Source organism: Vulpes vulpes, chromosome 15 (assembly GCF_048418805.1).
Source record: "Vulpes vulpes isolate BD-2025 chromosome 15, VulVul3, whole genome shotgun sequence".
NCBI lineage: Eukaryota > Metazoa > Chordata > Mammalia > Carnivora > Canidae > Vulpes > Vulpes vulpes.
Window position 1 is genome coordinate 100523541 of NC_132794.1, and position 72089 is coordinate 100595629.

The 72089-nt window shown below is 40.8% G+C and overlaps 1 long non-coding RNA gene across 1 annotated transcript; it reads right to left on the bottom strand.

Annotated features, from left to right (window-relative positions):
• Nucleotides 1–28229: 28229 nt before the first annotated feature.
• Nucleotides 28230–40624, bottom strand: LOC140595591 (uncharacterized). The gene is made up of 3 exons (XR_011997304.1): nt 40494–40624; nt 39718–39884; nt 28230–28398 (listed from the first exon to the last, which is right to left on the bottom strand). It is a non-coding gene; the product is annotated as an uncharacterized lncRNA (long non-coding RNA).
• Between the last annotated feature and the right edge of the window lie 31465 nt (nt 40625–72089).

The window sequence follows — 72089 nt, forward strand, 5'->3', positions numbered from 1 at the left end:
TTTAAAATAAAACCCCTTTGTGCCTCACTCCTGAGACACTTGTAGGTTTTATGATCATAACATTCTCCTATGATGATAGTCCGTTCCTCCCTTGCAATAATACTTTAAAAATTTTTTTATTGGAGTTCAATTTCCCAACATATAGCATAACACCCAATGCTCAGCCCACCAAGTGCCTCCCCAGCGCCCGTCATCCAGTCACCCCAACCCCTGCCCACTTCCCCTTCCACCACCCCTTCTTCATTTCCCAGAGTTAGGTGTCTCTCATGTTTTGTCACCCTCACTGATATTTTCACTCATTTTCTCTCTTTTCCCCTTTATCCCTTTCACTATTTTTTATATTCCCCAAATGAATGAGACCATATAATGTTTGTCCTTCTCTGATTGACTTATTTCACTCAGCATAATAATAAGTTCCATCCACGTTGAAGCAAATGATGGGTATTTGTCATTTCTAATATTTGTCATTTCTAATATACAATGGAGTAATATTCCATTGTATACACAGACCACATCTTCTTTATCCATTCATCTTTCGATGGACACCGAGGCTCCTTCCACAGTTTGGCTATTGTGGACATTGCTGCTATAAACATCGGGATGCAGGTGTCCTGGCGTTTCACTGCATCTGTATCTTTAGGGTAAATCTCCAGCAGTGCAATTGCTGGGTCGTAGGGCAGTTCTATTTTTAACTCTTTGAGGAACCTCCACACAGTTTTCCAGAGTGGCTGCACCAGTTCACATTCCCACCAACAGTGCAAGAGGGTTCCCCTTTCTCCACATCCTCTCCAACATTTGTTGTTTGCTGTCTTGTTAAATTTTCCCCATTCTCACTGGTGTGAGGTGGTATCTCATTGTGGTTTTGATTTGTATTTCCCTGATGGCAAGTGATGCGGAGTATTTTCTCATGTGCTTGTTGGCCATGCCTATGTCTTCCTCTGTGAGATTTCTGTTCATGTCTTTTGCCCATTTCGTGATTGGATTGTTTGTTTCTTTGCTGTTGAATTGAATAAGTTCTTTATAGATGTTGGGTACTAGCTGTTTATCTGATATGTCATTTGCAAGTATTTTCTCCCATTCTATAGGTTGTCTTTTAGTTTTTGTTGACTGTATCTTTTGCTGTGCAGAAGCTTTTTATCTTGATTAAGTCCCAATAATTCATTTTTGCTTTTGTTTCCCTTGCATTCATGGATGTGTCTTGCAAGAAGTTGCTGTTGCCAACTCCTACCACTGCTATTCAACATAGTACTAGAAGTCCTAGCCTCAGCAATCAGGCAACAAAAAGAAATAAAAAGCATTCAAATTGGCAAAGAAGAAGTCAAATTCTCCCTCTTCACATATGACATGATACTGTACATAGAAAACCCAAAAGCCTCCACCCCAAGATTGCTAGAACTCATACAGCAATTTGGCAGTGTGGCAGGATACAAAATCAATGCCTAGAAATCAGTGGCATTTCGATACACTAACAATGAGACTGAAGAAAGAGAAATTAAGGAGTCAATCCCATTTACAATTGCACCCAAAAGCATAAGATACCTAGGAATAAACCTAACTGAAGAGGTAAAGGATCTATACCCTAAAACTACAGAACACTTCTAAAAGAAATGGAGGAAGACACAAAGAGATGGAAAAATATTCCATGCTCATAGATTGGCAGAATTAATATTGTGAAAATGTCAATGTTACCCAGGGCAATTTACAGATTTAATGCAATCCCTATCAAAATACCATGGACTTTGTTCAGAGAGTTAGAACAAATCATCTTAAGATTTGTGTGGAACAGAAAATACCCTGAATAGTCAGGGGAATATTAAAAAGAAAACCATAGCTGGGGGCATCACAATGCCAGATTTCAGGTTGTAATACAACGCTGTGGTCATCAAGACGGTGTGGTACTGGCACAAAAACAGACACATAGATCAATGGAACAGAATAGAGAATCCAGAAGTGGACCCTCAACTCTATGGTCAACTAATACTCGACAAAGCAGGAAAGACTATCCACTGGCAAAAAAGAGAGTCTCTTCAATAAATGGTGCTGGACATCCATATTCAGAAGAATAAAACTAGACCATTCTCTTACACCATACGCCAAGATAAACTCAAAATGGATGAAAGATCTAAATGTGAGACAAGATTCCATCAAAATCCTAGAGGAGAATACAGGCAACACCCTTTTTCAACTTGGCCACAGCAATAATACTTTTGAGTAAATGTCTCCTTCCTAAATCAGAGTCCGCCACCTCTCTCCATCCCAGCCTCACTATTCTCCTCACTGTTCCTCAAACTCCAACCATTCCACCCCCTCCCCTCTCCCAGCTCTTTGCATCTTTGCATATCATGATTCCCTGTACCTGAAGCTTATGTGACTCTGGGTTCCAACCCCCCCTCACCACCACTTCATTCCAGGGTTGGCTCCAATGCCCGTCCAGGAGGCCTTCCCAGAGGGCTCTCTATAAAATACCTGCTGCATCACTCTCCTTTCTCCTGGTTCTTTCTGGCAGTTTTCCCATTTTCATTATGTTTGCTACCACCAGACACATTTGTTTATCGTCTGTCTCCCAGCACTGAGGATTTCAACTCCATGCAACCGGGGACTTTACCTTCTTTGTTCACTGCTGTACCTTTAGTGCCTTCAGCGTTGACTGGAATGGGACAAAGTCGGCTTTCAGTAAATATTTGGCTAAATGAAATGATATGAATAAATAATGTAAAATGGAAAGTACTAGCTCCACTTAGCCAGTGAATACTAGGTCTTGACGCTCTACTATGATATCTAGGTCTCACGATTATCTGTAAAGGTGGGAATCATCTCCCTGTACAGATGAGGACACAGAGTTCTAAAGATCCACTAAAGTGCTGCAATTTTCACAGTTCTGATGCACTCAGGGTAGGACTCAAATAGACTCCAAAACCTTTATCTTTTTCATTGTAATATAGAAGGCTGCCTCCTAAACCTTTATGGTTGCTACAGTGTAATTGCCTACAAAAGAAAACAGAACTGAGTCCCAAAGCACCACTTACCCTCAACAACGGAAGGAAGGTCTGCAGGAGAGCTTGTGTGAGCAGCTGAGATAAAGCATGTGCCATCTGTCCCCAGGGCTGATGGTGAGATGCCAGTGATGGCGTCTCTAAGAGATAAAGAAGCTGGCTGGTCTAGCTCATGCCATTGCCTCAACAGCCAGCAGTGCTGACCCACAGTAGGGGCTAGACATGTGGTGAACCAAAGTACCACATGGGCATGGAGGGAATGTAAGGGACCAGAGGAGAAAGAGCACCCTTGAAACCAGGAAGAATCTGAGAAGGCTTATAAGAGGTGGCATTTAAAAGTACCCTAGAAGGATGCGTAGAATTTGCACTTAGATGAACAGGAGGAGGAAAGGTCTTCAGGTCCATCAATGACTGCCACGAGCCTTAAGGCTCCATGCTCTCTCCATTTCCCCATCTGGCCCATCATGCAGCCCTCCACTGGGACTGTTTCCACCTGACCTGCTATTTCATAGAGTTGCAAAAATGATCATGATAGAGGTAGAATGTGTAGCTCACTTATTTTCTCAAGACCAGCCCTAAATCTTCAAGGCAAAAGTAGCAGGCATTGAACACTCTTACCATTTTCCCATGAAAACAATGAGTTCTGAAATTGATCTCTGTTTTGAGGAGCTGAAAAATATTTCTCAAACATAGTAATGACCGTGTTTTTATTAAGTTCCTAACACATGGCGGGTACTGGGTTATGCATATCATATATGCCAATGCATCTACTTCTTCCCAGCATCTGTGGAAATAATGACTAAGTCCATTTTACCGAGAGGAGATGGAGTCTCAGTGAAGTCCTTAATCATTGGGTTATAAGTTCAGGATGCAAATTTAGGCCCATCGGACTGTCTCCCTTCTCTGGACGACTGTTATTTGATATTTGCCTTCCAAGACATGAAATTTTTACAAACTATATCCTGCTTACTTAAGCACCCACATAGAAACAGGGCTCTTCCCCCAGGAAACCTGTTCTCTTTAGCACAGTATTATCCAACACAGTAATTGGTGCATAAAATTGCAGGTGTGTTCCTATCTCATGAATTCTGAAAATGAGAAAACAAACTTTACAATCAGATAAACTAAGGGCAACTATTTACCTCTTAAAAGACTTCTGCCTTATACAAAAGATTAAAATAAATGTCCTAATGTATTTCATTGTTGCTAATAAATAATTTCTCAGCATACTTGGAAAGTAGTAATCAATTTGCCTGCAATGTTTTATTTTAGCATAATCTGCCCATTTTCAACCTGGACAAAGGAAACTAGCAGAGCCACATGACCTGGCCTTGGGTCACAATGGATTGTCATGATAGACAATTTGATTCGGGGGTGGCTCAGTGGTTGAGTGCCTGCCTTCAGCTCAGGAGGTGATCCTGGAGTCTTGGGATCAAGTCCTGCACAAGCTCCCCATGGGGAGCCTGCTTCTGCCTCTGCCTATGTCTCTGCCTCTCTCTCTCTCTGTGTGTGTTTCTCATGAATAAATAAATAAAATCTTAAAAATAAAAGACAATTTGATTCAAGCTGAGTTTTCTTGAGAATGTGTTATGGACCCTGGGGACTGAATTAGACTTTTAGAGCCCTGTGTAAAAACACATGGAGTCAGGGCAGCCATGGTTCAACAGTAACCCCATACCACACACAAAACTGTTCTTGAGAAGCAAGAACAATGAGAAATCAATATACAGAATTGAGAAACAGTACACAGCAGACACAAGAGGTGAGCCATTCCAAAAAGCTAGAGGGAGTGGCTGACTGATTTTGTGGGAGGCTCAGCTCTTTCCTAAAGTTAGGCTCTATAAAAGTCCCATGATTTCTTACAATAAATTTCACTTTAGTCAAGCCATTTTCAGGGGATGCATTAGTTAGCTACTGCTGTGTAACAAATTATCTCCAAAATGTAGCAGGCTGAAACCATAAGCTTTATCATCCCATGCAGCTTCTGAGGGTTAGAAATGCAGAAATGATGTAGCTAGGTGGTTCTGACACAGAGTGTCCCAAACTGTCCCACCAGTTTATATTTTTAAAACTAAGTTTTATAAATAATATCTGATAACTCTGTGTATATAAAAACTAAACTCCAACAGCCACAAAGACTTGTCCATAAGTTTACAAGAAAGGGATACTTTTTGTTTTTTTTTTTCTTTTGTTAAACTAGCAAAATTTCTATTATACTTTCCTTCCTTGTCCATATTTTTTAAGTAATAAATTTATTTTGTATTGGTGTTCAATTTGCCAACATACAGAATAACACCCAGTGCTCATCCTGTCAAGTGCCCCCCTCAGTGCCCGTCACCCATTCACCCCCACCCTCCGCCCTCCTCCCCTTCCCCCACCCCTAGTTCGTTTCCCAGAGTTAGGAGTCTTTATGTTCTGTCTCCCTTTCTGATATTTCCTACCCATTTCTTCTCCCTTCCCTTATATTCCCTTTCACTATTATTTATATTCCCCAAATGAATGAGAACATATAATGTTTGTCCTTCTCCGATTGACTCATTTCACTCAGCATAATAGCCTCCAGTTCCATCCACGTTGAAGCAAATGGTGGGTATTTGTCATTTCTAATGGCTGAGTAATATTCCATTGTATACATAGACCACATCTTCTTTATCCATTCATCTTTCGATGGACACCGAGGCTCCTTCCACAGTTTGGCTATTGTGGACATTGCTGCTATAAACATTGGGGTGCAGGTGTCCTGGTGTTTCATTGCATCTGTATCTTTGGGGTATACCCCCAGCAGTGCAATTGTTGGGTCATAGGGCAGATCTATTTTGAACTCTTTGAGGAACCTCCACACAGCTTTCCAGAGTGGCTGCACCATTTCACATTCCCACCAACAGTGTAAGAGGGTTCCCTTTCCTCCGCATCCTCTCCAACATTTGTGGTTTCTTGCCTTGTTAATTTTCCCCATTCTCACTGGTGTGAGGTGGTATCTCATGGTCAAATGTCCTTGCTTGTTTTTTTTTTTTTTAATGACAGTTTTATAAATACTCTGCAGGTTGAGTTCATCGGTGCTGCTGGCTGGGTCTCCAGTCGTTTTAAGGCTTGACTGGAACTAGAGAATCCAATTCTAGGTTCACTCATGTGTTCTTTGGCAGGCTGCGGTTTCTTACTGGCTACTTCCCTCAGAGTGAGGCGGAAAGAAAGAGAGAAAGGAAGGGAGGAGGAAGAGAAGTAGAGAGGGAGGGAGAGACAGAGAGGAGGGAGGGAGGGAAGGAGAAAGCAAGAAGGAAAAAGAGGTGGAGGAAGAGGAGGAGAAAGAGAACATACTGAGTTCCTCCCCTGGTTTCACCCTTATCAGCTGTGTGACTGTGGGAAAGTCACTGAACTGCTAGATTCTGGTTCCCTAATTTGTAGAAGGGGCTGATAGTAATAGCAACTGTCTCTTAGAATTGATGAGCAGATGTAACTAAACAGATGAAGTGCTTAGAACAGGACCTGGTACAGAATCAGAGCTTGACAGATGTTAGCTGCTACTAATGTTTCAAATCTACAACTTATCTTCCATGCCAGAAATCCCTGGATCCCAAAGCTAGAAAGAGCTCTCTCTTTCCCAAACACAGATGAGGAACAAAGGGATAATTATTCAGTAAGTTTTCACAACCAGTGAGGGCCATACGAGGAGCTGCAAGAGGACCAAGAGAAGCCACTGCTGATTCTTCATCTGTGCAAAGAAGGTTCAAATTTTTCATATTCTTTAATACATTCCCTACTTCATTTCCATTATAAAAACCTTCATATTGCTCTGTGATTTAAACAGAAATTCTCAGACTCATGTTTAAGGATGTCACAGCCTGTATCCAGGTTACCTTTTCCAGCCTTCCAGGTGGTGATTTCTTATACATCTGAGCTGCCGCAGAGAGACTGGACTCCTGGACCTGCTCTGAGCTCACTGGGTTCTCCCACATCTTCCCCCTGCCACTCCTCTTCTTTCCTCCCTCTTTCATCTTTCCAAACCACACTCATGCTGCAACTCCCTCAGCCCCATGCAGCCTTCTCTACTACGTACTCATAAGCAGTTGCTTCTGCTTCTTAATTCCTATAATTCTCTGGGCTATTTATCATTTGTTTACTCAATTAGACTTTTATTGACAACTGACAATTTTTTTCCATTTGTGAAAAAAAAGTTAGAACTCTACACCACACGTGAAAATAGATTCCAGATGGATGAAAAAGCTAACTGGAGTGAATAGGGAATTCTACAGAGACAGAAAATAGATTGGTGGTTGCCAGGGGCTGAGGGGTTGCTGGGAAATGGAGAGTGACTGTTAAGAGACAGGGAGTTTCTCTTTGGGATGATGAAAATGTCCTAAAATTGATGGTAGTGATGGTTTTACAACCCTATAAACATAGTAAAACCATCAATTGGTACACTTTAATGACTAAATTATATGACTGCACATTATAGCTTTGTTAAATTTAAGTATATATTTTTTAAGGCTTCTGAAAAAAAGTTAACCAGAGATAATTCATAGAGCTCATGCTTATGAATTGTGCATTTTTCTGGATGTGTATTATAGACACATAACAAGTTTGTTTTTAAACATCTAACTGGATAAAGAAGATCTATTCAGGTCCTAGGGGACACTACAGAAAAATGGATTTTGGGCAGGACTTTCCTTGGCATGATAAATCACTGAAAGCCATAAAGGAAAAACCAACATGGGGGATCCCTAGGTGGCTCAGTGGTTTGGCGCCTGCCTTTGACCCAGGGTGTGATCCTGGAGTCCCAGGATCGAGTCCCACATAACTTCTGGCATGGAGCCTGCTTCTCCCTCTGCCTGTGTCTCTACCTCTCTCTCCCTCTCACTCTCTCTCTTTCTCTATCTTGAATAAATAAATAAAATCTTAGAGAAAAAGAAAAGCCAACATGTCATATTTTACTATCTATATGTAACAAATTAAGTTTCCTGTCAGCTAATGACATCATAAAAATATGATGTCATATTTTTGGTCTTTTTGGAAAGACCAAAAGAGAATATTTACCATACGTATATGAATACACACACACACACACACACACACACACACACACACACACATACACATACATATATGTTATACCTATCAAAGATGGATTTAATATTTCTAAAATAAACACCCTTAAGAATTAATAAAAACTATAAACAATCAAATATAAAATAAAACAGGCAAAGATATGGACCAGGGGTACAAATGGCTGTGACCAAGACAAAGTACTGGCTTGGAACTGCTGGGGAAGAGCTCTATTCTAGGATGTCTCTTCATTGCTCCTCAGTAACTAATAAGCACCCAGCATGGTTAATGCATATTTCTCAAAGGCAACATTCTTATTTTGTCTTCCTTGAGTTTCAGTTTGCCCTTTATCTTTTTCACTCTAACAGACTTTACATTCTCCATCTCTACTTCAATAGCAAATGTTCCTTTTTTTTTAGTTGTATAAAAGCAAAAATATTTTGTGTCTGTGATTTTAGTAAAACCCTTCTATTTCATACTTACCTTTTTTTATACTAAAGATTATTTTTCTGTTGATATGTTGCTGTAGCCCAAACTAATTTATTGCTCTTCTATGCTGACTTACATGTGATCTGTTGAGAACGAGTGTGTAACATCTCAATGGGGCACAGGATGGGTACTTGGCATTTTCATCAGAAATTTCATCCTCAGTGTAACATGCAAAATTATTATGCTTTCAGGAACTGAAAGTAATTGCCTTGGGCAAAAGGTAGAATTTCCCATTTGCTAATAAAAATAGTAAAGAGTTCTAATGTACTAATTTGGCTTTAGTGTCATGTTTCCCTTTTCAATAGCATTTGAAAAAAAATGCACACAGGTAGATAGAAGTAAAATAAAAATCTTAGTCTTGGATTAGCCACAATAGTAGGAGAATTTACCAAAAAAATAGGAAGTGATTTTTTTTTTTCTCTCATGCTGAGGAATTTAACGAGGAAAAAAAAATCCTGTTAGGAAATGAATTTCTCACTCTTTTTTGTTCATCCCTACCTCCTACCCACCTCCCCTCTCGTTACCATCAGTTTGTTCTCTATAGTCAAGAGACTGTTTCTTGGTTTGTCTCTCCTTTTTTTCCCTTTGTTCATTTGTTTTGTTTCTTCCATTCTACATATGAGTGAAATCATAGGATATTTATCTCTCTGACTGGCTTACTTTGCTTAGCATTATACACTCTAGCTCTATCCATGTTGTTGCAAATAGCAAGATTTCATTCTTTTTATGGCTGCATAATATGCCCCCCGCCTGTGTGTGTGTGTGTGTGTGTGTGTGTGTGTGTGTGTGACATCTTTATCCATTCATGTTTTGATGAACACTTGGACTGCTTCCATAATTTGGCTATTGTAAATAATGCTGCAATAAACATAGAGGCACACACATCTTTTTGAATTAGTGTTTTTGTATACTTTGGGTAAATACCCAATAGTGCAATACTGGATCATAGGGTAGTTCTATTTTTAATTTTTTGAGGATCCTCCATATGGAGGCTCCACAGTGCCAGCACCAGCTTGCATTTTCACTGACAGTGCACAAGGTTCCTTTTTTGCCACATCCTCACCAACACTTGTTTCTCAGGTTGTTGATTTTAGCCATTCTGACAGATGTAAAGTCACACTGAGACTTTAATTTGCATTTTCCTGATGATAAATGATGATGAGCATATTTTCATGTGTCTGTTGGCCATCTGTATATCTTCTTTGGAGAAATGTCTGTTCATGTCTTCTTCCTTTCTTCTTTTTTCACATGTCAGATATCTTCTTCGATGTGGCCTCTTCTCTCTCTTTAGTTGTGGAGTTTGTTCTGTTGGTCTTCATGTCTATTTCTAGAATATTTAGATGATTTGATTGTTATCTAGTTGTGTTCATGGGACAAGGAAACCCTAGGGTCCTCTTACTCTACCACTATCTTCCTGGTCCCTCTCTTCTGCCCATTTTTAAGAGGATTAGTTGGTTTTTTTGGTGTTGCATTCTATAAGTTCTTTATATATTTTGGATACTAAGCCTTTATTGGATATGTCGTTTACAAATATCTTCACTCTTAATTTCCTTACCCAAAAGCTGAATTTGAGAGAGCCACAGAAGTCATGGAATTGAACCTCCAGTTACTATCCCTTCCCCCCATGCCACAACCTACACTTAAAGGTTGATTTAGGAACCGATGGAAAATCCTATGAGCACCTCAAATACCACAGGCCTAACGCCCTTCTAGAAGCTGTTCCTCTTGCTTTGCTCCTGACAGTACCACAAAAATCCAGGGCTCAAGACTATTCTATGGTCCACTCCCAACTCTCAGGCTTGAGCTAAATCTGTGGGCCCAGTTTGTGCTGGCTATTCCCATTCTATCAGTGGAGCCACTTTCAGTCTACAGCACCAAGGGTAGAGGGAATGGTGGCAGGCATGCTTTTCCATGAGCAATGTATACCTCTGATACCTAGGGCAGTCAATCCTACCTTTTCTGCTGTGTGCTCCCACACCACACGACAGGCAGTCTCCTGGAAAGGGCTTTTGAAACTCCTATTCCACAAATTTTATAGGACACTTCTAAGTGATGTCCTCTCTTGTTCTATTCATGGAGTGATGACTCTCTTGGGTCAGTCTGAAGTCATGCCAGACAAGGAACAGACATTTCTTGCACAAATGGGGCCACACCTTTTAGTCCACCAATGGTCCCTCACCTATCCTTCCCACTGGGAGAAGTGTGTGGACATTCAGGACATAGTCAACACATCCTAGAAATGTAACGATTATGGCCTAAAGAGTTCAAGAGAAGATCAAGTTACATTCTTCCCTTTATGCTATAATTCTGAAAAGTGAGCTTAACATGACTAGGAAATGAATTACCATTCACCCTTTCCTATATACACTGGGTATAACTTGCATTTGTGGTCATCAACAAAACGCAGTGACAATCTCAAAGAGAGTCATTGAAAGCCAATATTCTTAGGCAACATCATGGATAATGCAGTATTATGAGTAATGATATAACTAGTATTAAATAAGTAGTATTAGGGAGCTGTAGAACCACCCCGGTCAGTGTTCTGCAGCCCTGCGGAAAAGCATAGTCCTCAGAAAGACAACAGGGCTCAGTGCGGGGACCAGCAACTTCTATTTGGTATGAAGTGCTCTATTCAGTCACCACCGCATAACTCGCTTCGCTTATACTCAGTTTTGAGGATATTCTGGATTAATTGTTCATGTGCAGACATTTCTTACTGGTTTCCAAAAAGATTGAGCCCTGAACTACAAGTATGGAAATCTGATTTCTGAACTTGAGTCTGGAACTGACTAGGTTTTACGGTCTTGAAGAAATTACTTATCCTGTCTGAGCCTAAAATTCTCATTTATTTCTAAAATGAGGGGTTTGAGCTAGATGATTTCTAAGGTCCTTTTGAGTTCTAGGATTCTGTGATGATTTTTTTTTCTTGAGAAAAGAAAGGGGGGATATGTCATAATGTTGAAATGTTCTGCCTTTGTGCCTTTCACCTAGTAACGGGTCCTTAGACTTACTAATGGCCAGAGGAAGAGGAATCATGACATCAGGTTTAATGGAAACTGTAAAAGCATGCAAAAAAAATTGTTTTTAAATTATAATTAACAAGGAAAAACTTGAGTGGTTTGTGAGCTGATTTGTGCACATTTCAACACAAATCTATTCTAAAAACCTATGGTATTGTGAGTAATAATATTGCCACCTTGTTCTCTCAGTGAGTTATGAAATTTGCCAGAAATTTGGCTGTTCATTTGGCAGCAAAGAACCATAGCTTATGGACCCAAACATGAAGAGCTGGTGTCTAAATACAATGATGGATTTTTATGCATTGATTGGACAATGAACCACTACTCTTTTTATCAATAAATCATTATACTGTGCAGGAGCACTTGAATTTTGTAATACATTTTATATGACCTTGCTGATCTCCTATTATTCAAAGGGGGGATATGGAAAACACTTTAAGGAACTTAGATTTTGATATATCCCATTATATTGTCCTTAAACTTTGTTTATAACACTAAAATGTGGCTCCTTCAATTGGCTAAGATCCTGGAGTTCAATGAGTGGGAAAAAGAGGGCAAGTTATTCACTCATCTTTGTATTGCTAGGAGGAGAGACCCTGGCACATAGCAGGTGTTCAAAGGAATGTTTGCTGCATGAATAATAACCTTAATTGTATCATTTATTTTATCCTCATAGAAAATGTCTAAGATATACCATTTGCTTGCATTCATGAGACATCTCTTGAATGTTTTTGATCTCTAGCTAGAATATAGTTTCTGGTTCACAAAGCTCCACGGGATGAATTATCTCATCAACTAAGAAACATTTTCTGAGCCCTACTAAATGTCATGTTCAATGATGAAAAGAAAAGTCTTTGCTCTCAAGGATCTTAAAATTCAGCATAAGAAAGAGTTAGACATAATCCTACAAGGCAATGGAACGGAATATAACAGAAAGGCAGAAGAAGGATGAGTTTGCTCTCTCTTCCCTGAGTTGGGACATCCATCCTCTCCTGGCTTAGATATCAACATTCCTGGGTTTCAGGTTTCAGACTTGGACTGAATTACCCACTTGCTTTCCTGGTTCTCCAGCTTGTAGACAGGAGACTTCCACAATCACACGAGCCAAGTCCTATCTATCTATCTATCTATCTATCTATCTATCTATCTATCTGACTGCATCACCTGACTAGTGGTGAAAGAGAATATAAGTGTGGCCATGGGCAAATTGGATTAGATCTGCTTTTAATACCTAAATGTGTAAGGGTAAGGTACAAAGCTTAGAAAAGAAATTAAGGCTGAAAATACGAACAGATGGTCACCTGTCAGAAGTAATCTCCCAAAGACCATGGGAGGAGATTCTTTATTCTCGAGTATTGATTACTGGAGTATACCATATGTAACAAGTAGTCAAAAAAAGAGAAGTAGGAGGAAGAACTGAGATAAACATGGAAGGAGAAGAAATAAGAGCTCATGGTCTTAAGAGTCAAGTGATGAGGGATCTATTTTATCTTCTCTACCACCCTTTCAGGAAGACAAAGAGCAAGTATGCTTACCTCCATTTCACAAAATAGACAGCCAGAGGAGCTAAAAGACCTCACTGAAGCCATGCGGAGTATGAGGAATAGAAGCAAGATTCAAATCCAGGTCTTCTCACTGCAAGGTCAAAGCTCTTTAGCCAAGTATTTCTCCTCAGTGTAAGAGAAGAGTTCTGTTAAGTGTTGTGATTTCAGGGGATCTCAGATGGCTCAAATTGAACAGACACATTTACTTCACTAACTTTCCACACTGCCTGAAATTTTCATCACCAGCATTGCTCTTTGGGATAAAGGAATTTTCAGAAGGCCTTTAAAATTGCACATTTGCAGGAGAATTTTAACACATGAACACATTAGCAGCTCTAAAGGTGAGTCCTCTCTCAGGACAGCCCTGTTCACAGCCCCTTTTCATCAAACTTTCAAAGAAATGGCAGGTCATAAAGGATGCCAGAACACGAGAGGAAGAGAGAAGGAAATGTCTTTTGTAGGCTGAAAAGTCTCAGCAGCTACCAATTACGTGTGCTCCAACCAAATCAAATGGGGTAATGGAAAGAACCCAGGACTGGTTGAATAATGCAACCAGGATGGTAGCTGGGTGGTCTAGATTAGGCTTAGGTTCTTTAGGGCTAGAATTGGAACAGAGCACCTCACATAAGGCAACACAAGCAGTGAGAATCAGAGGGCAAGTATCAAATTCCCAAGACGAGAGAGGACACCTCAAATATCAGAAGCCAAAGGTAGGACTGGGATGGGGAGATCATAGAACCAGATAGAGATGGGAACAGAAGTGGCCAGGGTTAGGTAAAGGAGACTAAAGGAATGGTATGGAGGATAGGAGAGGGAATAGGGGAATAGGACCTTAAACCACTGTGAATATTTATGACTATTGATCAGGATCCAATGAGTGTATGGGTTGATCACGTGTGAACCCAGCATCATGACCATCTAGCTGTGTGACCTTGGAAAAAATACTTTGTCTTTCTGAGTCTCACATTGCTCATCTATTAAAAAAAAAAAAAAAGCCATTTGATTAAATTATTTCTAACACCTTTCCAGGTCTCAAATCAAATGATTTTTTTTCTACTCTCTTCCATTTTCTATTGTTGAGATCAGAGATATACCCTATACCTTTACTGCAAACCCAAAATAAAAATCACACTCAAAATCTCTAAAAAAAAAAAAATCCATTTCTTATCTACATTAAGGAAACTGTCAGATACTTAAGAAAAGAAATTACCCATTGATTTATTTCTTACTTTCTAAACAGCTATTCCTTTTAGCAAGAATAAAAGTGAAACAAACCAAGGGGTGAAAACAAGAGGGCATTTTAAATCTCTAAATTGAAACAGAAAAGGAAGAAAGGTTTAAAGGTAGCATAATAACAGCTTTTCTGTTTTCCCACTAAGAGCTTTTTCTCTAAAAGGTTCACCCAGAATGCTAATAAGACAAAGTTTCAGAAACGCATCAAATGAAACCATTTCCATATCTGATGGCATTAATCCTCTCTGTAGTTCAGGTGGGATTAAAAGTAACCCCTAAGGACTTGGCATCCTTTGTAGATTTTCCATTTGTCCAGGTGTTCTAGGCAAGGGCATCAACCTGTTCGTCCCATATTTCTCAAGAGCTCAATGGAGCCTCAGCATGTTATCCCCTGAAATCACCTGCTTGCTACAAGAGGTACCAGTTTCAGAGACTGGTTAGATGAGAGCTCTCTAGTGGAGGCAGATTACTATTGGGGATTTCATTTCCAGGACAAACCTATCAATATGTTATGTTTGGGATAGTTTTGTTAGTATAGTTATTATAGGTCCTATCATTTATGTCTATATTCTCCTATTTAGCAGAAATAAAACATTAAATCTCCCATATAAATAAAAATGGAAGATTGGGTAAATTCTACTTTCTGTGTAATTTCTGTCATTAATTCATGCATTCTGTACATTCCAAATGAGCTAACTAACAGGATTTGGAGTTAAAGTCAGTCTACCTAAGTCCTAGTTAGTTACGTCTTTGACCACTACCCCAAATAGTAGCTGTCCATGCTTTTAAAATATGAAAAATGCAAATAAAGAAGAACACTGTTAGCAATGTCTTCAATTCTCCAGGTGCCTCCTCTCTGGATCAGTACAGCAGCAGCAACATCAAGTTCTACTTCTGCTTGATAAAGACCTCAGGTCAGCACAAGCTGCTTTCCTTCCTCTGACTCCTGATTCCATGCCACCTGGAAACATAGTCAAGCTTACACAGTAAAAGGTCAGTCATGGAGGGTAAGAAATATTGGAATCTCATCAAAATCATCTTTAAAATTGCACTCCAAAAGAGCATTTGTAATTTTCAGCTCCAAAATACTTTGTAATTAGAGACGCTACACATCAGGAAGAAAATGACAAAGTTGACATTTCTACTGAGAAATCGCTGAAACCAAGGAATCTGTCTCCAAATGTATTAATTACAGAAAGATGCTCTTGAATGGTGGTTGGTGATAATTACTAATGCTAAAAATAATGTTTTCTCTCTATCAGTTATGACAATTCCACTTAGGCTCCCTGAAGTCTCATATTCTCTATAAAGTCTTCTTAGACAATGGGTTTTGTTTTCATAGATGGTAATAGAAAGTTTACTCATTAAATGTTCAGATGACCCATAGCTAATAGGGTTTACTATACCAGAGGAGATCTAGAGTCAAACTAGCATTGACAGATTGGACTGGCTGTCAAACTCCAAGCCAGTGCATGCAAGGAGCAAAAACACAGCAGAGTCTCTGAGGAAGGAGGAACAACCCAAAAGTATCTTGATCACTATGCCCCGCAATGGTCAAAAAGACTTACAGGCTTGGTTGATCCCCAGAACATTCCAGGCTTACTCAAAAGCAATGAGAAGCACAAGTCAGAGCACAGAAGGTAAAATAAATATTCCTTTCCTTGCTCCTTCTGGGTATCTTTCTGGTCACTGCTGAGAATATGCCCACAAGTACCTTGAAGACCCTTCCATTTTTCCCCCTTTATCCTCTTTTCCTTACTAGTCTCCCACAAGGGTCATACTGAGATTTCCCATGTACTGACGCTCAGAACCCCCCACTTTTATACAGTTCTTCTTGACTCTTAACAAATTGTAGGTATTGTTTGACACTGCTACTCCAAGAACTGGCCCTGGCAAGCATAGTTTGGTCTAAGATAGTCACATCCCTTAGTATCTATAAAGAAATAAGTCTTTTACTCCTAACTCTGGGAAACGAACTAGGGGTGGTGGAAGGGGAGGAGGGCAGGGGGTGGGGGTGACTGGTTGGCGGGCACTGGGGGGGGGGCATTTGACAGGATGAGCACTGGGTATTATTCTGTATGTTGGCAAATTGAACACCAATAAAAAATAAATTTATTATTAAAAAAAAGAATCAGAGGAGAAAACAAACTCAAAAAAAAAGTCTTTTGCTAATATAGATCACCTCCCTTTTCAAACTTTGATGATTATGATGATTAAGTAACATCCTGCCCACCTTGGCTGAGGATAAGAAAGGCTGAAGGGAGGATCCTGCCCTGCCAGGGTCCAGAATTGGCAGTACCAATTTTATGAATTTAAGCAACATGCTTCTCTCTGGGCCTCAGTTCCCTCATCTTTTGTAAAACATGGTTCAGACACTCAGATAGTCAGATTCTCTGTCTTGTCTCTACATTGGTCTTGTTCTTATGTCCTTGGCTCATTCCATTTTGTTCAGTCTCCAGAGTAGTATTCTCAGGCTGTTAGTACCATCTTCTTAATTTGATCACAAACTCATGGCTTCATTGCATCTTAGGGCAGGAAGAGATGCCAGCCAAGTTCTAATCAGTCTCAGAGAGGAGGAAAGGCCAGCTCAATCCACAGTTGTTGTAACCTATACCCACCATTATTCCAAAGAAGCTTTAGGGCAGCTTAGCAGGATACATCATACAAAACAATGGAGTAGAGGAAAAGATAGAAAAGGAAGGACAGAAATATATGGAGCCTGAGAGCCACTGGAGAAAAAAAAATAATAATAAAAGCTTACTTCGAAAATTCTGTGGGTAGTGCCAATTCAGAACCACATATTTGGCTCTGAGTTCTCTAGCAGCCAAAGGAAAAAGGGAAACCCAGTGAGTTGAGAGGAACATCACTGGGTTTCTATTATCTATTCTGTTAGACAGTCATGAAAAGTGGTAAAAATAGACTTTACTCAGGAACTACATAATAGGGGAAATGCAACCTCCATACAGAACCAAGCTGAACTTTGCATACTGCATGGGCAAGTGGGGACTTAGAGCCAAGGAACAGCTTGGGGGTCAGTGGATGGAAAATTGTTGAGAGGAAATATCAGGGATAAGGTTGTTGTAACCTTTCTAACATCTTTCCTCTGTTCCTCCCCGCCAATATAGTGCTCAAAGCTAACTGAAGAGCTAATGATTTATGAGACTGGAGCACTTCAGTCTTTGGCTAACTCACTGCTCAAGAAGGAAATAGAATCCATAACCTAGGGAGCTGATCCCGTTCCTTGTCAGGCATGGGTTGCAGAGGGCTGTTCTTTCCTGGCATCCCTGCCAGGGAAAACCATAGAGAAATGTTGGTCCATTGTAATGTTTCCAGGTTTCCTTGTAATATCTTACTCACCGGCATAAGAATTGAAAGCTGATTGCTGAAAACATGTTTCTCACTCTTTGCTGAAAACATGTTTCTCACTCTTTCCCTTTAGAATACAAAAGCCTTCATGTGCTCCAAAAACTGTCTTTGATGCATCATTAAATAAATGCCTGGCTTTCTGAAGAGAGACACCTTTCCTCAGCAGGACAGAGACTATTTCCAAATACTTCCATTCCAAATAAGAAAGAGCTGGTTCTACCTTCTCCTCAAAGTGCAGCCACAGACAGTGATGAGAAACCTGGCAAAACGAGTATTTTTCAGAAGTCTGGGAGGCAGTGTGGTACTAAGATCAATCCTTAGGGGTCCTTATATTTAAATAGTGGCTTTCAGTTTCTAAAGCATTTGTGTATCTCCCATCTGTCCTAAAAATCCCTGTGAGTGAGGTAGGAATGATTGTAGGATTCCCACTTCTGGAAGAGAATCTGAAAATGATTAAGGGTCTTTTGAGAGATGGATTACACAATGACAAAGATTCTGTTCTTGACCAAACTATAGTTAGAATTCTTTGAGCCTTTTGCTTCTCAGGACCCCAAAATGGGCTTCTATCTCTGTTCTTGGGGAGTCCAGTTTTAAGAAGGACCCTGTGAGGTTAGTTTAGCCAGAATTACCCACTATCAATATCTGATACAATGCCCTAGGTGATGTTTGATCCCTCTGACCTGCCTTTAGCAGGAATCCTACCAGGTCAGGCCAGAAAACCCCCCACCTTATCCCTGATATTTCCTCTCAGCAATTTTCCATCCACTGACCCCTAAGCTGTTCCTTGGCTCTAAGTCCCCACTTGCCCATGCAGTATGCAAAGTTCAGCTTGGTTCTGTATGGAGGTTGCATTTCCCCTATCATGTAGTTCTTGAGTAAAGTCTATTTTTACCACTTTTCATGACTGTCCAGCTCTAGTTTTTCTTTGGTAATAGCCATGGGTCGTAGAAGTAGAGTACAAGGCCTTATGAGGTGGAATATGAATAGTGAGGTCCTGGTTCTGCCTCCCACTACCTAGTTGTTTGATCTCAGACAAGTTACTCTCTCTTGGGTTAAGATGGGAGTAGGGATGGAACACATGACTCCACCATCACTAGTAGGCAAGCGTAATCCAAGCCCCTCTCACTAGCCTGCCTCTTTCTCTGCTCTTCTAAAGGCTATCTTTTCACTGGGAAATTGGCCTCTGTATCCCCACCTCACATTTGCTCTGCCTAGCATTTAAATTAAGAGAGAAACAAAGTCATTTATCTAAGAGGTGTGAGCACACATGGGCAGGTTTGGCCTTGGTTTGCCTCTTGTTCACCATGAATGACTTTATCATGAGGCAGTTGGGTTGTAGGTACAGAAATGGTCAAAGCATTTTGCCTTTATAAAAGAAATTTTCATCTACTTAACCTTCATGTTTCACACATAAGCAAGATAATGATGCCTTAGCTGTTGCCACTTAATGTAGAAAACCCAGGTTAGCATTCTTTGGCATGACTTTTGTGAATAAAAAGCAGCAGTCTTTATTAGGTCATTCAAGCGTCCTTCTAATTTAGAAAGACCAGAACAGATTTCCCAGACTCCAAAGTAATTACAAATGAGAGCAACTTCATCTTATAAGCCACCCACAACCTGTCCCCTCCAGCCCAAACCAGTAGGGATTGGTCTTCACTCCCTAAATTCCTTCCCATGGAACTCTATTGCAGGCACTATAACCTGATGTTGAACACGGTTTTTCAAAACTGCTTAATCAGTTGGAGAAAGTCTCTGGATGTTCTCACTGACACAGAAAGAAGAAGCCAGAAAGAATAATGAATGCCATAGGCCCTAAGTCCAGCATGGACCAGTTTAGAAGCCTTTGTCAGAAAGAGTTGCATTTCTATTTCCTGGCTATGTTTCCATTATAGCCCAGTTTAATCTTCCCTGCAAATGAAATGTGTTTTCATCAGTTTTCCTTAGGAACTGCCCTTCCATACAACGACGCACTCCAGTTGATTAACTGGAGTTAGTCTTAGATGAAAACTGGAAGTTGTCGTTCTTCCTTGCATTGTTCGCTCAGAAATGCCAATGACACTAAAGCAGTAAGACCTAAGGGTAGATTATAGCCTCGATTGTTTCCTATAGTCATAATGACCTGAAAATTTTGAGAAAATACATTTTAACCTAATGTTCCTTTATAAAACAGAGTGATTATGAAAATCTTTGGGATGTCTAAGTAGCATCTAAGGGGGAAAGCACTTTTGTTGCAGTATGGCAATGATTCCATTGTCCCTTGTAAAATAATAAATTCTATACAATAATTTCAATTATGTACCATAGTGAGGCAGGCAGCCCTACAATCTCCAACAATGGTACTGTACCCACAAATGTGTAAGTGTATTGAAAATCTGTTGCTGTCAAAGTGACTCTGCAACCAAATGAACTCTCTACCAGACTGACCTCAGCATCCACACGTTTACAATTTACCATCATGACAGCAAAAGCTGTGGAGTCTCCTCCAGATCTCTCCAGTCTTGTGCTCTCATCCTTCCTCCAGCACTCAAAAATAGCTGCCCCGCTTCTATTCAGAATTATCCGCATCAGGGGCTCCTGGGTGGCTCAGTTAGGCATCTGAGTCTTCGACTCAGGTCATGATCAGGGGGTCCTGGGATCGAGTCCCACACATCAGGCTCCCTCCTCAGCTTATCACTCTGCCCCTCCCCCCTGCTCATGCTCTTTCTGTCTCATGCTCTCTCTCGTTCTCAAAATAAAAAAATTAAATTAAATTAAAAAAGAATTATCCTCATCAATAGGAACTGCTTTCCCTAGCAATATCTTGGAAGTTAATCAAGGCACAGTTCCCCACACAGGAGAAATGAAGCCTGCAGCCAATGACTAAATAATATGCCATATTAAAGGTGGACCCTTTTATTTCCCCTGGGACAATTCCGGGGTGCTACCCGTACTTCACAGCCCCCTATACCATCATACTGAAGCTAGATCCTCAATCCTTATCTAAGTTTTCTGCAGACCTCTCCTGCTTTGCTTTTTCCTTTCAGGCTACACCTGAGAGCACTCATTCAAGAAATCATTTACACAGGAATCTCTAGCTCTTCTCCCAGGAATCCTAACTTAAGGTACTGAGTAAGGAGAAAGACCAAGCATAGGAAATCACATCTGTATGTCAATGGCGGTAGCCCCTACCATGGGAGGTGTAGGTCTCTAATTTTCATTCCGTGGTGTGTTTCAGCATCAAAGAATAGGAGCATCCTTGGACTTCAAAGGCTCGGTGTGTCCTGATAGGCACATAAACTTAACCATATAACCAGCAGGAATCACGCTCTAAGGAATGATGGCCATGAAAAATATGCCTTAGGAATGCATGTATTTTGCAAGGGTTTTTAAAATTTTTTATTGATTTATTCATGAAAGACACACACACACAGAGGAAGAGATATAGGCAGAGAGAGAAGCAGACTCCTGGCAAGGAGCCTGATGCAGAACTTGATCCCGGATCCCAGAATCATGACCTGAGCCAAAGGCAGATGCTCAACAGCTGAGCCACCCAGGCATCCCTGTATTTGCATAAGTTTTTTAGGAAGGCTACTATCTAATTTAAGACAAAGTTCAATCACTTATTTGAGGGTAAGATGAAGTTAAGCTAAAGCAAAGGTATTTTAACTGTTGGAGAAGTTGGGTTTAAACCTGATCAAACATTTGTGGAGAAGTCCCCAGTGCAAAGTTTTATACTAAATGCCTCATATTTGAATAGTCCATGAAAGTGTATTTGTGCATCTGAATTCTATTTGGGAATATGAATGAAATACAAGTGGGTTAATTTTGTGGTAGTCTGTAAGTTGTGTAAGTACTGCACCAGACTATAAGCTCCTTGAAGGTTGAGGTCTTTTTCCAAATAAATGTGCCAATACTCTTGAAATGGGTATCTACTACTTTTTTGCCTATCCAGAATTGAAATCTACATTTTAGTAGCAGCACTTTGATTGTTTGTGTGAACTATGTCTCTGGACTCAGCCCAACTGGTTCTGGTGGAACTGGCTCTGTTCCTCAGATCCAGGTCACTTTTATATCCCCTGGTGAGAAGGATTGGTTAAGGGATGGGCTATGAATTTAAATCAATCTGAGATTGCTTCTGGAACAAGTGAAAGAAACGTTTTTTGGGTTTTCCCCCCAAGTTAGTGAAACGTATAGAGGGCAGGCCTGGAGCTCTTAGAGCCATCTTTCCATAACAAGGAGACAGTTGGCAAAAGAATAAAACCAACACAGAAGCAAGCAGAGTTGAAAGATGAAAAGCAAATAATTGTATCCCAACATTTCCCTGTCCTATTACAAAAGGCAATAAATTAAAAAAAAAAAAGTCTAGGCCATCTTAAGTTAGATTTGTTACTTTCACGGATGCAGCCTGGGTGGCTCAATGGTTAAGCATCTGCCTTTGGCCCAGGGCGTGATCCCAAGTTCAGGGATAGAGTTCTGCATTGGGATCCCTACATGGAGCCTGCTTCTTCCTCTGCCTGTGTCCCTGCCTCTCTCTGTTATTCTCTCATGAATATATAAATAATATTTTTATAAAAAGATTTGTTAGTTTTAATCAAATACCACAAGTAAGCCCTAACTCCATGATACGCATTTCATACATATTTTAAGAATGAATGTGTTAGAATGTTTTGTTGTCTTAACTAGCAAGTAGACAAATTCTTTTGAATTATAGCAATTACCTCTAATTTAAAAAATATGTATTGGTCACCTATTCTGGGCCAGATATCATGCTGGAATCTTTAAGGAATTCTAAGAAAATTAAGACATGATTCTCTTTCCTAAAACATTTCTAAAACTTCAGGTTTTTGAGAGAAACCCATTAGATTTTAATGGTAGCCTGTTCTACTCATCTCCCATTTTCCCATTGGAAATAATACACGGACATCTATTTGAAAGAAGTTTACATTGAGAAATGTTTTATTAAAAACCCAATGGAGAAATAGGTGAGTCAAGTTGTTTCCTGGATATAAACCATAAATTGGTATACCAAGCCACAGAATATGACTCCACTGGGACAGATATGTATTTTTAAACTTTTGAGATTGGAGAGTAGTTGAATAGAACAGCCAAAAGGAACAGCCTGTCCTATCGAATGACTCACTTGAGAAATTTCCATTTTATGCCATTTCAAAGCAGAATTTCCAGACTTAAAATTTGTATTGCCTTTAAAGTAAATATGTCATTTGGATAACTTTCTTCTGATGAAATATCATGTTATCACATCATAGATACTATGGCCTTGGTTTTTATCTACCTTTTTTTGATAATTATTAATTTTAATAGTTTTTCCAAGGTTTATATAAATGATGAGGAATGAGCTAGTAATATCCTACTCTTATGTACCAGTTCCCAGTTTATGAAACTACTTTCATGTGCATTATCTCCTAGGAAGTGGGGAGTCAACCGCTAAATATATTTAAACAATTGCTTGTCTTTTTATGACAATTGCTTGTCTTTTTTGCTTGTCTTTAATTCTTTTTATGACGTATAATTGTATTCATTTTTATTCCCATTTCTCCATTTGTACTACCCTAAGAGAGGCTGTCTCTTAGGATTTTTCCAATTACCTCATAAATGGATCCCATTTCTTATCTTTTAACCTCAATATTCCTCATGCAGAGCTCTGACCTAACATTTCCCAACTCATTGGTGCTCCATGCTTAGCAGAAAAAAGTCCAGACATCTCAGCTAGTTAGTCTATGGACTGTCTTACATTTCCAATGCCAGATCCCACTATCCTTTACACTGACAAATTTCACAGAGGAAGAGGAATTGGCCTAATATTGAAGAATCGGAGGGATATGAATAGAAAGACAGAGGTAGAACCTGATTCTCAAAGGTAAGGGGGAATGATATGGGCAAATGTCACATGACTGGAAAGGCTGCAACCAGGAATATTAAGAGGCCTGGTTTGCTTGGAACAAGGCATGGGAGAGATGAGGATACCCACATATCTCTGTCCACTCTAAAATGCCTCAATTCTACTCAAGAGTCCAGGAGTATTTATTCTAAATACTGACTGTCTCTGACAGGGACAAAAAATTAAAAAAACAGAAAGGAGATAGAAATCTCTACCCACAAAAAGTGATTAGGAGCTTTAGCTTTCAAACCAGAAAAGGTAACTCAGAGGGAACCTGTGTCTCTAAAACATATAAGTTCATTAGGACCAAGACTTATGGTGGAGCCCAGAGCCCTATTCCAGGCACAGCTTTGTCTAGCAAGACCACAGTGCCCTCTTCCATAAAGGTCAGACCAAGGTAATGCTAACAGTCCGCTGGGGGAAGCAATGGCTGGGGTGGGTCCCAGAGTTCTGGAATCATGTCAGTCTTAGGCACTGTGGCCAGCCATTAACAGCTATTATAGGAAAGGAACAGGAACACATGGAATTTTTATATTTTTCCCATTTAATATTTTATTTATATTCAACTTGTTCATCTCATCAAGTGCCCTCCTTAGTGCCTGTCACCTAGTTACCCCCTCCCTCCACCTTCTTCCCCTTCTGCAACCTTTTTTTTGTTTCCTGAGTTAGAAGTTTCTCATAGTTTGTCTTCCTCTCTAATTTTTCCCCAGTTTCCCTCCTTTCCTTTATAGTCCCTTTCACTATTTCTTATATTCCACATATGACTGAAACCATATGATGATTGTCTTTCTCCTATGACTTATTTTACTCAGCATAATACCCTGCAGTTCCATCCACATCGAAGCAAATGGTAGGCGTTCATCCTTTCTGAAGGCTGAGTAATATTCCATTGTATATATATCACATTTTCTTTATCCATTCATCTGTCAAAGGACACTGTGGCTCCTTCCACAGTTTGGTTATTGTGGACATTGCTGCTATGAACACTGGGGAGCAAGTGTTTCATTGTTTCACTACATCTGTATCTTTGGGGTAAATATACAGTAGTGCAATTGCTGGATCGTAGGGTAGCTCTATTTTTATTTTTATTTATTTTTTTTTTAATTTTTATTTACTTATGATAGTCACAGAGAGAGAGAGAGGCAGAGACACAGGCAGAGGGAGAAGCAGGCTCCATGCACCGGGAGCCCGATGTGGGATTCGATCCTGGGTCTCCAGGATCGCGCCCTGGGCCAAAGGCAGGCGCCAAACCGCTGCGCTCTATTTTTAACTTCTTGAGGAACCTCCACAGTTTTCCCAGAGTGGCTGCACCAGCTTGCATTCCCACCAACAGTGCAATTCCACATCCTTGCCAAATTTTTTTGTTTCCTGTCTTGTAATTTTAGCCATTCTCACTGGTATAAGGTGGTATTGCATTGTGGTTTTGATCTGTATTTCCCTGATGGCAAGTGATTTGGAGCATTTTTTCGTGTGCTTGTTGGCCATGTGTAGGTCTTCTTTAGGGAAATGTCTGTTTATGTCTTCTGCCCATTTCATGACTGGATTGTTTGTTTCTTGGGTGTCAAGTTTGATAAGTTCTTTACAGATCCTGGATACTAGCCCTTTATCTGGTATGTCATTTGCAAATATCTTCTCCCGTTTTGTAGGTTTTCTTTTAGTTTTGTTGACTGTTTCCTTTGCTGTGCAGAAGTCTTTTATCTTGATGAAATCCCAACAGTTTTTGCTTTCATTTCCCTTGCCTTCATATATGTGTCTTGTAAGAAGTTGCGGTGGCCATGTTCAAAAAGGTTGTTGCTTGTGTTCTCCTTTAGGATTCTGATAGATTCTTGTCTTACATTTAGATGTTTCAACCATTTTATCTTTGTGTGTGGTTTAAGAGAATGGTCCAGTTTCATCCTTCTACATGTGGCTGTCCAATTTTCCCAATACCACATGGAATTTTTATAAGACATATAGAAGCAGAACAGACTATTTCAAATAAACCATATCTAATGTGCAACAGCAGGTGGCTTAGAGAAGCCAATAAAAGCCTCATGTGGCAGGCCACTGGGAGACAGTGGTTCAGCTAGACAGTCACAAACCCATGCTGGGATAGCTGTTCCCAAGTGCCTAAGGAGCCTGTTAAAAATACACATTTCAAGGCCCCCACTTCAGACTCAAATTCAGTAAATCTGGGCTGATGCCCTGCATTCCAAATTCCTAACAAGTTCCCAGGTGATTTGAAGGCCCATCCAGCTTCAGAAACCCAGGGCAAGCCTACTCTACAAGTCACTTTATCAGGCATTAACATTCTCCCTCAACCTGGTTCCCTTGCTGATTAAGCTGCTGATGAATCCATTAGAAGTGATCTGTTTATCGATAGTGGGTCCCAACTGACATGAACATTACAATCACCTGAAGTCTTAAAAGTTCCAAAATCTAGGCCACACCCCAACCCAAATATCACAATCTCTGGAGGGGGTGGATGGGACATCCATCAAGACTTGTTTAAGTTCCTCGTTTTGTTCTGATGTACAAATGTTTGGCCATCCCTGCTCTGTAATCTTGCTACTCAAATAGTGGTCCACCGACCACCAGCAGCAGCAGCAGCAGCAGCAGCAGCAGCAGCAGCAATAGCAACACCTGGGACCTTCTTAGGAATGCAGAACCTTGGGCTCCATCCCAGAACTACTGAATTAAAACCTACATTTTAACCAATCTCTGTGTAATGTGTGTACATGGTCTGATTTGAAAAGCACAGTTCTACTGACCTTAATCTTCCCATTTGTTTGTGGGTACCAAGATCAGTTCTGCACAACTAGACAGAAAAAAGAACCATGACATGCCCCAATACCTAACGAAATTCACATGAGCAAACCAAAAAGAAATACTTTTTCAATGCTGCATGACTGCAGGAAGATCCAGCCTGTCACCCCAGTTATTAGGCAACATATAGACACCGTGTGTTCAATTCTGACATTTCCATTTGGTAACTATCAAAGTTATAAGAGCCCACTGTAAGTTAATTAATTTGTGGGATGTATCTTCAGCCCAGCCTGCTCAGGCTGAGTGGAGCACACCCAATCCCAGATCCTGCTGTCACTGGTCCTATGGAAGATGTGCTTGGGTGGTGGCAGTCCCAACTGCTGAGCTGGCTGAGGAGGAGCAAGGCAGAGCTGGCAAGTTGCCTGGGCTGCTCTTTTCCTGGGAAAGAGGAGGAAGAGGTTCTGGAGGCATCGTGTGAGCACAGGACTCAAAAGACAACCTGCGGGGGCAATCTCCAGCAAGCACCAGCTCAGGAAGAAAGTCCAGGGCATAATTATGTCTGCTGTAATTGCCAATTTGTCCATGTCAGCAGGACAGCCACATCTAATTCACGGTGCATAAGCAGACATGCTCGTGGTGGGGCTGAGAATACGGCGAGACCACAGACTGTAGCAGCCAGTGAGCAGGGGCCTCGTGTGAGCCATCCCTAGGTCAGGCTCATCGAGGGATGGGTTTGTCCTGCAGCAGAATTCTCCTCTCTTCCCACCCAGGGGAGCGGAAGAAGGAAGTGAGGTTGTCTTTTCTAGGAGCTTTAGGCATGACCATTTTATTATTGTGTTTATCAGAACACTTTTTAGGGTGACAAGGAATAATCCCTACATCTTGCACTCCCTGTTGACAACTCCAACAGGAGACAACTTCATTAAAAAGGCTTCTCATGTCTCTCCTCTCTCCGTTTTGTGGAGATGTCATACAGATTGGCAGGAGCTGGAAATCTCTGAAAATCGGCCAAAGAAATCAAGGAGAACTGTGCCTCATGAATTGTGTGCCAGTGATAAGCTGAGGGAGAGGTGATGTCCAGACTGAGCAGAGTCAGGATGCACTCCCCCTCGCTCCTTTCAGCTGCTCTTGTCAAATTCCCAGAGGCTCTACTAAAAGTTTGGTCAGAGGTTCTCAGACTTGAACAGGCAACAGCCATCCCCTGGGGTGTGGGCTAAATCCCCAAATTGCTGGGCTCCACCCCCAATGTTTCTGAACTGGTAGGTCTATAGATCTGGATTGGATCACAGGAACTTATGTTTCTGTTGAGGTCCCAGAAAACGCTGTTGCTTCTGGTCCAGGGACTGCATTTTGAGAACCAGTGAGCTAGGACGACCTGTGTGCAGCTGGGATTCAGAATGTAAAGAGAAGCATCATGAAGGAACTCACCCCATCTTTATTTTGTGAACACAGTATCTTTGTTCTATAATTTGACTAGTCTCTTAAAAATAGATTCCCAGAAGCAGGATTTATTGACCCAAAGGATATAAACATCTTTATGGCTCCTGACAATTATTTCCAAATTGCTTTCCAAACTGGGCCAATTTATGACAGCATCATCATAGATGAATACTGAATACTAGTACTTTCATGACCAGAACTGAATATTAATAATTTGTTTTACTTATTTCATAGAGAAAATAATGATGATGATGTCACTCAAAAACATCTTTGATTACTCTGTATAGTGGGAATATTGTTGCCAAGTTTATATCACCATCTTAATTTGTTTATTAATATTAATTAAGAAGACAAAAGAAAATTCTATCACCTAATTGGGTTTATTGAGAATTCCTTTCCAGAGTCTTAAGAAATGAAACCCACATTCCCACAGGTTAGGAGAAACATTTGGAAGTTGCCCATCCAAGGATGAGGTCTTTGAGGTGCCTAGAGGCTGGCTTCCTTGGCTGATAGAGCAAGAGAGACACATATTGGTAGAGATAAAAGGGAGCAATAGATCCCAGTCCTCACTGCTGTCATGGATCTCATCACATAGTGTCCAAAGAGCGATGGAATCCAGGTGCGGTTCTTCAGAGTTGATGCTGAGGTCCCTAGAGGAAGTAATTGGGCCATGGTCACGTTTAGTTGATGGCAGGGCTGGGTCAGCCCATGTCTCTCTCTTTTCATTGAAATCCTTCTTTTCTTCCTCTTGAAATAAAGTAAAACTTACAAATAGTAAGTTATACAATAAAATATATAAATCTTCAGTGTATAGCTCAATTAATTTTTACATATGTCCTCAGCTATTAACTGCCACCCAGAATGAGGTGAACAATATTGGCTGCAAACCAACTGGCGCCTTAATACCCTCTCCCAATCAACATTTCCCCAGAGGAAACCACTGCTCTGACCTCCATCACCATAGATGAGGCATGCTTGCTACAAACTCTAACTGAAAATGTGTCCCTTTTTGGTCTGGCTTCTTTCCCCTCAGCATTTTGCTTCATGTGGCAGTAATTCATCCTTTTTCTTTATGCATAGTGTTCTATCCTATGTCATGACTTATTGACATACTCTCCTGTCAAAGATAGTAGGGTTACCCTCAGTTTGGGACTATTATCAATTAAGCTTCTCTGAACATTCACGTACATATCTCCTGGTGGACATGCACACTCATTTCCCTTAGATGTATTCTCAGGAATAGAAGTACTGGGTCACAGGATAGACAGATACTTAAGTTTAGTAAATACTGCCAAAGGTTTCCAAAGTGGCCATACCAATTCACACTCCTGCAAGCAGTATGTGACCATTCTGGTAGCTCCAAACCCTCACCAGCACTTGAAACTCTTGTTCCTATTGATTTAGACATTCCAGTGGGGCTGTGGAAGTTTCTTACCGTGCTTCAGTGCTCTTTCTACACATCTGAAAAATTCACATTCTAAGAATGAGAATAGCAGAATTTTCCTTGCTGGGGGAAAGATCTCCATCAATGTCACCCAAATGAAAACCCCAGATTTGGAGAGTGTAAGGGACACTCACTGGGTCGCCTCTACTTGGATCAGCAGAGGCTGCTCAGGAGAAATCAGGAACACATCACATAAAGACAGTGATGCCCAGTAGGAATGTGGTACATGCCTGAAAGCCTGGAAAGGAGAGAGAAGATAAATAAGAGAGCATAAAGGAGGGGAAGAGGAGGGAAGTAGGAAAAAGCCTCCATTTATCAAAATGGTACTATACACCAGGTGCTAGGTAGTCAGAAATCAGCACTCAAACTGCTCATAAAACAAAAGCAACTTGTTTGTCTTTTCCTTTGCTGCTCGGGGTAAACTAGAGGTCAGAAACCGTGCCCTTCACAGGTTGTGACATGCAAACATTTTGCAGTTGCTACCAGCATAGACTTTCTTCTCATTACTGATGAGATGTTTCCCAGGTGCCCAGTGGTATACTGTGGGGTAGTACAGGAAAATCCTCCCATGATGGAACCAGAAGCCATGGAGGAAAACAGGAAAGAGGGGACATCCCAAAGGGCATGGGCCTAAACTAGGAGCAAGCTGAAGACAAGGGCTGCTGCCTGGGAGGCCACAGGGCAGCGGACAGAGAGAAGAGCACCGTGTGGGTGTGCACCAGTAGCATTCCTCACCTCATCTAAGCACCACAACACAAGGCTCTGTCTCATTCCCTGCATCTCATTCTTGGCACCTAAGCCAGTGCCTGCCGCAACATGGGTGCTCAATAAACACTTGTCAAAGGAAAAAATGATAACTTCCCTTACTTTGCTAGAGAAAACTTATATACAGTTGCTGCTTGAAAATAGCATTCACTCTCCACTTCTGTGCTGTTTGCTCAAAGAAAATAAAAGTTTGATGGTGTTCTGCATTGCCAATGTTAGGGATATGCTAATGCCACTGTGCTTTTCCGATCAGCTAACAAGCATCCTTGAGCGTCCATAGTAAGCAGGGAAGCAGGAGAGAGGTAAGCATGATGTCACCTGGTGTTGCCCCATGTGGGCTCTCTTCCATGTGTTTCTCACATTGCCTTGGCCTTCCCCAATCTGACTCCTCTGGATAAAAGAGAATCAGAGCCTCCCTGGTGCAGCCAAGCAGCAGTGAGTGGAGGTAGAAGCCAACTTCGTCCCCTTCCCTCTTGGGCTACATGCAGCACAAAACTTGCTGTGGCACTGGACCCCTGGGACACAGCAGCTCTCCAAGCAGCCGGGCTCATTACAGAAGCTTCAGTTACTCTGATGCTAAGCTCAGAAACAGGCCTGACCTCTGTTGGATTTGTCTTGGAGATTCTTGATTTTAATTTGATCTGAGTAATTCAAACCATGGCCCAAGTGTCCTAATCGGTGCTGTCACTTGGTAAGCTGTCATAAAATCAAAGATGTCCCTCCAAGATGGTTATGATTGTTAGGGTGGGGCTATTCTCAGCTCTGGCTCTGAACTCATCTTATCGAGAACAGAAACATGCAGTGATGCTCTCTGCCTCCAACCAAAAAGCCAACTGCCCTCTACAAGATGAGCCTGCTATGCTTTTTCAAGTTCAGCTGCCATTAATGGCTGCAGCTGGGGAGAGCCCACACACACCATTCTCACCTCCACACCTCTGTTCCCATGTAAGTCACCACTCCCTGCTTCCTCAAGGCTCATTGGGAATGCTTCTAGCCTCTGCCCTTTTGAACCCTACCCCACACAAGTTCATTTTGGGCGGCATCTCCCCTGAGAATATTCACCTGACAACCTCATCCCCAGGGAGTACATCCTCCGCCACAATGAAAACAAACTGTGTCTGCAACACTCAGTTTGTTTCTTAAACACATATTCAGTTAACAATACAAGACCATACATTTTGTATCTTGTCGCTCCAACTAGAATTCAGGATTCAAGCCTCAAATATCTTTACATCCCTCCCAGACTCTTGAAATGAGTAGGTATTCAATAGCTGTTGAGAAAGGTTTTTTAATGGGAAGACATTTTGCAGGCATCCTGTTGAAAATCAAACCTCTATGCACCTAACAATTCTGCAAACCAAAACCATAATTAGGTGGAAATCTAATGTGACCCTAACTCCAAAACACTGGGCGTGGCACGTGGGTGCCCACACCTGTATGTATGCACTAACTGGAACATTAGTGGCGCCTTCAAACTCTGAACACAGAGGCTAGGGCCATTCTGGTAAAGATGTCTTGGCATTTCCTTCAAAACAACCAGTCAGGACTTTGGAAAACCATCTCATTCCACTTTGATTTTTCCGATATAAAATTCCTTCCCAGAGATTCTTGGGTAATCTCTTCCTTGTTAGGCTTCTATGTACACATACATGTCAGTATCAAACTTCGACAAGTGCTCGATCAGCTGCTGTTTTTATCTGTAATACCACACACTGCTTTCAACCTGTCACTCTGGAACACCCAGTGCCCATCAAATCCCTCACTCTACAACCGCTGTCATGTGTATACCGCTACCACTAAAACATAACTTTCAGCCAACCTGTTTCACACATTCCTGACCTGTATTATTAACTCAAGGGGAAGGGATGGTAGGTGTGTGTTTAACACATATGCAGAACATGTATCTACATCCTAGCTGCACTCTGGAAGACCACTTAAGGCTACTGAGAATAGCTTTACTAATAAATGCCACCCACAATAGGTGGAATGGTTTATATGTTTACCCAATGACCAATTTAATTTTCATAGAAAAAACCATACTTGTGCGGTCAGAAAAATGTAAATTATGCTTGTTTTCTCTCTTGCTCACAAGGCTAATCTTTATATATATACATATTTTTTACCTTTTGTACTTCTAAATTTTTTTCAAACAAAGATGGAAACGTCCCACATAAACTCATGATTCTAGAGCTTTTTAAAAAAAATAAATTAAGATAAAGGGCAAAAGATAAGAGAGTAAGTTGAAACCAGGGGTGGCGAATTGCATTTTATGAAAATAGACGCAATGCTCTCTCCCATCCTGCAGTGATCTGGATATTGCTGTCATCAGGAAGGAAGGTCTGTGTCCCCTCTCCTTGTTGGGTGGGCCCCTGCCTCCCTTGTCAGCAACAGAGTATGGGAGAAGCAAAAAGACATTTCAGCTTCTGCCTTGTCCAGTGAAATACCTTCCCCAACCTCTAAGCTGCTATGTGACAAAGTACCCCAGAATAACCAGGCTGTGAGGCAGCACCAGCCACGAGGAGAAGCCCCAGGTAAGATCAGTAGTCCTGATCTTCCTCAGGACGTCCCAGGCTCCAGGGGTAGAGTCCCTCGCCCTGAGCTGAGGCCCCAAACATCAAGCAGATTCAAATTGTTCCCACTGTGTGCCCTTTTCATGATTACTGACCCGCAGATCCATAAGCTTAGTAAAATCATCACTGTTTCACTCCACTAAATTTGGAGTAATCTGCTCTGAGCCAGTAGTAACCAGAAGACCTAGTGAGGATTGTTTGCAGACTCACTGAACAAGATTTTCTACATTGACCTGTGAGTACTTAGATTCCTTTGTCTATCCCAAGAGATCACAACAAAAACAACAATCACAGAGCCGCAGAACCCTTGTGCTGTTCTAGAAGTCAAAAAGCTTGCCTTCTCATTCCAGCCCTGTCACGAAAGAAATTTATCATTTTGAGAACAATTAATACCTGCGTGATGCTTTACCTTTTACCGACATCCTTGCACATTTATAATTTTTCTTTGCCAAACCCTTGTGAAGCAGAGCAAGTGTTCATCTCTCTCCACCTTACTTTCCACACAGTAAGATGAAGACAATGTCCATTCTCGCTAATTCCTAAGGTTTTTTTAAAACTCAAATGAGGACAGTTGAAGGACAAAAAATAAGGATTTGTCAGCTAGAGACAGAAAAAGCACAGACACAACATATTGATCTCTGTTAGGCTTACAGAGTCAAGAGCTACGCAAACACACATTCTAATATAGATTTCATATTCTTGCCACCCTGGAATAAATATACTAGAATTAAAAAAAAAAAAAAAAGCTCAAACCTGGAAGGAGATGCTTCCTTTTCCTGCCAAGTAATTTACAGAGAATCAGTCCATCCCTTCCCGCTTCATCCACGGGATCCTTTCAGTTGGATCACAGGTGGAGGCCCACATCTCCTGTGCATCCCAGCCATCTTGACTATGTTCACCTGAGCCACATCACAGAAAACAGATGTGCAAAACCGCTGCACCTGGTAAGGCCTGAGCATGCAGGAGGCAGAGTGAAGGGGGAGAGCAAATGTAGATGAGTAGGAGAAAGCAAATCCTAGTGATAAACTCTACATTCACCTCTTACTTCACCTCCCAGGGAGCCTCTTTTTGGAACAAAGCTAAAGAGCTGAGATGTTTAATTCCAACAAGGAGAATGATCTTTAAGACCGATAAAGGAGAATCAAATAGGAATGTAGATAGCCTGAAGCAGCCAAGTCACCTGTGGGTCCTTAGCTCAGAGAGAGCAAAGAACATGGTGCCAGGAGTCTGAAGACCTGGGTTAGCATTGCAGGTCTGCCACTGACTAATTCTGGGTAAGCCCCTCCTGGGTCTTGCCCATTGCTATATCCCTAGCATTGGCATGTGTGCACATAGAAGATGCCCAAGATAAGTTTATTCAATCAGTAGATGAGTTTCCTTAATGTGATAGCTAAGATTGTGGGTTTTGCAGTTGAATAAACTAAATTCAAATTCAAACTCCATCCTTTGCTATTGGCTACTCAACTCCCTCAGCTTGTGCATCTGGAAATCAGGGATAATAACCACACCTTCCTATAGCAGGGGCAGCTGATGTTTTGCTCATCCCTCTCCCCACATTCCCTGGGCATAACTGAGTTTCCAACTGGAGTTGGCAGCTTTCCACCTTAAACACCTAAGCTCTTTCTTATCAGCTGGAGGGTGTTCTCTTGCACCCAAAGAGCCTTCTTTCCAGAGAGAGTTATGCCCCATGTGGAGTCTATGGATGAATGTCCCAGTCTCTCTCCATGATCTGGTCAGGCAATTCTGACATGTGTTCTCCAGCAGGACTGAGTGAGGCCCAGCAACCTTTTCATTAGCACAACCTTCACTGGCTTTTCTACATGTGTCACTTTCCCCTAAATAAACTCGGTTGTGCTCTCCAAATGAACTACCTGCACCCAAGCCCTTGTCTCTGAGTACTCTTTGGGATGTTATGGGCTGAATTGTATCTTCCCCAAATTCATATTGAATTGAAGCCCTAAGTCCCCATTACCTCTGAATGTGACTATATTTGGAAATAGGGCCTTTAAAGAGGAGATTAAGTTAAAATGAGGTTGTTAGAGTGGGCCCTAATCCTGTCTGACTGATGTCCTTAATTTAAAATCAAATAAAATTTAAAATTCACTTTCTCAGTCACATTCTTCACATTTCAAGTGCTCAAGAGCCACACATGCCTAGTGGCTACTGCATTAGACAGCAGAAAAAAACATTCCCAACATCAAAGAAAGTTCTATTGGCTAGCACTGGTAGAGAGGAAAAAATAAATTCCTACTCTACATGATTCAATCAATTACAAATGCCATCCAATAATGATGATATTTCCTGAAAATATACTCAAAAGTCCATGCCGTGGGAGGCTAGTCTTTGCTTCCAAAGGACAGTACAGTGATTCCAGACATCCAAATACTGCCAATAATAACAAGGACATCCTTTCATTCCAATAACACCATTGGATGCCTACTCTGTAAAAGTCAAAATGCTGGACAGCAAGTTACATAAAGATGGAAAAGCCACAGGTTCCAATCTTAAGAAGCTTACAGTTGAATTGGAGGGATAATAGATAGACATGAATAGCCACAATACATAGAAGACTGGGAGCAGCAATACATGAGAAGTGGCTGTCCTAATAGCAGCTAGCGTGAGTTGAGCACTTAACATGTGCCAGTGTGGAGCCAAGAGTTTCATATGCATGCGCTCATTGAATTTAAATAAAAACCATGGTAAGTATATGCTGTTATTACCTTCATTTTACAGAAAAAGAAATTGAGGCACTTCATTAATCTTTTTAAAGACTGTGCCCAGGGTTACACAGCTTATAAGTAGTGAACCCAAGCAGCCAGACCTGGGACCAATCTTCTAAATCCCTGATAGTTAGGATGGCAACAATGTGGCTCATGGTGGAACACTAACGAGACTAAAATCATGGGAACACCCATTTGAAAAATTTGAAGCTTACACCCCCCACTCCTACATACTTGTCTTAGTTTGGGTTTCCTCCAAGCAGACAGTGAACCAAGGGCTGAGGTGCAAGTGTTTTATTTGGGCAAATGATCTCAGAAAGCAGGACTGAAGGAGATAGAAGAGCAGAACAGTGAAGGTGGAAAAACCAACATCATGGTGTATTATTGAGGTCACTGTCCTGAGCAACGAGGAATCACTTCCACACATACATGATGCCTCCCACAGTTGCCATCTAAAACACAGGAGACTATCCACCAGCTCCCAGACTTCACTGGCCAGCCTCAGTCTTCCTAACACCCAGAAGCATTAATGTTACCCCACTTCTAGTCTGCACTGCATGGCTATGCCAACTCCTATGACCTCAGAGCAGACCCAAAGGCAGAATGTAGGAAGACACATCGCAGCTGTGTACACTGTACAGCATGAAGTGAATCTAAAACCTCCCAGGCAGCTGCAGATGCTTCAGAGGAAGAAGAGACATGACATAGGTGTCAGGAGTACCTAGTGTATCACTCAGATTTCTCTCCTTTGGACTTACTTGATTGACTTTTCCAAGCACGTTTGTGGCTTAGGCCTTAGGGATGCCCTGGCCAAAAGAGGACACCACTTTTGCCTTCATGGAGCTTACAATCCAGTTGAAATTTATTTCTGACCAGTTTTTAAATTGGAATCTTCCCAGTGTCCGTCAAAGTGCTGGGACCTACCCCCAAGAACCACCCACTGCTGTACAAACCACTGAGTTCCTTTTCTGGTTACACAACTGCTTTCCCAGGAACTGGCTGTGTCCCAGCAGCTACTAAGCATTTTCCTCCCAAACTTTAGTTGGCAGAATTTCATTACTTTAACCTCATTTCAGCTACCGGAAAATATCATGCACTTCTCCGCTGGGCCCAAAAACATTACTCAGAAAGAAATGAACATGAGGGAGAGAGGAGAAAACCCACAGAAGCAAAATCATTAGGATCGTCTGTTCCGGAGCCAGGATGCGTCCATTGTCATTTCATCTTTGTGCATATTTACCCAAGACTTTTCAGTTCTACTCTGAATTCCTAAGTTTGAAGTTTTCTTGAGGGAAGAAGGAAGATGAGAAAATCTACTTCATTAAAGTCTAAGGTTTTCACTTGAAGTTTGGCAACTTCCTTACATTACTGAGCTCCAGGGGTGGGGTTTCTCATATGAAATAATTTTTTTAAGGGGAGAAGGGAAGGACTCTAAACAAAGCATGAAAATTAAAGCATTAAATTAGAATCCAGTTTTTATAGAGACAGAGAAGCTTTAAAACTTCTTCCCAAAGGGGGCTGTGATTTGAAGCATTTTACAGTAGGCAACTGGTGACCACTGAAATATGAGGTATGAGGTACAGTATCCCTCAAAGTTCTGATGAAAGAAGCCTACTAAATGTGGTCACATCAATAATGGAGAATTTCTGACCCTCATTTTATTGATTTCTATAGTATGTCTCTGATAACTGCCCATTGATCAGCTTCCACTCCCACCCCCACAGAATTAGCCTAGTTAAATCCATAATTCAGAGATTTGTGCTAAAGAGACAAAAGTTAGTAGGTTAGATCTATATCCAATTAACTTATTTTGTTCTATTATTGATACTGTCAACCTTTGACATTACCTTACAATGTAGGCCACTGATCAGAATGGAGGTAGATGGATCAGAGGAGCTAGTCCTCAATACCACAAAGACATATGTCTCACCATGGCAGGTCAAGAGTATGGTACAGGGCAGCCCGGATGGCTCAGCAGTTTAGTGCTGCCTTTGGCCCAGGCCTGATCCTGGAGACCCGGGATCAAGTCCTATGTCGGGCTCCCTGCATGGAGCCTGCTTCTCCCTTTGCTTGTGTCTCTGCCTCTCTCTCTTTCTCTCTCTCTCTCTCTATCTGTGTGTGTGTGTGTGTGTGTGTGCCTCATGAATAAATAAATAAAATCTTTAAAAAAGGAGTATGGTACATTGTCACCTTCACAGGTGTAAATAATGGTGTTGGCTTGGATCTATCTGGATGTTATCTCGTGAGAGATTACATTAGGTCTGGAAACACCTCTTCCAATTACAAGTCTAAGACAGCCCTTTGCCACAGAACAAAAATGTTTAAAAAGCTTATATCCATATCCACAAAGGCCACTTAATTTTTGGTTAGTTGATATTGTTGACACAACCTTTAGATGGCTCTTCAACTCAAAGAACATTCTAATCTTTTTTCCCCATTACTTCTCACTTGGAATCTAGCCCTGTGTGTTTTCCTCTAATCACGAAACCATTTCTCATGGCAGAAATAACTTCTCTTCAGAAGTTCCATGAAAGAGCAGTAAATCTATGCCCTTCTCCTCTAAGAGGTTAAAGAATGTGAGAAGTTAGCCAAAATCATATAAGTAGTACCACAAATGCAACAAAATAAGAAAAAGAAATGTATGTAAACATTAGAAAAGAAGAAAGAGAAATATCATTGCTTGCAGATGACATGGTGATTTAACTAGAAAATCAAAGAGAATTTTAGGGTTCAGAAGTAGTTCCATCAAAGTGGTCAAAAGGAGTATCCAAAATCTATAAATGATCAAGCTCAACACCCAAAGAATAATCCAATCAAGAAATGGGCAGAAGACATGAACAGACATTTCTCCAAAGAAGACATACAAATTGCCAACAGGTACATGAGTAAATACTCAACATTACTCAACATCAGAGAAATATAAATCAAAACCACAATGAGACACCACCTAACACCAGTCAGAATGGCTAAAATCAACAACTCAGGAAACAACAAGTGTTGGTGAGGGTGAGGAGAAATCACCTTACACTGTAGGAATGCAAGCTGGTCCAGCCACTCTGGAAAACAGTATGGAGATTCCTTAAAAAGTTAAAAATAGAGCTACCCTATAACCCAGCAATTCCACTACTAGGTATTTACACAAAGGTTACAAACGTTGTGATCCAAAGGGGAACCTGCACCCTAATGTTTATAGCGGCAATGTCCACAATAGCCAAACTATGGAAAGAGCCCAGATGTCCATCAACAGATAAACGGATAAAGAAGATATGAGATAGATATAGTTATAGATATAGATACAGATATAAAATGTAATATTATTCAGCCATCAGAAAATGAAATCTTGCCATTTGTAATGATGTGGATGGAACTAGAGGGTGTTATGCTAAGCAAAATAAGTCAGTCAGAGAAGGACAACTATCATAAGATCTCCCTCATATGTGGAATTTGAGAAACAAAACAGGAACATAGAGGAAGGGAGGGAAAAATAAAACAAGATGTGATCAGAGAGGGAGACAAACCATAAGAGACTCTTAACTATAGGAAACCAACTGAGGTTCCTGGAGGGGAGAAGGGTGGAAAGATGGAGTAACAGGATGATGGGCATTAAGGAGGACAGGTGATGAAATGAGCACTGGGTGTTATATACAACTGATGAATCACTGAACTCTACCTCTGAAACCAGCAATACACTATATACTAATTAACTAAATTTAAATTAAAAATGCAAATAAAAAAATAAATTTAAGAAAGTGATCAAAGGAACATCAGCACTTAAAAATCAGTAGCTTTCCTACACACCAAAGCTAACCAATCACAAAATCTAATAGAATAATAGATTCTATTCACAAAAGAAATAAAATTATGAAACTGGCTTAAAATAATGGTCACGGAAAGTTCTAAAACTTTATGAAAAAAATAAAAACTTACTTAAAGCTACAAAATAAGACTTAATTAAAGGCCCAGCAATTATGTTGCAAGGTATTTTATCTTAGAGAAAAACAAGTTTATCTGTGTATAACAACTCATGTTTTACGACATTCTTTGTGATACAGAAAAGTTAAAAACAACCTAAATCTTCATTAGTAGATGATTAATTGCATAAACTATGAAACAATGATACTAAGGAAAAGATTGAGTACTGACATAGGAAAATCTATAAGATACATAGCTAAGGATAAAAAGCAAGCTGCAAGACAATAAATATAGAATAATCTCATTTATTAAATAAAATATGTACAAAACACAAAGGCCTGTTTATGAATATATAGAATGTTTAGTACATACATATATAATATTATATGTAATATATGTACATATACATATATACATATGTATATACTATATATAATGGCACCTTTACTTCTTATCTCTTTGCTTGAATATTTCCACAATTAAGATCTTATGGATGCATTACTTAACTAAAAATAGTGCATTCATAAAAGGAAAAGAAAAATAAGAAAGACTACGTACAGCTTTGTACTCCTTTGGTGTCCCTCCTCCACTCCTGGTCAGTACCCCACCAGGGGTGAGTCCTAGAATGTATAAAATACAATACCATGGAGCATAGAATCTTCCTCTGGAATGGTTGCTGGGAGGGGGACCAGTTGGCCAATCCACAAGGTCCTGGTGAATTAAACCTTGACCAAAGGAAAAATGGGAGTCAGGAGACCAAGAAAGAATGTCCCTGAGAGGCCGAAATCTTTCCAATTCCAGTTATTTATCACCTTTTTCCCCTGTATGAAATGCCTTCTTTTCCATATAGGTATCAATCCTAGATAGGTCCTCAGCACTTACCCAGTGCAAAATACTGTACTAGGTCCTTGAAGGACTCAGAGAGGCATTAGATCGGCAGTCCTTGTCCCCATGGCATCTACTACTACCACTGCAATCCTACTGGATAAAGCAGGCAGAGAAGTCCAACAAAGCAAGAGTTAGCCAAGACACGAGATCAGGAAAAAGGAGAAGTGATGGGGCGGGGCTGGATCCATCACTCTCCTGTGTTCTCAGGTCTAACTCCCAGACCCTTCTCAGCTTACTCCATCTAAACTCTTGCTACGTATTATAAACCCTAGTTTATATTAGGGTTATTATTTTCCATTTTAATAGGAAGAACCAAATTTTCTAATGCCAGGCACAGTACTCTCCACTTACTTGCATCATCTCACTCAATCTTCACAACAGTGTGGGTGCAATTTTCCCTACAGCACCAATAAGGCAACTGAGGCAAGCATAATTAGGTTACCTACCCAAGGTCACAAAGCTTCGTGGGCTTGGCAAGTAAGGATCAACTTCTCCTTACATGGATGAGGGTAAAGAGAAGCTATCATAGTCTCAGGGAGACCAGGAGAGGAGCAGCCCAAGGGAGGCCTCCAATGGCAAAGAAAAAATCCTTGGGAAAGAAGAGAAATTGCTGCTGGTCCTGAGAAAAGAACCCCCAATGAACCAATGACTTGCTATTTCCTGTTATTAAAACTGCCCAGCTGCCATAGCAACAAGTGCAGAGAGCGCTTGCACTCCCTCTCAAGAAAATATTTATGACTCTACTAAAGATACACACTGGGTACCTCATGTAAACAGTGACAGGCATTTTGCTGTCTTCCTGAGCAAGGCTGTCTCTGTTTTCTTTTGTCACTTTAAGTGACAATTCCCAATAATTCCTCTCTCAGGGCAGGGAGGAAAGGATGAGGAAAAAGTTGGACTTGAGTTTGATAAGATTCTAGGGACTGTTCTGGTTTAGAGTTTGAAGGTACTCTTCCAGCAAAGCTCAGGATTATACTGAGTAGTTTTCCACCTTAGTCTTCTCTCCCTCTCTCTTTATTCTTCCTCTCCTATTTCACTCCACCGTGACCACAATTCTAAGTACTTTTGGTCACCAAGTGAGTGCTCTGTAGACTGAGGACTGGGGCAGTGCATAATCCGTGTGTGTGTGTGTGTGTGTGTGTGTGTGTGTGTGTGTGTGTAGGCAGAGAAGGGAGCTATCTAGAGCTGGAGTCCCAAGAATTCCATCTTGCAGAGCCAGCAATTAGCTCAAATAATTAGCTTTACTACAAGCAGTTGGAATTCTGGATCTGAGTACCTGAAATGGGAAATACCACATAGAATGGAAAACAGAGTTAAAAATTGTTAGCTAAGTTTGAGACTGTGGGTGAAGAAAAGGAACTGGAAGTGGGTATCAAGTGATAGGAAAAAGAACAGCACAAACTGGCTTGACCTAGGAGCAAGGCCTAGAAGCAGCAGACAGGGAGCCCAAGGTCAGCTCAAATTGAAGCCCTGAGTAGGCCAGGCCATCAGTATGTGGGGCATGTTTTCCAAGGAACTTTGCACAGAGGACTGACCTTTGGCTGGAGATCATGATCAAATCTGCTTAAGGTGAGGAGGCTGATCCTTAGCAGCCAGGACCATCTCTGCCAATCAAGCCTCACTCAGGTCCTAGGAGGAAAAGGCCAAGGAAAAATACTGAATCTCTGAAATTTGAACAAGTGCAGAAGAATGCATTTGCCCCGTGGTGGTCCCTGCTATTTTTTCCAGACTATAATCCTTTGCCTCTTTTTTTTTTAAAGACTCCATTCATTTATTCATGAGAGACACAGAGAGAGAGAGAGAGGCAAAGACACAGGCAGAGGGAGAAGCAAGCTCCATGCAGGGAGCCTGATGTGGGACTTGATCCCTGGTCTCCCGGATCACACCCTGGGCCAAAGGCGGCGCTAAACCGCTGAGCCATCCAGGCTGCCCCTTTGCCTCTTTTTCTGGCAGCTCACCTTGATTTTTGCTGAGCAAACATAAGCCTGCATGTGTGCACATGCATGCACACACATGCGCTCACACACACACACACACACACACACACACACACACACATACTCAGCGCATTTCAAGTTCATTCTGACCTCATTCTCAGCTCCAGGGATGATCATGACTCGGGGCCGACTAATCAGATGCTATTTTCCTACTGGTCATGGGGATTGATTAAAAAATGAGCATAGAAATGGATATCTCCCATTTTTCCCCGAGTCTACTCTCCATCCCTTTGTACCCTGCTCTGTGGCCCAAGAGGAAGACCAGTATGGGCTTCATCAGTATGTTCCCTTATCTTCAAGCTTCTAGTTAGATTCTGCTATTGCCAAATACTGGCAAGAAAGCAGAAGGAGGAAGGAGATCAAGAGTAAGCTACATATTCACCTGGGTTCATTGTGACTGTCAACCAAAGGTCATAGCTCCTGGCAGACAGCCACTTCTGTTTCCAAGCCGAGGAATAATAATAAGATCCCAGTGTTATGAATCCAGAGTTCCCTGTAGTTTCCCTACACAGCACCTATACATTTGAGAATAATCCTTTCAACTCTCCTCAAATCATCCCACTTGAGTGAACCATTTCCTGTTAAGACTCTGACTGGCATGGCAGTAACTGACAACCAGAAACAAGAGCCTGCTCAAGACTTTGGGTGAGACTATTAGAAAAAGATCTCCTTAGACTAAGATAATGTGAGCTGAAGTTGGTGTGGGGAAAGCTGCCTAAGGATCCAGTTCTCTCCTTGAGAACTGAACCAGGAGGAGGGAAAAGAGGAGAGGCACTCCTTCCTGACACCATTCTTTGAACACCTGGATCCGGCCATGCATGACAACTGTCTACCCCCTGGACTTGCAATTATACCAGCCTGTCTTTTACTTAAGCCACTCTGAGTGCATTCTTTCACTCGCAAATGAAATAACCATGACTTACCATTATCTTCACGTCCATCGTGTAGTCTGGCCTGGGTTGAGGGGCACATTTATCCTCAACATGTGACAAGTGATTATGATTGTACTTGTACCCAGCCATCCTTGGGGAGGCATAAGCAGGCCACTGGGAAAGACGGGAAGAGAGATAAAAGCTATCAGCATCCTCTAGTTCCTAGAAATAGAACCTGGATGTCAGCGCGTTATGAGAGTTCAGTTGCTCTCTGTTCCTGAAGAGATAAGTAAGGTCGAGAGGCATGACATGACAAAGCCAGAATTAGAACTGGGACTTCTGCCGCCGAAAGCCACGTGGAGTGGAAACTATTTTCCTCTGAGCCCAAATGTCAAACATGAACAACTCACATAAGAAAGCATTTGTGGTTTGGAGCCACCACAAAAGTGTTTGTCCTTGAAACTTCTAAAAAGTTCATTTTTTCAGAGACAGGTTGGCTCCATATTTCCAGAGTTGGAGGCACCAGGGGGAGAGATGTGGACTCCAACATAAAAAAATCTGGTATTGGTTTCTCAGGCTAAATGGCTTCCAGTCTGCAGGGAGCTTTTAAGAGATTAGGAGTGCGTCAGGAGACAAAACCAAGTACAATCTAATTTCATCTGGATGGCTGTGACACTGCCCCTGCTACAAACAGTTCAAAAGAAGGGGGAAATAAGTTAATTTTCTGCTATTGTTTTTGCCAACTGGACCTGTGAAAATAAAGAAGATCTGCTTGCTAAGGTAAAATATTACTAAAACCATATGGACTATAGGATAAAATGTCACAAGGTTTTGCCTTTTGTTCCTTTACAGCATTATAACTAGATGATGAACCCCAAATCACAACTGCCAACCTCTAATTAAAACTGGAAAAAGCTTTCAGGATGAAATATTAGAATTTTCTGGATCTAATGTTGTAGTCCTACAGCCTCTGCAGAAATGTGCATGAATACATGGGGAAAAAATCATATGAAGCATCTGCAAAATTCAACAGTAAAACACGTTTAGAAAAAAAATCCCAACAAAATTGGAATAGGTGTCTTCTTAGATATAATAAAGCTAATCTCCTGAAGCCCTATATCTAATGCCATACTTAATGGTTAAATATGGAAAATATTTGCATTAATGTTACAAAATATAAGAAGATACCCGTTTTTCTGGCTTCTGTCACATCGTTTTTCAGAACCTAATTAAAATAATAAGATAAACAAAGGGGAAGAGGACAAGAATTGAAAAGAAGATGACAGAACTATTATAATTTGCAGTAAACGTGTTCATCCCCCAAAAAAATTCTAAGGGAAAAATGGTGAAATTACTATAACTATTGATAGAATAGTCAACACTAACAATGACCAAATTAAAATAGAAAAAAAAAAAAAAAACAAGGTAACTATATGAGTGTAGGAATATCTTCACAACATGTGGGTGTGTTGCCACTATGCCCTTTTACTAGTTATGGGTAACTGGATGCAATACTTAATTTCTGATCTCCAGTTGCCTCCTCTGTACACCAGGTTTTAAAATATTGGGAATTCTCAACATACATATCTCTGATACCTAGTACGAAGTCTGAAATGCAGTAAGTCAATATTAGATGCCTTCTCCCTGAAGAGCACTGGTCATGTGCCTCCTCATGATATGTAAAAAGAGCTAAATACACGCATTTAATCATTGAAGAAAATATTCTGTTCAACTATCAGAGAAACTATTCAGCTCATCCCTGTTTAAAACCACAAGCTAACTACTACCAAGGAAGAAGAGAAAGATGTAAGTCATTTGGAGTTTTGTTCAATGGCTAAAATGGGCAAAACATCAAGGCCCTCAGGCTCTCTATTTCATGTTACTCTGATGGCACTGTAACTTCTCTTGAAAAGACCTTACCTACTGAACAAGAAAGACACTTTTTTTTCCCTCCATATTTGTCCCATGGTATTTGAAGTCCTGTGTAGAACCTAAGGACGGGTATTTCAGGGGCCTGTGAAATGACTGTGGCTTTAATACATGCAAGAAAATTGAAAATTTTGAATTTAATAAATATTTAATTAAATGTCTCCAAAATCTAATATTCTGGCAGCTTTTTAATAGCTAGGTTTCATTAAAGATTTTTCACTTTATATAAAAACAACATTTTGGTTAGATTTTTCTCACTATGTGAGTATGAATATATACTCCAGGAATTCATGCAATAATTGCTAATGAATCCTAAATTGGATTCCAAGGAGCCAAATCATTTTAAAGGCAAAGATAATTTAAAAATCCTTTCAAAAAATTTTCAACAGACAGTAATATTGAACATTAGCTGTTATGCTTTTTTTTAAAAAAGGTTTTATTTATTTATTTATTTATTTATTTATTTATTTATTTATTTGGAAGAGAGAGGCAGAGCACGAGTAGGGGGAGAGGCGGAGGGAGAAGCAGACTCCCGGCTGAGCAGGGAGCCCTGAAGGAAGGGCTTGATCGCATGACTTCTGAGATCATGACCTGAGCCGAAGGCAGCCGCCCAACCGACTGAGGCACCCACGCACCCAGATGTAATGCTTTTTAATTGATCTGATTTTTAAAATGTAAGGATAGCTAAACTATACAAGGAAGAGTTGGCTGAGGGTTTGTGAAAGAGTTAGAACAGCTCCTAGAAAATCACCCCCTTAAATTGAAAGGCTTATTGGAAAGGTCAAAAAGGATTCCAGGAAATGGTGGGCAGAAGGCCCAATACATACATCAGAAAAATGACAGCCATATATCTCCCCCTCTATGCCTTCGCTCAGGAACCAGTTGCGCTGCCAACTGCATCAGATCTGTGGCTTGTGCTATCTTACTTGCTTTCCGCAAGCCTGTCCCACTCACCAAGTTAGACAATAAAACCCCTGAGGTCGAGATTCATACCCACGTCTCTTTTTATCTCACCTTAGGACATCCAGCAATCACTCAGTATGTACTTCTAAAACTAAAGATTAAAAGAAGCAAGCACTTTCGAACACATCTAAAAAAAAGAAAAAAAAAAGATCCTTCCAAGATTGTTACTAACGACATATGAAAAGACTCTGAAACTTTGAATTGTAAAACATGGCTGTGAAATTGCATTTTCACGAACATCTATTGTTTCTTTGTTCTGTGCCTGAAAATATGTTTCTCCCTGGGATATTAGCATATAACAAATAAATCCTAAAGTACCTTATTTTCCTGCCCAAACGCAGTACTTAACTCTGGTTGATTTCTCAGCTAAAATTACTTACAGGAAGAAAAGCTGCCTAAGTGTCTTTGATTATTATGGAATATCTGAACCCTCATGAGGCAGTGCCAACCGTGCTACACAAAGAAACAAAACACACCTCAAATGGCATTGTATTTAAATATGATGATGCTTCGCAGTTTGTTTTTGATGAAGAAAACAAGAATTATTATTACTTATATGGATCCCCACCTAAGGATTAACCTTGCTCTATGGATTTCATAACTGTAGCATTTATAGCTGTGCTTTTCATAATGAAGGGAAAATCCAGCATCAAACAAGCAATTTGCCATAGTTTATGTACTCCCCCACCTCTGCGAGAGAAGGAGAATCAACTATTCCAGCTATGATTTTCTAAGCTTTTTGTTTCCTAAAGAGAAATTTACCTGAGCTCCTAGAGGGAAGAGATGTGTGCTCATAAACCCAAGCCATAATGCCCCTGACCATGACTGCAATTGTAACACTCTTTTATTTATTTATTTATTTGCTATAAAAAGAAGTCAGAAATAGTCTCATGCTTCTGCTGGAGAACAGGAAAGGACCAACTATATCGGCTGCAGTTCCGATACCCCTCCCCAGTGCAAAACCCCATCAAACAACATACACCCAACGAGAATAGGAATTATTACAAAAGACGGAGAACTGAAGAACCATGAGCTGGGTTGTTGGAGTCTTTTAGGGAATCAAGACAAAAGAAAGAGGAGTTTGTTCTCTTTGCTAAATTATGCCTCCTAAGCTCTGTGTTCCTAAGAATAGCCTCAATTAATCGGCTTCAAATGAACTCCAAGATCTCCCAACCCAACCTGACACTTGGGACACCTGTAACTCCTCTAGTCTCAGTGGTGTGCAAACTATTCACCACCATGGCAGTTTCTCATTCTCTTCTACCTTGCACACCCACCAAGATTTCAAAGAGCGTGTTCATTTAAAAAAAAAAAAAGCAGCACCAATTGAATCCAATTAATTAATTTTCACTTCTAATTAAACAGACACAGATAACCACCAAGCAGCATGTCTGAGCAGCATGAGATAAGCAGGGACATCACATTACCACACTGAGTTGGTTTAACTACAGCCCAAAATAAATCATGCTGTTTCAGGGAAGCTAATGTAGAATTCTCACTAGGTTTTCTGAAACATAGAAAATGACTTAGAAACCCTGAGTTTAGGAGCACTACTTCAGAGTCCCCACATAAGACTGCGGTGGGGGATGTTCACCCTATAGGACTCATATAAGCATTGCAACCTCTCCTCACAGTAGCTTTCCCATGGGCTAAATCTGTGTGCATAAATATTTTTCAAGATTTTACTGCATATTAAGCACTGTACTGAATGCTTTACAAATATTGTTTGAAATAGTCATCAGAGATATTCTATGAAGTAGGTAATCCATCATTTATTCATCTACTAATTTAACAAAAGTTTATAGAGTACTTATAATATACAAAGTGCTGTCTGGGCTGCTAAGAACACAGTACTGGAAAAGACAGATTAAGTCCTTTCTTTCAAGAAGTACACATTCTAGAGGCACCTGGGGGGCTCAGCGGGTTAAGCATCTGACTTCAGCTCAGGTTCAGAGAGGTTCAGCAAACAGTCCTGTATCACAGATCTTCTGAGACTGAATACAAAACTAACCTACAGTCGTCAATCTCCAAACCTGTCTGCTTTCTGCTGTACCCTGTTGCCTCCCAAGATAACCTAATATACATTCCAATTCTACTCTACATCAGAAGCTCTTGTACCAGAGGTTTCAGCTTAGCTAGGGTATATAATGAGGAAGACATTGCTTAAAAGAAAGATGAAACCAAAGAAATAAAATTTATAATCATCTTCATTTATGATTAGATAAACCATATCCAGTGGTAAGGGATCCACATTTAATTTTTCATTCTTCATTTCCTTAATCCTTCTTAATTCTTCACTAAAACCAAAATGTTCATTTTTTTTCCCTCAAGGAAAGTAATAAATGGAATTCTGATTTAATCTCTCATTACCATAGATTTTCAGAGCCTATTTTTTAAGACATGAAAGTTATATAACATTTGTCCTCAACAAAGTCTAGATCTCTACCCCCCATCTCCATAAAGAAGAAATTCATTTAAAAAAAAAAAAAAACACTCAAAAGAAAAAGTGTTCTTATTGGCTGATTGGGTAGCGCAGCAAACTGCCTTGATTACAAATGACATTCGAAGAGGTTCTCTCGTCCACTTGGTCCTTTTCTCCGAGTGATGAGGTGTTCATTCAGGACACTTCCAAGAGGCCAGTCCAATGGCAGTGAGTTACCCTGATTGACTGTTCACAGGACACTTCCTAGAACAGTTTTATTGAATCCAGGTCTTACTGTAGCTGAAGCACCCAGTCATCTTTGAGCCCCACAGGGGAAGAAAAAAAAAAAAAACTTCTTCCAGGAAATGAAGTGTTATTAGTCTAGGAAGTGGAGCAGGTAAAGTACTGCCTCCAGCAGGGAGAACAAAGCCTCAGCTCTGAGCGCACCAGGGACAGCAGCTCAATTTAAGGAAGTCAACTGCGTTAGAGACATGGAGCAAACACTATCAGGAAAGCTTGATTGTGGCTATTCCTGTTTCTCTTTTAAAATGGGACAGCTATTAATCTCTCTGATGTACAGGTAGAAAGGCAACTCATTCTGTTTCACGGTAGCTAAAAACAAAGAAGGCCCAGAAACCCAAGACTCCAGTAAGAAAAGGTCACTCCTCGATGAGTCTTCCCTGATGGTCTTTAGTGATCTCTCCTTATGGCACCCCCTTAATGATGCATGCTGTTGTTAATACTACAGTATGGCTGGTGGTGGAGTTCAGAGAAGTTTAGCATCTGGGCTTGGAAATCAGATAGATGGCATCTCGGCTCTGCCACACTATAGCTGTGATATGGGCTTTTCATGAAAGAGGAGTGAACCCATTGTTTCTCCAAGGCCTGGAAAAAGCATATACAGTATATTCTCCAGCCAGACAATCAAAAAGAAAATATAGTTTTTAAAATGATAGCCAAGATTGCAAAATCAGAGTCAGAAAGAGAGAATAAAAGAGATGGAAAATGAGAACAGAAGAGAGAATAGAGAAAGAATAGCCAGAAATCTAGAATGGCAAGGATTGCTAAGGACATATAGATCGGCACTCATTTTAGCATTGGTGGCATCAACATTTCTTAGAAAAGTTCAGCAAGTCTTAGTAGCTGGGATAATATGAGTTTTTATATCACCTACACCTCAGAGCTTATGACTCTAAAAGGTATCCTTTCTTTCAGAGGTCCTCCTGCTGATCAGTAGGTTTGCTTATAAAAACACATGGTAGACATTGTGGCTGACTTTCCAGTAGCCCCTCCACACAAGTAAGTAGAAGATCATGGCAGCTCCATCTCTGTGGCCACTGAGTACTCCAGGGACCTCTTCCCCAAGGTGAGAGGTCCTTAGGGCCTGTGAGTAAGAAGAATTTCTTCCACACACTGGACTGAGTTAGGAATAATAGCCCAGTGGCTGCCAATAGACATGAGGGAACAAGCCCCTGAACCGAGTCAATACTTGGAGAATTACAGCCAGTGAACCTCAAAGAAAGGGGATCTTGTCCACTGATATATGGACCTCTTGTTAGGCATATAAGATTTTATTTATTTATTTGAGAGAGAGGGAGAAAGAGAGGGAGAGAGAACACACAGAGGGAGAGAGAGAAGTAGACTCACTGATGAGCAGAGAGCCCAATGCGGGACTTGATCTCAGGACCCTGAGACCATGACCCAAGCTGATGGCAGATGCTTAACTGACTGAACCATTCAGATGCTCCTCTTTTTAGGCACATAATAAATGTATGTCTCACTGTCATATCATTCAGGAAATATTCCTTACTACACTCTGCCTTACAAAGTGGTAATGTAGATTAGTGTATTAATGGCTCTGGAAAGTCCTATAATAAAGAAATCTGTCTGTGCATTTTGCTAACCTAACTTTTCATAGAAACCCCCTCTTTTATCACCTGTTAACATGCCATAGCACACATGATCTATAAGACACAGTCCAATGGAGTTCAATGACTTTAGCTTGGATCACCAACCCTTCCTCAAAACCAAAAACTATCTCTAGCTACCTCCATTCTGAAATTGGTAAGGTCTTCAGCCTTCTATTTTGATCCGCTGTCTCTTCTGTGCTCTTCTCTCTCTAAATTTTCACACCCTTTTGCCTTCACTCACACTTGTGCATGACAGAGGGCTCCCAGAGACACTCACTGAATACTACTTAGTTTTGTATTAGTCTGAGGCAACTCCTATGCACACATACCATCGTCTACTCTACTCACTTCTTCCGTATACTCTTTCTTTTCTTATATATTTCATTATACTCTTTGGCATACATTCTAGCCTCTGAACCTTTTTATCTGCTAACTTGTTACTTCCTCAGTTATATGGCTTTCTGGTTTTAGTAGGTGTTGTGGACACTTACTGCTTTGTCTGTTCCAAACTGTGTCTCGCCTCCCACATGGTTATAGAACAAGCTGTCATCTCCATACCTCTGTTCCCATCACTGTAGTTATTCATCTTCAGCCAATCACAACCCTTCCCTGGGATCTTTCTTCTCTCTATCTTAGTCTCTCTCTTTCTCTCTCCCCTCCCCTCTCTCTTGTCCTCTCAGTGATAGTGTATCAGGATATGAGCTAGTGGCAGCTGACAGCCTGTGTGAAAGGAAACGAGTTTGCAATGAGAATGGATGAAACTTAGACTGGCAACTGCAGAGGCAGAGAATTAACTAGCCCAAAATTTCAGTGGTATTGAATTTGAGGAACCCTCATACAGATAACCCTTTGCAGCTCACTGCAGGCCTGGGAACCACCTTTTATCTCCTGTCGTATTCTTAATCCATACCAGCAGGTGCCCAGTCTTATCCCCTCTGCTGCTTTCCAATTAAAACTTAAGTAAGACTCTTTTCAATATCTGTACAAGGTATCTGCAGTAAGCAATCCTTTTCTTTCTGGAGTTTTCAAATTTTTATTGCTGGGGCAAAGTTCACATCAACACTAATACCACTTAATTCAGAGCTGTCCTTATAAATGGAGCTTAGAGCCATATTCTCCAGGTCATACACTCAGACATTTGTTGTGAGGAGGAAAACACAAAACACACTATTCGATAGGATCTTTGACAAAAAGAAAATGTCCTAGGGTTTTGAGGCCTCAACATGACAACACTGAGGAATCATGAAGTCTCCTGGTTTAATAACCTGAATGCTTCTAGAATTGAAAAGGAAGCAGTGATTGTTGTTATCCCCGTCATTCTTCCCTCTAAAAGTGATGCATCAAAAGCTGAGACATGTATGGAGAACCTAATTCAATAAAAGATAAAAAAAGAAATAACTCCCCTTCAGGGCCACCTGGGTGGCTCAGTCAGTTAAGCATCTACCTTTGGTTTAGGTCATGATCCCAGGGTCCTGGGATTGAGGCCCTACATCAGCCTCCCTGCTCAGTGAGGAGTCTGCTTCTCTCACTCCGTCTGCCTGCCTGCCACTCTCCTCTCTCATGCTCTCTCGATAGATAGATAGATGATAGATAGATAGATAGATAGATAGATAGATAATAGAAGATAGACATATATATATATATATAATCTTAAAAAAATAAAAAAATATATAACCTCCCCTTCTCCATGGCATGGTTAAAGTTCATGACTAGGCTGTAAAATCAGATTTGCTGAAGTAGATGATGGCTGGCACTCCTGGAAGTCAGCTAAAGTTGGGTGGCCTTCTGTTGGGGTGGAGGAGAAGAAAACAGAAAGATGTTGCTCAAGGGGAACGGTAGCTACTATTCAATAATAGTTTCTTCCATGCCAAGTATTCTTCAGGTATTTTGCTATATTATATTATTTCTCCTTACCACAAGCTTGTGAGACAGGTGCCATCATCCTTATTCCACAGGTAAGGAAACTGAGGTTTAGACAGGTGAATTAACTTCAAAGGTAACACGACTGATGGAGTCAGTATTGGAATCCAGGTGTGTCTGACTTCAAACTTGAACTCTTCAACACTATTAAGTCACTAAATCTTTGTTAATATGCATGGAGCCACATCATTTAGAAATAAAAAAGTTATAATAGGAGAGTGTCTTCTAATAAACAGTGATTAGTGAGGACCTGGAAGTTCACTGAACACCCACCCACAAGTGGGTACACCTTCTCCTGATGTGCAGGGTCCCATGATGCTGGAGAATCTGGTAAGAGTGATTTATGTATGAGGTTTCATTTCATTTTCAAAGATAGCCTCCCTCACCAACTTACCTTAGTGAGCCTCAATGGGCAGGTTAGGTTAGGTGAGGACACTGCCTCCAAGAATAATATTTGAGCTTAAGGAATTTTTCAAGTTTTAAAAAGTTCATACTCATGTTTTCACATAATTTCACAAGTTATAAGATGAAAAAAAACATATTATTTTTCATAATGCAGACCACAGAGTATAAGATTTTCTTGGCTAGAATATATAGACAGAAGATAGAAGAGTGACTCTCAAGGGAGAAAAATGGAATATCAAAAATTTAGCCACAAGAGACATATAAGTTGGAAAATGGAGAGAAATTCTTGTGTTGATACTTAACTCTGTTGGTTCATAAACTGGCCCCCATACACAGAGAGCAAGAAGAGGCAGGCCACTCCAGAGTGGTCAGCGGCTGGTTTCATAAGCAAGAGAACTTACATATGAGGCTTGTTCTGGGTGGCCACAAGATGAGTAGATCCCCAAGCCTACTCATTAGAATCTTAAAGCTCATACAGAGACTAGCTGGGTTCAATCACATATACCATCCTAGTGGTCTCAACAACAGCTTTCTCTCTCAACACTGTGTCCTTGAAATGGCTTCCACTGTGGGAACAGTGGGAAAAGCGTACATTCCAAGGAGAGGGGAGAAAGTGAGGAGCTTCCAGTTGCCTGGGTCAGCTCACAGCATAACCAGAGGTCACATCCTCTCAATGACCTTCTCCAACACCCTGGCAGGTCATTTCCTTTAATCAGTGCAAATTCTGGGAAGGAGAAAGAAGTGGAGGAGGGAGGGAAGAAAAGAGGCAGGAGCAGAGAAGAAGAAAGGGGAGCAAGAAGGAGGAGAGAAAAGAGAGGATTATCTATATTTACTCCTCAGAGGAAGCCCACATCAACTTGAAGTCCCAACTCAAAGACACATTTTTCAGACACAGATCAGAACAAACTCCAGGTGTACAAGGGAGGAGATAGGCACTCTAGATTGAATCAGGATTACTAGGCTTCAAACTGGATCAGAAGGCTGGTGAAATAGTCACACTCTGCAATAGCACTTCACTCCCACCAACCTGTGTTCAGAGCTCTGTGCTCCTTCTCCTGCTGACTTCAATCAATCAATCCAACAATAAAAAGAGCCAACCATCAGCCCTCCTTTCTCCCACTCTACCCCAACACTCAGAGGCACAAATATCTTTGGGGTTAACCCCCTCAAAAAAATCTGAGCAATTTTTAAGAAATTTTGTCTTTCCCATATTCTGTGTTCAGAGCACAATGTCACATACCTGAAAAAAATTATAGATACATACACATAAGTCAACCCTATTACAACAGACATGAATGAACATTTGGAATGTGCTTGTTGTATTGAATATTGGGACAATTGACTAGTCATTTTCCAACTATAGTATATTTTGCTGATGTAGGATTTGACCAATAATAAACACGACTACTCTTTTTTTTTTTTTAACTGAGCAGGAGTATATTTACCAGATAAGCACTCAGCAGGCAGTGTCTTATTTAGTCTTTACAACAATCTGATAAAGATTATTACCTTCATTTTATAGGAATAAAGAGAAAGAAAAGAGGGAAGGAGAGAAGGAAAGAAAGAGGGAAGGAGAGAAAACTTGGACAGCAAGTAATTTGAACCCAGGAACAAAGATGCTAGATTAGGAACACCTGCGTGGCTCAGTGAATTACGTGTCTTACTCTTGATTTCGGCTCAGGTCATGATCCTCAGAGTTGTGAGATTGAGCCCCACATTGGACTCTACACTCAGCACAGAGTCTACTTAGGACTCTCTCTCTCTTTTCCTCTGTTTCAAATAAATAAATACATATATTTTTAAAAAGAAGAGCCACCCTGGAAAACATTATAATGTAAAGAAAATTTCTTCAGGCATCCAGTCTTTTAAAAAATGACACATAAATATATAAAATCATTCTGGCCTCAAAAATTTACTCTGTAACAAGAAATGCTAGAAGGCAATGAAGCAATAATTACAGCTTTGAGAAGGAAAACTTAAAAATTATAACTATCCTATTTTATTCCCTTCTTTTCATATATGAAGCTGATGGGGGGAAAAATAGTTACATGAAAGCTCTAAAAATATACTAGATATTTACCTTTGCTTAAAAGACTGCTTGAAGGTGCCTTACAGATGACTACAAATTAAATCAAAATTAAAATAATCAAGAATAATGATATCAGTTAGGGGCTAAACAACTTGGCTTACTGGCTACTAGAACTCCCAACAAGCATAACACCCAACTTATAACAAGAGTCTTGAGGAGAATTCTCTCCTAGGTCAATCCCACTGGATTCTACTGGCAACCCTAGTAAGTCTGGAAAAAAATGTGGAAAGCTAGTATGTTCAATTATGATGATATCTAGATAAAGCTAATGGTAAAACTATTTCTTATATTGCTATGAGAAAAGTCTTAGAGTCAGGCATTAGATATTTCTCTGGAAAAGATCTCCCCTCACACAGGCTTTCCATCACACTCAAAAATCCAATTAAATATTTTTACCAATGTGAGGAAAGGAAGAAAATACACAAAAAAATTCATGTGTTCATCTTTGAGTAAAGGGATGATTAGGATAGGTATTTCATTTTCATGTTCCCGTATTTTACAAATTTGCTTTAATAAATATGCATGACGGTGCTCTAATGATAAAACCTTCTAAAAGATGTAAATACAAAGCAATTTTTTAAAATACAAAGATTGAGATTCTGAGATTCTGCTTACATTCTGAGATTTCAATGTACTAGCTTCAAAAAAAATAAAGTGATGACTCTAAAACTACAGTGCTGTGTTCACTTTAATAAGAGGACCTGAATCATGCATTTCAAAATATACCAGATCTTACTTTCATTTCATCCCATGAACAAAGATTAAACAAAAAAAAAACCCCAAAAAATACCTTTAGGGAAAAGCTTTTATTTAAACATGTTTCAACTATCAGTGATAATAGAAAAGGAAATATTTATGAGTCTGAGTGAAAGAGAATTCTTTCAAGTTCTTAATGAAAGATGCTTTTTAAGGAGAATTAGCTAACGGGAAAAAAATTGCATAAGGGATTGAAGAGAAAAATAAATTATTTATTGGCTCTCCTACGGTGCCTTCTAAACTTCAGATATGCATCAAAAGATGCCTGAAGTGAGCTAATTTCCGTAGCACATTTCCATTTAGAATTACATCGTAGATTTCAAAACACCCTTGTTCTATGTGCGTATTACATGTGTGGAAAGGTATTCAGATACAACGCTAACCCTAATCATAACCAGAGCTCTCTTTCAGGGTAAACATTTTCCTGGAAAGATGTACATAAATCAAATTATATTTGAAATGAACCTGGGGATTCATTATTTAATGAATCCTTTGGGAAATCAAGAATCCTTGAATAATATAAAAAAAAATACCCACTACGTTCTCCATCTGACAAGCTTAAATGTTTTCATATTTGCTTTCTTCCAAAGGGACATGTTTGGACAACATGTAGAGAAACCCCTGACAAGATCTGTTACTTACATTAAAGATTAGACTTTCAATTTAAGAACAAAAAATGTTTGACTAGTTAGAACCATTAAGTAGAACTAAAACAAAACATACCCAACACCAATAGAGGTAAGCAATACTTAAATTTGTTTCCCATGCTAAGAATTGTCATCATACAACTAATTTAAGACTGAATTTTCTCCTTTATTTTAATTGATGGCATCTGTATGCCAATTGGCACCATTAGGAGCTGTATGAGTTCCAGAGTGCTTTAAAAGGGTAATTATTTTCAGACCACTCACATATTTTTAAATATTTAATCTAGAATTCAGAATATAATTTGCCTTGTGTATTTGACATTTTGTCACAGAAAACACAAATGCTTCAAAAACAATGATAATATCAGCTGTGATTACAGCAAATTAGAATCACATCTTCAGTCTCCTCCCCTGGGGTTGTTCTGGGACTAAGACAAACACAGCTCAAGAAATTAAATTGCAATAGCTAATTTGCCTTGACATTGAACAAGAAAAACGAGGAGGCAAAATTACCCTGGGTTACCTGAACCAAGAGTTCTATTTCTTCAGTTCAGCTGAGAACTGTCACCCGCCACTGGGAGCTGGGGCCATTCAAAAGCCCTGAAGATGCTACTCTTGGATTCGGTGGACCACTCCCCAGTGCTGCAAATCTTTATCTGGAACACTCATTGGGTTCTAAGGGTGACCACTTCCTTGGGGCAGGTAACATGACATGGTGTATGAGTGGGGAAAAGAATGCTGACTCTTGTTATGAATAATAATAGTATCACGTGTTATAATCTATTGGGGCTCTTCATGGGCTGGGCTTTCTGCACATTTTAACTCATTTGTTATTCACAACATGACTCTAAAGAAGATATTACTATCCCCATTTTACTCACAAGAAAACTGAAGCCACATTAAAGTGATTTGCCAACATCACATACGTAGTGGATGGCAAAAGAGAGTTTTTCCTCAATCATGCCTGAGTCCTAAACCTAGGGTTTTTCTAACGTGCCAAGGTTCACAAGAGTTGAATGATCAAGAATTTATGCCAGTTGTGGTAGCCAGCCTCCAAGATGGCCCCAAGGGTCCCAAACTCTTGGTATTCAGATCCTTGCCTCCCACACTGCACCAGGGTTGATCTCTATGACCAGTTCCATAGGGAAGAAGTGATACTATACTATAGTATATCACTGATACTACACTATATCACTTTTGAAATTAGATCATAAAGACGGTGCCTTGCCTTTTGGGTTCAACTCTCTGGTCTTTTGCTCTCAGCAAAGGAAGCTGCCATGTTGTGAACAACCCTATGAGGAAGCCCACTGATGAAGGAGTAGAGCCTCTGGCTAACAGCCGGTGAGTAACCAAAGCATGCTAGCAGCCACATGAGTGAGCTTGGAAGCATATTCTCTGGCCTTGATCCATCCTTGAGAAGACTGTGTATCTGGACACTGGCTTAACTACGACCTTATGAGAGACCCTGAGACAAAAGCTACCATTTAGGCTCCTCCTAAACTCCTGATCCCAAGCTGCTGTGTGCCACAATGTTTGCTAAGCTCCTAAGTGTTAGGGTAACAAACACACCAATGTACATGCACTTTCATAAAGATCATAGAGATACAAAACTCTGTCCACCATAATGTACTAATGATACTAAATAACCTGCAAGAAATTTAAAAGCATAAGGATAACATGGTCCCAGCTCTCAAGTAACTATGATCTAGAAGGAAAGAGGAAAACATATATGTAGGTAGACCACAAATATTTTCAAAAATATTTCTGCAGGTTTCTCTTGGGCTTTTCCATTTACAATATGTTCTCCCTAGTTAGCCCAAATTATCTAACCAGATGCTTTTGGGGTATTAGGATTATTACAGAAGAGCTACAAAGAGAAAGAGAAGGTTATAATTAAGCTTCTTGAATTCAAAATAGCATTTTTTTTGCAAGATAAGTGGTTATAAGCCAGACATTGTTGAGAATAAAACAATGTTCTAAATCCTTTTAGCTCCCATTTAACATATCAAGGGCTAATCCTGGCATTTTAACTCACAGACTTTCTTCCATACTGTAGAGAATGTAACTTTCTACCTACGTTGCCTACCCAGAGCAGATGGAAGATATGACATGGGAGAAGAAAAAGAAAATTCAGTCTATAGCAGACACTATGGTCCCACAGATCCATCCTCCTTGGGACTGAAAAACCTACCCTCCCAGCTGAATACTACTAGCAGACAGCCCTCTGCTATCAGCCTTCTTCAGAAAATGCCTCAGCTAAAGAGTCACTTTGCCCAGGCTATGTCTCCTTTCCAGGCCAGATCCCATCTGACACCTGGTGGATATGGGGCAGTAGAAAGGCTTAGCCCTCTTGCTTCAACTCAGGACAACTCTGAAGGGCCATTCCTGGCATCCCATAGGGCTGGCTGGGACTGCATCACAGCATAGCTGCTCCCTCTGTTCAGTCAGGCTTCCTTCTTTTGCTTCCACAGGTGGTGATCCCTAGAGAACTCCCTAATAAACCTTCAAACTAATCTATATTTCAGAGTCTGCTTTCCAGAGAACATCACCTATGGCTCTGTGGAATGTGGGTCCAGTGGAATGTGGGTAGAAGGGGAGGGCTAGCTCAACAGCATCAGACATGTACCCTGAACCACAAAGTCCTGGACAGGAAGGAGCTGCTAGACACATTATTGGCAGCTGGCCTCTTACTCAGCTCAGTATTTGGGACCTAGGAGATCACCCTGTAGGCCATCATGCCCCAACATAGCAAGCCCCAAGCCCCATTTCATCCCCACAGCTAGCAGGATAAAGTGGGAGGGTCAGGCAAAGAGAAGACCAAGTTTGTTCTCCTGAGTTTTTCTGGTCTTCTGTGCAGGAGAAATGCCAAGTGGAGAGCTAACAGACCAGCCATGGAGCCTGCCAAGGTCAGGACGAGGCATGTAGGAAGGGAATGCTCAGATTAGGGGCCAAGTAATGCTCAGATTAGGGGCCAAGTAATGGAGTTCCAGAGGGATCTCTAGTCCTGAGATGCTAAGGGGATGCTAAGGTGACAGGTAAAGGAAACAAGTCCCAGGCTGAGCTGGAAAAGATGAGATGTAGATTTTCAGCACCCATTAGCAGTGGCTGGGAGCAGAATGGCCAGTACAGTACCCAAGCAGCAAGCCTACAGCCAGAGAGCCCATTTTCACCCCATACCTCTCAGGCCTCCTTCCCCATATTCTTTGCATGGTGTTGAAAAGGAAGACAGAAGGCGACATGGAAGTCTAAATAAAGACTGATGTAGTTAGCTAAGTCATCCAAGCAGAGACAGCTGTCAGTCTTGGGAAAGGTGATACAACTTCAGGGGTAATTGGAAGGGTCCCATGCAACACTATAATTGAAAGTGTCTTATAAACAGCCAAGTATATTACAGAGTGTACATTTGTAAAATATATTAGGTATATTAGGTTATCAAGATACCTAGCCTCTTCTCTTTGGCGTTTCTAATTTTGTCAAGCAGTACAGAGAGGCCTGTTTCCATCCACCATGGCTGAGGACAGGCTTCCCCATTCTGGAGGTTAGTCTCTGGCCTGTTTGGCTCTCGCACTGAACCCCATCTTAACTTATCAGTAATAAGGAGGGTATTTGAGCCTCCGTCTGCCGTTCCCTTTTGTTATTTTTCAACCTGATCACAACTCAGAGAAGAAGGTCAGAGACCTAGACAGGCAGCTCACATTTCAAGAGTTATCTTCCCATTTCCTAGAAGTTTACTGCTCAACTAGGAAAGACTACCAATGACCAGTTGTCCACCCAATGCAGGGTTTCTCTAGCTTAGCCCATCTGCCTCCAAACCACCAGGGAGGTGGAAGTGGAGGCCTATTTAAAATGCAGATTCTGGGCTCAACCCAGAATTTCTGGACCAGGATTGCTGAAGAGGTGGTGGAGGAAGAAGGTAAGGCCAGGGGTTTACATTTTATAACAAGCTTTCCAAGGTGCTTTTAAAGCACAGTTAAGTTTAGAAAGTATTACACTAAATAGCCATCACCAGTCCTAACCAAAAACTAAGTAACCTCTAGGATTATGGTGACCAAAGTCAGCACCTCAAACAAAAGAGGAGGTGAGAGCACATAGAACTAAGGAGAGAAAACTTGCAATGTTAAGAACTGGCAAATGCTAGCAAGGAATAGCAGGGAAGAAAATATTCATGAGGCTATTAAAGAAGGAGAGAAATAGCTTTCTCCTATTAGGGATGGTGCTTCAAAGCCAAGTGGCATCAAAGAAGAGGGATGAACAGGACAAATGAAAGCTATGGGCTTCAATTATTCATCAGCATGGTGAAAAACAAAATTTGGGGGATGAAGAGCCTTCAACATATTCTAAATAAACTGTTCTTGCCTCACTAGATTAATTAGTTTGTTAAAAGACTGGGTGTTAATTAGTTGCCTTTACATTGCTCTACCTACCCACAATACAACGGAGGAGTTATTATCTCCTACTCGTTAATTGGCTATTAACAGCGGGAAGTAATTGCTTTGGAAATTATTCCCTGGAAAGCACTTAAGGCCTAATGTTGAGAAATATATCTGTACACATGGGTTGCATAGGAGCCAGGGAGCAGCCCGGCATCCTGGATGCTTCCTCACACTGCCTGGGCCTTGAAGGAGGCTTTCATCTTTCTCATCTAACCATTCACATTCATTCTTCCAAAACCAGGTACGAACCAGCTTTGAGGCCAGAGGAGAAGCTTCTCTAGGCAGATACAACATGGTGATTTCTCACATTTGTGTGGTTTAACCAATTTAGTTCATCAGTTGTCTTATTTATGTCTGCTTTCTACCTTTATATGACTAATCTTTATTGAGGTAAAAAAAATTGAATTGGCAGCATGCATTAATCAATGAGACCTATCCACCCATAGACCTTCCAACCACATGGTACCATTTTGCACCATGTGCAAAATTGCACTGTTGCACCATGTCCCAGTCCATAGCCATCCTGCAGAAGTTATCACTGTTTTGTCATTTTGACAGTTTTGCCTTATTTTGAACTTCATATAAAATTATATGATCTATGTTCCTTTATATCTGATTTCTTTACCCAACATAATACCTACAAGATTATGACTAGTCTACAGTTAAGTTTTTTCTGGCCAAGGAAAAAGCTGGCACTTTCATTAGGGCAGCTCATACTCTGCTTTGGGGACTTTAGGCTCTGAGAAGCATCCATGTGCTCACTTTGCTGGGGGAAGTGGCACTGCCTGGGAGGATATCTGGCGGCCCAGGAGACTGAAGTCGCCTGGCAAAAGATTCATTGCCTCTTCTTAGACCCAATGTCATCACCGAGCCTCTAAAGACAGAGTACTTGGTCTTGTCTTCATAGATGCTTTTGATATTCCTGACATTACCCACAGGTGTACCAGACATACCTAGTTTTATTGCACTTTGCCTTATTGGGCTCCACAGATATTATATATTTTTTTTATAAATCAAAAGTGTGTGGCAACCTTACAGGCGAGTCTACTGGCACCATTTTCCCAGCATCATCTGCTCCTTCATATCTCTGTGTCACATTTTGGTAACATTTTTCATCATTATTATATTTGTTACAGTTACCTGTGCTTATGACTTGCTGAAAACTCAGATGATAGTGATAAAGTATTTTTTAATTAAAGTACATGCTTTTCTAGACATTATGCTGTTACACATTTAATAGACTATAGTATAGTGTAAACATAACATGCGTATGCACTGGGAAACCAAGAAGTTCATTTGACTCCTGTTACTATGATATTGGCCTTATCTGTGGTGGTCTAGAATCAAACTCACAATATCTCCGAGGTATGCCTATATTCACAAACTTCTGTGAGTATCAGAATCACCTGCAGAGAGTTCTTTGCAGCTCTCATAACCAAAGCAGAATATTGAATCTCCCCAACACGTACACTGTGCCCCCACCTCCTGGAGAGCCTTGATTTTGCCTACCCTCTTTCTTTACTCATCAAATCACTGTGTCTCATTTCTCTTTGTATCCTACAGTTTTAATGTAAAAGAAAAAATTTCAAAACTAGCATTCTCAATCTTGTCAAACTTAAAAGTGTACCCATAAATGTTAACCAAATGACTGAAGCTGTAGACCACTGAGTATAATATCCCCAATTATAAGTAGATCAGAGAATACAGTAAAAAAGCTATTTTTTACTTTATCAAGGTCATCCTGTAGCAGGGGCTTTTAAAATGTAGTTTGTAGACTCCTGGGGATATGCTAAGACTCTTTTAGTAAGTTAAAATATCAAATGTCAAAACTATTTTTATAATAAAAATTAAACATTATTTGTTTGGTTCTTTCTTTTTGTTACTGCGTTGGCATTTTCAACGATGACGTAAAAGCAGTGGTGGGTAAAATTGCTGGTGCCTTAGTACAAATCAAAGCAATAGCTCCAAACTGTACTACTAGTTATTGCTTTCTTTGCTACCATACACTCAGAATTTTTTATGCCAGTTTCACTTAAGAAAGTCCTTTATGAAGCAGCACAAAATATTAATTTTCTTAAATCTCAATCTTTGAGTACATGCCTTTTTCATATTGTGTGATAAAATGGAATATATGCATAAAATGTTTCTGCTGCATACCAAAGTTTGATAGTCATCTAATGGAAAACTATTTGTGTGATTATTTGAGTTGCTAGTTGAACTAGCCACTTTTTACATGGACCATAATTTGTACTTGAAAGAATAACTGAAAAACTAGCAACTTGAATATATGGCAGACATTTTCTCAAAAAATTAATGAAATGAGTTTATCATTTCAAGGAAAACAATTGACAGTATTGGTTTTGCTTCTTTTAAAATTAAAACTTTCTAGTGAAAATTAAAATTTTGGAAAACTTGCATCTACCATCTTGAACATGCCAGCTTCTTAAAACTGAAAGACTTTCTAATGAGCTCAACAGTTATACAAACATATGTGATATAACAAGTCATTGTATGAAATGTGCAAAAATTTGAAAGTCAAATATTTTCCAAATGACCAATGATATTAGAAAAGTGTGCATGATTTTTCAAAAATGTATTCAAAAGTACGAGATAGACCAATAGATCTTAATATAACAGAATACACAAATTTCGTTATTATAGGTTCCCATATCACACCACTACAAACTGTTAAAAAAATGCCACTTGTCAAATTTTGCTGTAGTATGAAAAAAAGAATAGTAACAATGATCTGAAATGCTGTTATATATTCTTCCTTTTTCCATCCACATGTCTACATATGGCCAAATCTTCTTTAGATACTTCAATCAAAACAACACATTGCAACATACTGAATGAAGAAGCAGATATGAGAATGTAGCTGTACTCATTTCGGCCAGACATTTTCTCATTTAATCATTCATTAGCACACACACTACATGTCATGCTTTCTTTCCTGACAGAGCCTCTTTCTGATCAGACATTGGCAGCATCACTGCATACTGGGGAGGAGGGGGGGGGGGGAAGCATTCTGAGTGCAGGCAATTGGACCAGAGGAAACAAATCATGAGAACACACTGATGCAATTTTCGAAATACTTGATTGAAATGCAAAATTAAAACATTCAATACCTTTTATCACTTTTCAAATTGCTAGAGGTTTTCCTTATTACTAATGATATTATATCAAACCTGAGCAGAAATACATTCTTACATACTGCTCACGGGAGCATTAATTAGTACAAATTTTATGGAAGACTGGCAGTTACAGATTTTAAAATGTAAAGAAAATGCGATGGATTGTAGGATTTGCACAATCCAAAGGGACGCTGTTTACGTGGAGTGGACATCTAAGTGGGGTTTACATGGCTATATGCAGCGATCCTATACTCATACCCTTTGATTCAGTTATTCTGTCATAAGAATCTTTCCTAACGAATGATTATGGATGTGTGCAAAAACTAAAGTCTTCATCAGAACATAATCTACAACAGTGTCAAATAAAGAAAAACATGAAAATCAGCAATAAATGAAATAATTAGTACATCTATACTGTACAGCCACTAAGAACTAAAAGACACATGTATATTCAGTGATCTTTAATGGCATAGCATTAAAGTATCACGTGGCTAAAAGAGTGTGTATGGGATGATACATTTTTCATTAGAAAACGCAATCAAACATAGTTGAGTGCCACTGTATTACAGCAGTAAATTGCACAGCTCTGTGGTCAGATTGCCTCATTCAAATTCAAGTTTCCACACTTATTAACTAAGGGGTCTGGGCAAAGTTCTTTGCCTAGTGGGGATTTGGAATGTGGTTACTGCTTATAGTTATGAGCATCTGTAGAGAATAGAGGGTGATAAGGAAAGGCTCCATCTTTCCACCTCCGTAAGAAGCTCATGGGAGCAATGTTCCTTCCCAATCTTTCCATACCATCAGAGAAGCTTCCTGGCTGGCCCCAATATAGACTGCTCTTAGCAGCCTCCACAGCTGCATAGCTACTGTCAACCTCCCAGCCACATCCAAATCAAAATGCCCAGCCTGTGTTGTTGAAGTTTATTTGCTATGGGTAATTTGGCTTCTGTGAAGTTTAGAGTTTGTTTTCTTTTTATTTATTTATTTGCATTTGGAGCAAAATACTTAATTATAGATGCAAAAATATTCCAGCAACTATTATCATCAGCTTGTGTTCCTTAGCACAGAAGTAACTCCCTACAACATGCTAATGATAATTTGATAATATCCTGTACACCAAGATGCGCAAGGTGTCCACAAAATGGCTACGTGGTGAAATACACTAACTTTATCACTCTTTAGAGCTTCTCCCATGCTGTAGTACCCTGAGTACAGGTCCTGAGTCTTGAAGTCTGTAAAGAAAATCGTTCTAGAGCTCAAAACCCTCCTTCGCCATTCCTGAAAGCCTGCCTGGGCCTGGCCTTTCTGAAGCTGCAGTGACCGCAGTCCACATAAGTGTTTGCTCTCCTCCTGGGCACATGGAAGGGCACTTTTCTGGCCACCTGGGGTCAAGTGCAGCCATGTCACTTGCTCCAGCCCATGGAGTGAGAGAGGGAGTACCATGTCCCCTGGGTGAAAGGTTTAACCCCCAGTGTGAGATTCTCTGGTCCTCCCTTCCCTGCACCACAGTAGCCTTCAATGTTCCAGATGGTGGAGCTACCATTAATCAGAGTCCTTGAGTGAGGATGACTTGGAACAGTCTTGTGGAATGCAGAAAAATAATCCACAGTTGTGTAGAGTTGGTAAACATTTGTAGCACAGGGCTGAATAGCAAATATTTTAAACCTTGCCAGTATGATTTCTATCATGACTGCTCAAGTCTATGTAGCATGAAAACAGCCATAAGTGGTGTCCATGCTGAGTTCCAATAAAATTTTATAAACTCAGTGTAGGCCATCTGACCCTGGGCCATAGCTTGCTTACCTCTGTTTCTGGTTTTACAGAAAAACTGAGTAGAGAAACTCTTCCATTTTTTTCCAGTTTGATGAGGTACAATTGACAAAGAAAAATTGTATATATTTAAGATGTATGACAGGATGATTTGACATATGTAATTGTATACCTGTGAAATCATGACCATAATCAAGCTAATTAACATGTCCATTGGTGTTGGGGGGAGCAGGAGTGTGGTAAGAACATGACTCTATCTGCTTTAAGTCATTGAAATGTTGGGGCTGTTACCACAGAAAAGCTGTGCTTTAACTGACTAATAAAGCAACAATAGGTCTGTTAGGGCAGCACACCTGAGAAATACATCAGTGACCAAACTTATCATAGGAATTTAGATCATGGTAAAAAGTCTTGGAAGTAACAGTCCTCTAAAGTTAAAGTGTCTAGCCGGAGCATAAGCAGCCTGGGGGATATTGATGAGATAGATACAGGGAAGCAACAGGTATTTCCGAAGGAGAAATCAGACTTGTCCTACTAATCTCTGAGGCCAGATGGTTAAATCCCCTCAGGAACTGCCAGCACCTTTCAGAGCCACAAAGGTGGCTCCAGATGTATACACATCCTCCAGATCCTTCCCTTTGTGCTAGCCCTAACACTTACTACATACAAAGCCCTTTCCAAAAGAAAACCTTAAAAGCATTGGTTCTCAAGCTTTAGCTTGCATAAATATCATCTGAGGATTGGTCAAAAACCCAGATTGGCTGACAGCCCCACCCCCAGAGTTTCTGCCTCAGGAGGTCTGTGCTGGGACCCAAGAATTTGCAAGTGTGTCGAGTTTTACGTAGTGGTCCCTGAGAGCCACTGTTTTTTCCCCAAGTTCCATCTTTAAATTCAAAAACATCCCGCATTCTCAGAGTGGCATTTTACTCAAGGTTAAGAGTGATGGCTTCTGGGTTACAGTGGCATAAAATCAAATACTGTCACCATCATTTACTAGCTTGGAGACTTTGGACAAGTTACTTCTCTGTGTTTCTGGTCCCTATTCAGAGAAGATATGTTGAGAATATTTACCTCCCAGAGCTGTTGACAGTGAACCAGGTAACACCTGTCAGCCATCTAGAATGAGACAATCTAGAAATCTAAGAAAGCTTCTCCACCACATGTCCTCTCTTTCCACTGGCATCTGATACTGAGTCCAGCCCGAGCTGCTTTACACAGTGACTGACTTCCCCAGAGAGAACATGGAAACTGCCAGAATTCTTAAAGGACATGTCTTGAAATGTCTTGAAATTGTTTCTGCCATGTTCATTGGCCAAAGCAAGTCATAAGGCCATCCCAGATTCAAGAGGAAGACAAAGGACTTCTGGTGGGAGGAGCTGCCTGTGGATAAGAGGGAGAGGAGCTACTGGCAATCATCCTTCAAGATCATGTGCCTGGCTGAGAGGTTACAAGGAGCTAACAGCCAAAATGTTTAGCACATAGAATGGGCCAGTACTACACCACTAAAATGGGAGAGTCCCAGCTGTCCACAAGCTACCGAGTCACACTTATTCTTGCCAAGATGACAACAGCAACTTCCCCAGCTGGTCCACTTTTGTTTCTACTCTCCCATTGTGTTTGTTCAAAAAGCAAGCCAGATGATGCCACACCCCTATTTCAAACATTCCAATGGCCTCCCACGATACTTAGAATAAAGAGCAAACTCCTTACCCTGGCCCGACCTCACCCCTGCCCAATTCTACAACTACTACTTTTCCTCCAATCTTCCAACTCCTCACCCCACTCTGGCTGGAACTGGTCTCTACAGTTCCTTGAAATGACAAACAGGCTCCTGCCTCGGGGCCTTTGCACTGGCTGTTTCCCTTTTGTGGAGAACTCTTTCTTAATAAATCCAATGGTTTGGTCCCTTAGATCTCTCAAGTGTCTCCCCAAATATTCTTTCATCCAAGAGGCCTTCACTGGCCCACCTTTTCTAAAAGGGCATGCAGCAAACTTCCCTCACCTTACTTTTTCATCCCAGCAATTATCATGACTTAATCTAGTATCTATTGATTTATTTGTTATTATCCCTCCTACATGCAATAAGGCTCACTGATTCTGGTATAATTGCCTTTGAATCCTCAGCACCTAGCAATTAGCATTAGTATGAGATCAAGAAATGTTGGAGTCAGGGAAGGAAGGAAGTGTGTGGGGAGCCTTTGCATGTGATACCACCACCTTAGGTTCAACATTAGTTGATTACATGTATTTCTAGAGACTTGACTACAGAAATGGATGCAGTTTCCGCCACCTCCTTGCTTGGCATGATTCTTTTATAGCCATCTTATTTATTGTGTTGCAAATTCTATTTCACTTAGACCCCAGGGAGGCTTGTGAGAACTGAATGTATTCTTAAAAGCTACTCTGTGCCAGTTTCAGCAAATGCAGTGTTTCAAAGGGTACTTCTGGCCACTTGTCTTGTTTTCCCTTTTCTATGATTAGTTATGGTCAAGATGAAAGCAATCTGCTAATAAATCTTTTTAAGGGCACTTTAATTTAGATGCTCATGTTCAAATTTTTTAGCCTCAAAACAAAATGCTCAAGGGAAGTCATGTTAGATGAGCTGAAATAAGATCTAGGGCTTTGTTTTTTAACAAACACACAGCCAATGGCCAGGCAGTGAGGAAATAAAGATATCTGAACAAAGCAAAAGTTGCAGGAAGGAGGCCAACAGCATGGATTTGATATCTGGTAGAACTTGAATTCTGGCCCCAGTACTTAAAAGGTCTGTGGCCTTGGGAATGTTGCTTAATAGTTTTCTCACATATAAAATAGGGATCATAATTATCTATCTCATAGAGTTGTGTTCAGAAATAAATGAGTTCATGAATACAAAATGCTTAGCACAGTGCCTGCCAGGATTAAGGGTCTAGTTAACACAGGCCCAAAACAATAGCTAACACTATTATTAACACAGGTCTGTCTAGAATCCTAAAGTGATGTCCTCTAATACATTCCCCACCCCGTGTTTAAGACAAGAGTTGATTTCCAACCAATGGATGAATGAGAAGCTAGTGCAGGAAACATTGGGGGAATGGGTAAGTATGAATGAAGAAGCTGTGGTGGAAAGAACCAGCTCCTCAGCCAGCAGTGCACTTCATTGCTACCATGAAACAGATCACAGAGCTGGGAAAAACTGAGATTTGAGGGAAGGCCCTTTAGACAGAGGATATAACAGAGGATTCTGGAATCTGAGACCTGCCTAAGGAGACCCCACCATTCCCAATCACCCCAGGAACCATGACCACCACCACCCGGCACCACCACCAGCATTCGAAGCATTTGGAACAGAAGACCAACTCAGTAGGCAAAGCTGAAGTCAGGAAATCATAGCTCTCTGTGAACACAAGCCAAGCTTTAATTTTCAAAGGAAACCCTATATCTGGGCTAATGTCAGGTCAATGAGTTACTTTACAGGAACTGGCCGGGGATGAGAGGAAACTAAGCGTTCTCTCATTCTTGAAACCAAAACAAGCCTCTTTCTATTTCAAAACAAAACCTTATCAAAGATGATGGTCAAAGAAGCTGCCAATGGTACACCAGGACCTCTCTGGTCCACCAGCAGTTTTGAGTCCTCAAATGGGGCTGGCTACCTTTACAAAAGAAAAATCTCCATTTTCTTTGAATTTGAAGGTTAAGCAAAACCAAAGAGCCAGATCCTGACTTCTCTTTTAAGCTGTTGATTCACTGTAATGGTGAGCTCAGACACCCGGGGGCAAGCAGGAAATGAGTAAATATTGTCAGGGTTTTAAATTGCTATTTTCCCCCTAAAGCAATGTGTAGACAGCAAGGGACTCAGTGAAAGCAAGAACAGAGCAAAGGACTCTAAGCTCAGAGTCAGGAAACCCCCTATGTTCTCCAGCAACATGCTCCCAATGAGCCTTAGAAGGTGCACCCCGTGGAATCTTCTAGGACAGCCCTAATTCATTTTTTTATACTTTTCAGTAAAGATTTTTTTTTTTAATGACTGCTAAATCTAGAATTTTATGGCTTTTACCTAGATGGAAATACAAAAAGGGGTCTTTTGTAAAGACCAAGTGACCAAAGTTTTTCATCTGTATTCAGTCTGAAATCTTTTTTAAATTAGTTCCCAGAGCCCTCTTTTCATTTTGCAGGTGTTCTCTGAGGAATGTCCCCTATTCTTTATACTCACAGCTCCCAAATGTATACAGTAGACTCACATCTCATACAGGAGTTAGGACCCAAAGTCAGAAAACAAGGTGAAAATTACAAATATTATCACAATTATCCTTGAGCTTCCACACTCAGCTAGGTGAAATGCTCCCTTTGTGAGAGGCACATAAGAACTAAGACCAGGAGCCACACGGCCCTGCTCCCATCACAGGCTCACGGGGGGCAGATGCTCAATATATAGAATAGATCCCACCTAGGATACACTTGTTATTCTATTCTGTTTTCTCTTTTTTTTTTAGTGAGTGCAATACTCAGAGTGCTACCAGGCCCTCATGGTTGAAGCAAAAGCCCTCAGAGACATGTATTTCTGGAAGTCTGTTGTCTGTCTGAGTCTGGGGCCCGAAGTCTCCAGGCAGGCAATCCATAAGGGAAGGTAAATGTGAACTGTAGGAGATCAAGAACAAGCAAGAACCCACCACTTTAGGAGGTTGGACGAAAGTTCTTGTTGCTTCTCACCTTGAAGGCATGGGTGCTCTGCAGACGCTGGAGCCGTTGGTCATGGGGCTAAACACACATTCCTGAAACAGAGGCTAGGGCAGCTGAAGGAGGAGCCAAGGAAAAGCTATGCAGCTTGCAGGTTCTGCTGCTGCTTCATACCTGGGGTGTGTGGAGAGGGGGTGGTGAGTCAGCACAGCAGCAGCAACATGCATGAGCTACAGAATGGCCATGTTCCCTTCCACCTTTCAAATCTCCCAAGACTCTCTGTTGTGACCCACTCTTCCTAAAAGTGTACCCAAAAGAGAATTCTGGGAAACGTAGATGGGCCTTGCCAAGTTCATATTTTACAAAGCCAATCATAATAAGTACTTGAGAGCAGCAAGCTAAATGTGGCCAGGACCCTACTCGTGATTGCAAGGCCCGTATACATTAAAAGGCTATCTGGACCCCTCCACCCTGCTGTCCCCACCAGAACTTCAACCCCACTGTGCTCCTTAGTGTCTGTACCCACTTCCCTCTCCAGTCTATTCCCCCCACCCCTCATTTGGCAGATAAAACCATCTAAGCCCCGATACCTGAAATCAACTTCTTCTCTAACCTTCCTCACATCTCTTCAGTTCTGGGCCTAATCAACCCTAAACCTTCGCTGTCTTTCACTTCTACCCAGCTTGACCACTCTTTTCTCTTTTCCCTACTAGCACAGCAGCCTCTCAAATGACATTTTTTGCCTCTCCATTCAGTGCATGAGAATCACTTGGAAGCTTATTAAAGCAGAGATTGCTAGGCCCTGGGCCTCAGCCTGTTGGTTTCAGAGATACTGATGCTGCTGATCCACTTTGAGAACACTTCTCTAGACCATTCCCTACCAGAATTATCTTTCTAAAATGCAACACCAACAGATCCCTTACATCTATGTGAATATCATTCAGTTTTCCCATATTAATTCATATTAGTTAGAATCTGTCTCTCTCCCTTCTCTCTCTCTCTCTCAACCTCTCCATTCATCCCTCCCTCCCTCTTTTCCCAGGAGACAGGTACCATACTCAAACAAATAATTTCAGGAGATGTTAATGAAGGAATTACTTAGAGGCATTGAACAAGCCTAAGGAATCATAGAGTAACAATCATGCGCCCCTACATCCCTGTGTCTGAGAAGAGGTACAGAATGAGTAAACACGCCAGAACCCAGAGTCAGAAGAGACTCATTAGTTTCATGGAGATGGCCACCCAACAGGAGCTGAGAACCTCAGATGGAAGAGGTAGCCAGACCAATGTCCTATTCTCCCCTCTTCCAGTCTTCTGCTGGGGCTCCCTAATTAATAGAACCTATCTGGAAGGCAGGGAATAAGGGAACCCACTGATGTGGCCCATACATGTTAACAACAGAAGCTATAGAATAGGGTAGAAAAGGGTGAAAGAATGGAGTTGGAGGGGCAAATGGAAGATACTCAGTACACTAAAGCCATACCTAGAAGATCAGTAAATATTTAACAAAACAAATTGACCTTATCACTCAGAGCAGTGAGTGACCTCTTGAGCTGAGGATTTCAAATGATACTGTCCACAAATCCTAGTGATGAGCAGACATAGGCTTTCCTGGTGGTGGCACTGCTTAAAGAAGAGGAACCTTCCTGGTGTGCCTATAGGCTAGAGAGAGAAAAATCAGGTGACAGCCTGATTCTGGAAAGAGGGCCAAACATGACTCACTCCCTTGAAAAAGGTAATGCAAGGAAGGGCCCCTGATGGCCAACAGTCTTGTTGTCCCAAGCCCAGGATCTCCCTCTGCATGCATCCCCAATACCACAGTCCTACACAGCTCCCATGATGGCAGCCTGTACATCTGCAGAATGGTTTCTTGATCAGGGGTGTGGATGTGCCTCTTACACCTTTCCATTTGTTACTTGGCTTTGCTTAGCCGCAGAGTTGTTTTTGCAAAACAAGATGGAAGTGGAGGCTTTCAGAGAGAAGAAAGAGATGGCTTGGATCAAGACACATATATATCTGGGACACCTGGGTGGCTCAGCAGTTAAGCATCTGCCTTTGGCTTAGGGCATGATCCTGATACCAGGATCAAGTCCTGCATCGGGGTCCCTGGGAGGAGCCTGCTTCTCTCTCTGCCTCTCT